Source organism: Quercus suber, unplaced genomic scaffold, assembly GCF_002906115.3.
Source record: "Quercus suber isolate HL8 unplaced genomic scaffold, Cork oak 2.0 scaffold_173, whole genome shotgun sequence".
Classification (NCBI taxonomy): Eukaryota; Viridiplantae; Streptophyta; class Magnoliopsida; order Fagales; family Fagaceae; genus Quercus; species Quercus suber.
The window spans coordinates 32,630-103,701 of NW_027069633.1; the positions used below are offsets into that span (position 1 = coordinate 32,630).

General features: G+C 33.6%; 6 protein-coding genes and 1 long non-coding RNA gene across 11 annotated transcripts; 5 read left to right on the forward strand and 2 right to left on the reverse strand.

Moving 5' to 3' along the window:
* The first annotated feature begins 6,221 nt into the window (after positions 1-6,221).
* On the forward strand, positions 6,222-14,936 carry LOC111993783 (digalactosyldiacylglycerol synthase 2, chloroplastic). 4 transcript variants are annotated; one of them, XM_065778082.1, is made up of 6 exons: positions 6,222-6,448; positions 7,455-7,508; positions 7,597-7,863; positions 8,343-8,606; positions 12,508-12,857; positions 14,199-14,936. In XM_065778082.1, the coding sequence occupies exons 3-6, from the start codon at positions 7,633-7,635 to the stop codon at positions 14,707-14,709; spliced, it is 1,356 nt and encodes a 451-aa protein (XP_065634154.1). In that variant the 5' UTR covers positions 6,222-6,448; positions 7,455-7,508; positions 7,597-7,632; the 3' UTR covers positions 14,710-14,936. The 4 variants fall into 4 exon arrangements, with proteins under 4 accessions (XP_065634154.1, XP_065634153.1, XP_023881382.1 ...); XM_065778081.1 differs by having other exon boundaries at positions 7,460-7,508; XM_024025614.2 differs by having other exon boundaries at positions 7,455-7,863.
* A 1,824-nt stretch (positions 14,937-16,760) lies between these two features.
* On the forward strand, positions 16,761-26,737 carry LOC111993785 (uncharacterized). Its single transcript, XM_024025616.2, has 4 exons — positions 16,761-17,331; positions 25,930-26,076; positions 26,193-26,297; positions 26,427-26,737. Exons 1-4 carry the CDS (start codon positions 17,254-17,256, stop codon positions 26,577-26,579), a joined length of 483 nt encoding a protein of 160 aa, XP_023881384.1. The 5' UTR covers positions 16,761-17,253; the 3' UTR covers positions 26,580-26,737.
* A 1,941-nt stretch (positions 26,738-28,678) lies between these two features.
* On the forward strand, positions 28,679-37,499 carry LOC111993782 (uncharacterized). The gene is made up of 4 exons (XR_002881006.2): positions 28,679-28,823; positions 28,959-29,085; positions 36,590-36,770; positions 37,155-37,499. It is a non-coding gene; the product is annotated as an uncharacterized LOC111993782 (long non-coding RNA).
* A 3,737-nt stretch (positions 37,500-41,236) lies between these two features.
* On the reverse strand, positions 41,237-43,017 carry LOC136069484 (elicitor-responsive protein 3-like). The gene is made up of 4 exons (XM_065778077.1): positions 42,957-43,017; positions 42,523-42,649; positions 42,038-42,152; positions 41,237-41,574 (listed from the first exon to the last, which is right to left on the reverse strand). Exons 1-4 carry the CDS (start codon positions 43,015-43,017, stop codon positions 41,341-41,343), a joined length of 537 nt encoding a protein of 178 aa, XP_065634149.1. The 3' UTR covers positions 41,237-41,340.
* A 5,439-nt stretch (positions 43,018-48,456) lies between these two features.
* LOC111993784 (elicitor-responsive protein 3) lies at positions 48,457-53,807 on the reverse strand. Of its 2 annotated transcripts, XM_065778078.1 has the most exons (6): positions 53,654-53,807; positions 53,455-53,540; positions 50,178-50,243; positions 49,744-49,870; positions 49,258-49,372; positions 48,457-48,794 (listed from the first exon to the last, which is right to left on the reverse strand). In XM_065778078.1, exons 2-6 carry the CDS (start codon positions 53,519-53,521, stop codon positions 48,561-48,563), a joined length of 609 nt encoding a protein of 202 aa, XP_065634150.1. In that variant the 5' UTR covers positions 53,522-53,540; positions 53,654-53,807; the 3' UTR covers positions 48,457-48,560. The 2 variants fall into 2 exon arrangements, with proteins under 2 accessions (XP_065634150.1, XP_023881383.2); XM_024025615.2 differs by lacking the exon at positions 53,654-53,807 and having other exon boundaries at positions 53,455-53,596.
* A 5,178-nt stretch (positions 53,808-58,985) lies between these two features.
* On the forward strand, positions 58,986-62,662 carry LOC136061239 (uncharacterized). Its single transcript, XM_065778080.1, has 2 exons — positions 58,986-59,086; positions 61,573-62,662. Exons 1-2 carry the CDS (start codon positions 58,986-58,988, stop codon positions 62,660-62,662), a joined length of 1,191 nt encoding a protein of 396 aa, XP_065634152.1.
* A 2,616-nt stretch (positions 62,663-65,278) lies between these two features.
* LOC111991621 (uncharacterized) lies at positions 65,279-66,931 on the forward strand. Its single transcript, XM_024023412.2, has 3 exons — positions 65,279-65,616; positions 66,170-66,316; positions 66,455-66,931. Exons 1-3 carry the CDS (start codon positions 65,398-65,400, stop codon positions 66,596-66,598), a joined length of 510 nt encoding a protein of 169 aa, XP_023879180.2. The 5' UTR covers positions 65,279-65,397; the 3' UTR covers positions 66,599-66,931.
* The last annotated feature ends 4,141 nt before the right edge of the window (positions 66,932-71,072 follow it).

Genomic DNA, 71,072 nt, shown 5'->3' on the forward strand with positions numbered 1-71,072 from the left:
AGATAAATTGAGCCCAAGACCATTTTGCTCTAGTCAACATCATTTGGCCCACAAAGGCCCAGATTCTTTTGTATAAAAAAGATAGGCGTGAAAACTAAGAAGAAAAACACACGGCAGGCCCAAAAGGGTTCGGCAGGATTGAGATAAGCAGCAGGAATAACAATCTGGTATGGTAGGAGATGCCAAGCCACGAAGCAAACACCCAAACTAAAGGGAGACCCAATGATCCAACAAGGCCCAACCCTTCAAAGAAAGGGACAAGTCATAAACGTTGGAGATGCAACCCAGAAAGAGCCAAAACGCGCAGGGCAAGATATGCACACCTATTCTCAGACCTCGGCAAACGTATGAAACATTAAGAAGGTAAAGCATGCGTACGACCCAGACATCACCAGCCTATACCCAGCCACTATGAGAAAAGGTGAGGTCATGGGAGAGGGCACGGTCTGGCGGTGGGGAGAGGAGTGGAAACCTATTCTTGTGTTTCTTGCCCAAGCTCTTTTGGTGGGCACAGTCCTGCTGGGATGACATGCCACCCAAAAGAGGCAAAGCTGGGTAAGAACCACTGGGTGCATGCCATGGGAGACCGAGAGGGAGAGGGTACACACTGGACAAGTAGAAAAGGAATCGTTGTTGTCTGAAAGCCACAGGTCAATGGTGGTAGTTAGAACTATTGACTCGGTAAGTGGTCGGCAAAAGGTTCCCATATCAGACAAGGGCCATGAAAGGGCTAGAATAGTAAAATCGGTCATGGCAGGCTCTATATAAGAGACCCGTAGCTGTGTATAGGAAGAGAGGGAGGAAGGAATTGAAAGAAAAAACAGAAAGGAAAAAAAAAGGAATTCGAAGAAAAAACAAAGAGAGGGGGAAAAAGGAGAAAACAAAAGAAAAGAAAGAAAGAAAGCAAAAAAAGAAAAGAAAGGCAAGAATTCTAAGAAAGAAAACAGAGAGAAAAGATAGAACAAAAGAACAGAGCAAGAAGAAGGAAAAACAGAGTGTTTTATGGCAGGCATGCACCCAAATGGGTTAACCCCCTCTCTCCCTCAATAACCTTGTCCTCCATTGGAGGGAAATATGACTTATACTCGGGCACATATTATTTGGAGCTGATCTCTCAAAGCAATTAATTTCTCCTTTGAAGTTACTTGCGTTGAGGGAGCAGTTTTCCCTTCCCTGGTTAGAGTCCCGCGGTGATACTTGGTGTGGCAGACTCATTCTTTTTACTCTACTAATCCCGCTCTAATCCTTTGTTTAAGTGTTATTCTTTAAAAGCGAGGCCTTTTAAGTTATTTATCTTGTTTATTGCGGCAAAAATAATGACTACATTTTCTTTACGTTTTCTATATATTGTTTGTCTGCCATAACCTCTTAACAGTGACTCTGCTTGCTGTGAGCTTATAAACAGACTTTAGCAAACGTGGTGTGGCTTACGCACAAGCCAGGCCAAGGAAGTGGAGAAATATTTCTGCAGTAAAAATGAAGAGTAGTCATTCACATGGCAGAAATCTTTAAAGCACAGTAAAAAACTTTAATGTACAGCAGACAGCTCTATTGCACAGCAGGAGGCTTTACGGCAGGAAGCTTTACTGCAAAACAGAAAGCTTTATCGAACAGCAGATAGCTTCATTGCATAGCAGAAAGTATTGCTGCACAGCAAAAAAGTCAAATTTGTGGCAGAAATCGGAGAAAAGTTCCTTCTGCGGTAGAAACGTCAATCCTGCGGTAGAAACTGGAGAAAAGTCTTCTGCGGCAGAAACAGAGGATAACTTGGACTCAACGTTTGCGCACAAGCTAGGCCAAGGTGTGCTCCAATTGGGCCGGTCCCGACTCCTCACCCAGAAACAACTCGGGCCTAGTGCGGCAAGAATTTGCCCAATACCCCAATCCAGGCCCACCCCCTTACACTACCGAAGTTTGTCTAAGGAAGTATCTCTCTATCCTTTGAATATTGAATAGAATGTTGTCAGAGGATGGTTAGTCAAGTCATTCCTAGCGTCTTTGGAAGTGAAATTTGTTGTTTGAGAGACTTGGAATAGATGAATATTGCATAAGAGATTAAGTTTGAAATCAAAATTGAGAGAGAGAGAGAGAGAGAGAAAGAGAGAGAGAGAGAGAGAGAGAGAGAGAGAGAGAGGAGTACCAGTGGAGTTACTATGGAAGCCATTGAGGCCTAGTGAGATCTCTGTTATCCTCCTTTCACAAATCACATGGTTAAGCCTATAACACCAGAAAATCGACTATTAGTAATAAAATATTGTTGGGCCTTTTTTTGCTATGTTGAGCCGGGCTGGCCCTTTGTGAATGTAGGCCCAAGTGTTCTGGGTTGTAGGAGTCGAGACCGGGCTAACTGGAACTCAACTTGGCCGATTTGTGTGCAAACTATGCCTCGTCTGCCAGGAGGGTACTTACCGCAGACTGGGTTGCTCCAGCGAAGATCTTGCGGCAAGCAGATATAATTGATAAAGCAAACTCATGTGTTCTGGAATGACCAGATAGTTCTTCTAATAAGAAATGACCAAACTACAATAACATTTAGCAATTTTTGACAAATAAATAGTAAGGGCAAATGGTAACGAAGATTTAATCCACAGTTTATGTAAATAAATTCAGTTTGGCCCGCAGGAGTAAGGCCAAAGAGAAAGAACGCCCTTTCTCAACGCAATTAACCTCCGAGGAAAGGAAAACGGGATTCCTGCCGATGAAGTTAATAGGTTTGAGGGAGGCGGACCTGAATGGACGCTTCTCAAAACAACTGTAGAAGAGAGCAGGGATTCGAGAGGGAGAGAAGGGAAGGGGCCTATCGGTGCATGCCACTCTCACTTGCTCCGTTTTTTCTCTCTTTCTTTCTTTCTTTTCTAGTCCTTTCTTAGTAATTTCCACTTTGGTCATTTTTTAGTGTTATCCTCCTCTGTTTTTCTAAGCAAGTTACAGAGTATTTTTTTTTTTTTTTAAAAGTTGCGTTGTATTGCTCTCGTGCCTCCTATCGTTTTTGCACATGGCAGAGGCGCCCTTTTATAGAGCCTACCGAGATCTATTCTTTACTATTCTACCCTCTAACCGTTTTTCGTCTAGTCTGGGCGCACTCGCAGACCCTTACTGCTGTCTGCGAGCCCCTCTGTCACAGACATAGACAACGTTTTGTCTGTTAGTCCACCGCGGCACCTTGTCCTGCTGCGGTGATGTTTCTCTCTCCTATCCCTCATGGCATGCACCTATTGGTTCCCACTCAGCCTTGCCTCTTTTGGGTGATATGTCATCCCAGCAGGACGTATTCCCCAAAAGAGTCTGAGCAAGGACCTCAAAACAGGTCTTCCCCTCTCCCCACCTCCAAACCATGCCCTCTTACCTCTGACCCATGACCCTACCATGTCCTGTATTGGCTGGGTACAGGCTGGTGGTGTCTGGGCCTTGCGCGTGGTTTATGTCTGAAGGCTGCCTGCCGTTCATGCATCTGTCGTGGGCTGGAGACGTTGCTTGCATCTCTTGCTGTCCGTTTCTGGCTTCCCGCTAGTTGCTGCTCTGATTTCCTGTCCCCATAGGGCCTGGGCTTTGCCGAGTACTAGGCCTTGTGTTCTTTTCAACCCAATTCTTTTCCCATCGTGTTATTTGGCCTTTCTTGTCGTGGCAATTTGTTCCTGCTAGACCTCTTTTCAGGCCTGCCGTTCCTTTCTTTCCCCTAGTGGCTTAATATGGCCACTGGTGTTCTTGCTCGTGGGCTCCAATGTCCCTCTCTTTTCACTTGGGCTTATCCGGCCCAATTACTTCTTTTGGACTTCCTTGGTCCATTTACTAACTTTGTATCCCATGGGCATTTACTAACTCAATTGGGCTTCCTCGGCCCAATTTCCTCATTTTCATCCTTGGGGTTCATGGGCTTGCCATTATCCCCTACTTTCTTTGTTTACATTGCCTTGGGCCTGCTGCGGCCCATTCTTGCTTTTTCATAACATACATTGCCCATGAGTGTCATTTCTTTCTTTCCGGACCCTTTGGGCCCATTTACTTCCTCAAGACCCATTTATTCATGTTATGGGCCTGTGTCCTACCTTTTCTGCCGCTTGGGCCTAACAGTCTTATTCCATACCTGCCACTCTTATTGCCTGCTTCGCTGGGTTGGGCTGACTTTACAGAAATGACCCTCAACAAATACAAATTCAACAAAGCCCACAAAACAAAGAGACACAGATTGAGATTGTGTGAGAGAGCCGATAAAGGGGAGGAAACGTTTAAGAGAGTGAAGAGCATGAGACTCTATTTTGAGTCCACCAATAAAGGTGTGCTTAGAACTTAGAAGTGTGCAAGTGAGATGTTTTTGCCTAAGTTAATGAACTTGATTATTGATGTCTTTTTGGCTTTCGTGTTAGGTTTTAATGCATCATTATCCCCATTTAAATTTAGACAAATAGAGCAAAATTGGACTCTAATTTCATATTTGAATTAAACAATTGGAAGGATAATTATATTGTGGTCCTCATATAAATCTAGACACATGACACAAAATTGGAACTCTAATTTGGAATTTTAATTTGAGTTTCTTTCTGCTTTACCTATTATTATATATATAGATATATAAATTAGGTTACATAATGCTTGGATAACATTCTTGTATTCACGACTAGAATGTTACACATCATACCACATAATTTCTCCATGCGACTAGGGAATTATATATATATATATATATATATATAAAATTTTATTTTGTTTTTCAACTTTTATATTAATTTTTTATTTAGTTTTCAATATTATATTATAATGTTAAACAGTAAATATAATATTGTGCAATACATTTTTTTCGTGTTATTTTTTTTTGTGAGATATTATTGTATTTTTTAAAGGGAACTATTTTTAGAAACATTTTATTGGAAGAATAATAAAATAATAAATGTTGTTAACAATTTTTTATATTTCTCATGAAAGTGGTGTTAAAATTTTTCTATTTATTAACAACTGCTTTAAGGGCATCCATTAACATGACTTAAAAAAAAAAAAAAAAAAAAACTCTTGGATAAATAAACACTATCATCCACAATCGACGTGAATCTTGCATAATAATGCATTTTTAGATAACTAGGTAACTAGGTAAGCGTGCACACAATTCCACTCAATTCTCCCAAATTGTTCGACTCACCTTGACATTGCATGGATACGATATTGATTTTCAAACAAATTGAGCAGGTTTAACTATTAAAGCGGTGGGTTGAGTTCTTTTAAAACCGCCAAAGACCTAATCCAACCTGTTATATATATATATATATATAGAGTGACATAAAATGATGTACTCATAATTTAAAAAAAATATATGATAGAAAGTAACTTAAAACACGCATCCTTTAATCTATGAAAGAGTGGGTCACTTCCTATAATTTTATTTCAACGAATTATACGATATAGAGTAAATACAACTTCTTAAATTTACTTGTAAATTGTAAAATAAATTTAAATGTTTAGTATAAAACACATAACTAAAACTAACCCACTCAATCCGTCAAGTTGAAACTACCAAAATTTTCAATTATTTAAACATTTTTGGGTTTGGTAGAGGCGAAGGTTTGTTTTCATATATGTCGAAAAAAAAAAGTTATACTGAGTAGACTTGACTTGTCAAAAATTCAATAAAAAGTCCATTGTTTTGCAATCCATTTTAGTTCAATCCCCTTTGAATCCAGATTTGGTTTGATCCACTCCGAGTGGATCAAATATGAATACGCTCAATATAACTCGTTTGTCAAGTTAATATTGTGTGAATAAAGTATAAAATAAAATTGAAAAAAAGAAAAGAAAAACCCCACCAAATTTATGGTCATCCTAGTAAAGTATTAAACAAAAAAAATCAAGCTTAATTCTGACGAATTTTCCTTCATTTATTTTATCATTATTATATTTAGAAAACCTTCATATTCTAGTAAGCAAGTCATACTTTTTCTTTAGGGTTGGAACAATTCCTTCCAACAGCGCATATTGACCATATTGTTTGGCTTTTCGACCAAGAAAAAGGATAAAATAGAGAGAGAGAATAAAAAAGTCTGGCAATTGTTTGGGGATCCTTCATCTTTCACAACACAAAAACAACCCGTTATCCAATAATCATACCACGGCCCACCTCCAACTGTTTCGTCGCCAATTAACGGAATACACGTAATACTATGACGACGCCGTCTTAGACATTTCCTCAAACACTGTCTTCAACGGCACGGTTCAGTTACACACAAAAGTACCTTAAAGCCCACGACCCCAAAGGATTTTCCTCTCTCTCTCTCTCTCTCTCTCTCTCTGAGTTTTTCTCTCACGTTTCCTCTTTCCGTAACACTCCTTAATTTTTCTCTCGTACACTCCTTCTTCTCTCTCTCTATAACATATTTTTCCACAAAATTTCTCTTAAGTCTCTTCTCTTTGCTCCACATTTCTCTCTCGCTTAAGTTTGCTTTTTCCAACAATTAATTTTAAGGTACAATAATTTTTTTTTCTCTTTTTTTAATTCCAGTTTTTGCCTAATAACGCGAATCTCTAGTTCATCTGTTATAGCCATTAATTTAAGGTACAAATTTTGTTTTAGTTTGTTTGATCCTAAATTGCTTTACTTTGTGTTTCTTGTACGGCCAACAATATTTGAGCTTGTCTTTTCTTTGTTTTTTTTTTTTTTTTTTTTTTCCTGTTATAAGTTCTGTTACATGATTTTGCTATTATGTTATTTTATTATTTTTGAATATTTGGTAATTTTTGGGTGCTAGAGTTTGAGATACGATGAAATTTGAGAAGAATTTGGCTATGAGCTATGGCTCAAATGAAACTATAAGAATACACTGAGAGAGTGAGATTTTGGGTTCAAAATATGCTGAGTGCACGTGTAACTTACCAGTCAAAAGAGGGAAAGTTTAAGTTTTTAGAGAATCAGAATAGTGGGTCAATCTATTAGGGAATATACTTAGTTTAAGCTAAATTGTTTACTTTTAGATTGAAAATTATTGTTCACTGTAAATTGAGATATTGTATTGCAAGTTGAGGGTGAAGCTTTATAGAAGAATATATAGTAATTGTAGTTAAAGAGAGCAAAACCAGGGCCTTTTTCTGGTTCTCTGGAGTTCCAAGTTGGTTGGAATCTGATTCTTTGGATATTGATTTTAATATTGTAAAGATGTAATTGAAGATTTATATTTATATAAATCTTTCCCCTTAACCCGGGAAAACGCTAAGTGTGTACCTAGAAGGCTAGAACTCCCCCCTTCTTAAGAATTCCTAATCTTAAAATATTATTTCTCAATACTTATTTGATTGGAATACGTATGTGTGTATGTTTTTACTTAGCACAAGTTATGTTCAATTCTATTCTCACAAAAAGAAGAAGAAGAAGAAGTTATGTTCAATTCTTTATCATGACTGTTTCTTTCATAATATGTTTTTGAATTTGTATGGCCATTAGATAGTTCGAATGATTGTTTGCTTTTATCTCTTAGTGCAGTTGAGGTCTTCAATTTTTGATCCTTGAAAGTTGTGCTTCCTTAATTTGTGTAAGTAGTTTGGTTCAAGTTGTAAGAGAGCGTATGGAGTTGATAAGTATTTGCAATTGAACCTGATAACTGAATGGATAAAAAGCAGCATATTGCCATTTTTACTACCGCCAGCCTTCCATGGATGACTGGAACTGCTGTCAACCCTCTGTTTCGTGCGGCATATCTTTCAAAAGACGGGGAGAGAAATGTCACCTTGGTGATTCCGTGGTTATCTTTGAAAGAGCAGGTACTAGTATATCCCAGCAACATCACATTCAGATCACCTTCAGAGCAGGAAAAATATGTTCGTCAGTGGCTTGAGGAGAGAGTTGGATTTGCATCTTGTTTCAGCATACGGTTTTATCCTGGAAGGGTAATCATCTCTGTAATTTTATACAATCCTTAATGCACTCACCTGCACCTAGATTAATCATTTTTTGAAGTAGGTTTGAAATGTTCCATAAGAGAGTTGAATGTCTAGTTGTTTGCCTGAGTAAGGATACTTTTGTCTTTTATGTGTAACCTAGCAATCGAAAGATTTTCCTTATCCCTTTGAGACTTCATGAACTTTGAAGTGCTTATGCCATTATATCCCCCTTAACCCACTTGTCTAATTCAAGCATAATACTAAGCTCAACTGTAACTATAACCTTTACTATTACCCAAATGATCGTGGACATGGTCCCATGGAGGTCAAATCATCTGCCGTTCATTGGCTCTGTCCCAAATTCTCTGGTCTTGGGTTAGGACCAACATTAGGCACAATATAAAAAACCTGGTCTTTTGGCCATTTTCATTCTTTTTTTCAGTTGTGGAGAATGATACTAATCAATTACATCACTTGTGGTGCAGTTTTCTAGAGATAAAGGGAGCATTCTTGCTGTTGGAGATATTTCAGAAATCATCCCCGATGAAGAGGCAGATATTGCTGTTCTTGAGGAGCCCGAGCATCTTACATGGTTTCATCATGGGAAGAGATGGAAGGTCAAATTCCGCCTGGTTGTAGGAATTATTCATACCAATTATTTGGAATATGTGAAGAGAGAGAAGAGTGGGATGCAAGCATTTCTTCTTAAATACGCAAATAGCTGGGTTGTTAATATCTATTGCCACATGGTATGTTTCTTGATAACTGTTAGTTTTCATGATATATATATTTATATATATATATATTGAGTTTCTTTTGAGTCTGGATTTTTTTTTTTGGGGTGTTGAATACCATTATGTTAGTTATGTCTTAGTGATAGACAATCCTTTTGAAGGTGTTTTTGTCTAAATGACTTTAAAGATTTTAAAGCAGGGTGATGGCTGTGACTAACTTTGGGGTTACTGATATTCCCTCTAAGCTACTTTAGGCAATGAATTGAGGCTCTCTTAATTATTTAAGTAAAGTATAACATTTGTTTATTGCTGTTTAGTTAGTTTTCCATATATTGAGGTTTTTTTTTTTTTTTTTTAAGTCAGGAATATTTTATTTTGGGGTGTTGAGTACCATCATGTTAGTTATGTCTTAGTGATAGACATCCCTTTTGAAGGTTTTTTTATTTTTTTGATAAGTAAGAAAGATATATATTCAAAAAACTGCTTTATGCAGAAAAAAGCATAAAGCAAACCAAAGAGTACAGAAAAAGAGAGAAGTGAAAATAAAAAAGAAAACTAATTACAAAGGAGATAACTAAGGAATACAGGGATAGAATCACTAGATGTGAGTCCCCAAGCCTTTTGAAGGTGTTTTTGTCTAAATGACTTTAAAGATTTTAAAGCAGGGTGATGGCTGTGACTAACTTTGGGGTGACTGATGTTCCCTCTGAGCTAGTTTAGGCAATGAATCAAGCCTCTCTTAATTATTTAAGTAAATTCTAACTTTTGGTTATTGCTATGTTTAGTTAGTTTTCCATAACTTCACATGCAGTGATATTTCTTTAGTATATGGAAACACAGAATTTTGTTTTATTAGTGGCTTAAGTAAGTGTCAAATTAGTAGGTGAAGGTGTTGGATGGATATTCAAATTGAAGTTTTATATCAATAACAAAAAGTCCCTATCTTGGTGCTTGGTTTTTGTATATGCCCCCTCAAGTTGAATCATTTATCTTTCAAGAGTGTGGCTGCGGTATACACCTTTGTAAAATTCTGATTTAGATCCCAAATGACTAAGCATCAGATTAATTGATCAATAGATCAAGTTATTTATTGATCCAAATAGATAGTAGTTCCACAATTATAAATCACCAAATCTCAAAAACAATAATAATTAAAGCAAGAAAATCAACACAAAGATTTTGGTGATGATGTGGAAAATCAATGAAGAGTTCACTATAGAATAAGCATTTACGTTTGTTAGAACATAAATAACCTTTGAATCCTATACTCTCTATGGAACCTCAGTGAATGACCCATCTGCCTTGCCACCATTGTGGCCCCATGCCTATGGAATCCTTTTATAGAACTTCCTCCACGAACAAACTTGTTTGCAATGACTCAGAACTCTGGTGCGCCAAAGAACTCTCTAAATGTTTCTACCAATGAACTTACTGGAATGGGTTTAGGTTTTCTATGGTTTGAAGGAAAAACACCCACAGATGTTTAAATCTCACATTTAAGGCTCAAGCGAGGAGTTCTTAAAGGGAGACTCTGAAAATGTCTCACAAGGAGAAGCACTCTACGAGGAGGATTTAGAACTCTTTTAGGTTCAAAGAGCTTTGACTCTTAGATCCTCCATCTCTCTGTAGTAAGGGTTGGTTTGTATAGAGGGAAATAGGTTAAACAGCTGGCATTGCTAAGTTGGTTTGGTGTTCATGCAATCTAGATCAAGCAAAGGTCTCATGAACTTCCAATTCAAGTTTTGATTGAGCGATGGTCTTGTGAACTTTCTATCTGAAGTTCCCTCTAGCGAGGCTTCAGAAGCTTGATTCTGGAACTTCCGATTCTTGATTTGACTAAATACAAACCAAAATTAAAATGCAATCCTTACAACACTTTGTTTTAATACAGGAATTTAGCTAACAATTTAAAACCTAATAACTTTGTTTTGCGGTCCAAGTTTGTCTCATTCTTACATAATGAAGGGTTTGTTATTGATAATATTGGATTTTTCTACCTTCAATAGAGCCTTCTCTACCAGACTTTGATTCAGTTTAGATATTTATTTATTTTTAATAAGTTCATTTCATGAGCGAAAAGAACTGATAAGTAAGAATGAATTTTATTAAAAAGCTATAGATATGAGCAAGACCAAAGTACAAGGGAAGTATGCAAGGAATACACCAATAAAAAAAGAGAGTTATTTATTTATTTTTACTAATAAAAAGGGGTAAATTGCATTAATCTTCTTTGTGGTTTAAGTAAACGATATTAATGATTAACCCTTGAACTTTTGCAAAAAATACACTCTCCCCCCCCTCCTCTCCCGGGGTGGTTAGTGTGTGATAAACATAACGGATAAATCCTTACCCTCTAACATTAGTGACTCTAATAGAATATTTTTGTTTTTATAAGAAAATTCCTACATTTATTAACTCTTGTCTTAACTATGGTTAAGTCTTTTTGGATATGAACTTATTGAATCCAATCATGGCCATCCATTTTTTATCAACACCATCCAATTTTACACCTCAATTCCTCCTCCATTTCCCTAAATGTCTCTCTTGCGGCCTTGCTAAAATGCACCTTGTTCCTCTGTGGGTCTCTCTCTCTCTCTTTCTATTTGTGCTATGATCTTAACGATAAACATTCAGTTAATTATTGATGGGATTTTAGCTTCATGACTTGTGGTGGAGGCTTTGGTGTTTGTGGAAGATCTTGTCTCAGTACTAGACATGGTTGTTTTCTCAGTATTTCAATGAAAATTCAACAAAATTAGTCCTTAAAATTTCCCAATAGAAGGGTCGGCTTAGATGGGAAAGAAGGGAAAAAGAGAGAAGGGGAGAAAGAGAGAGAACAACGATGAGAGGATAGAGAGAAAAAAAAAAAAAAAAAGGAAATGAAAAAATGATATGGAAAGGACAATATGAGGATTTTGCTAGCCCCCCATTGGCAATATTGGGGGGGCTTTGGTTTTTTTGTTTTTTTTGGGGGGGTAACTTAGGGGCAAAATGGTGCTTTCATCATTAAGTCAAGGGTAAGATAGGAACATTTCATTTACCCAAGGGCCGGGTAGTCCATTGAAAATTCAAATGTGCTATTAAAGGCATTAAGTCAAAAACTTTTTTTTTTTTGGGGGTTGACTGTCATACTCATTTCTATAGAAGTTTCGGGTGAGTGTAGTTTCCATAAATCTCAAGGGAAGTTGGTTTTAATTTCCCAAAAAGGAAAAAGAAAAAGAAACTTATATGCATGATACTTATTAATGAATATGAATACAGAAATACATGACCCCATAGGCATATTTGAAATCCATATCCTTGGTTGATCACAAATATCTTAAACCACCCTAATGAGAGCTGGGTGGGGTTAATTACCCAAATAACCAATCCTATTGGCACCGATTATAGTTTTGCATTGCACGAGAAGTTATGCATTTTTGGTGTGTTGATATGGTACACTTGAAAAATTATCTATTCTAGGGGCATCATTTTTGATTGTGCTAGAATGTTAGGGGAAGATTAGGCATTCAGAATCTGTTTTTTGTATAGCTGAAGGCCATTTGTTTTATTTATTTCAGGTTGAATATAGTTGCTTTTGTAAAGTTTTGAGTTCATATTTTGGGGGATTATGGCTTGTGAGACATTTAGGAACTTTATTTTGTGTGCTGCAGAGTGTATCTAGGTGTAGCATGACACTGTGATTGGGCTCCAAGTGTCAATGTGACATAAGATTTACAGATAGTATTGAATCTATTGATAATAATGGATAAGAGACTTTTAGGATTACTATTTTCTTTGCTTTTTACTACATGCTAAATGTATTATTAGTAAGTGGACAATTTTGAGGAAAGTTGACTTTGCTTATTCTCAAATCTGTTATCATTATCTTGGAAAATATCTTTCTCACCAGGTTTTTCTTGTACTGGGATTGCAGGTAATCAGATTATCTGCTGCCACGCAGGAGTATCCCAAATCAATAATTTGCAATGTTCACGGAGTCAATCCCAAGTTCCTTGAGATAGGCAAGAAAAAGATAGCACAACAACAAAATGGGAAGCAAGCCTTCACCAAAGGTGCCTACTACATTGGGAAGATGGTATGGAGCAAAGGCTACAAGGAGCTACTAAAACTTCTTCGTGATCACCAGAAGGAACTAGCTGGGCTTGAGGTTGATTTATATGGAAGTGGTGAGGACTCAGATCAAGTCCAGGAAGCTGCTAAGAAGTTGGAACTAGCTGTCAGAGTTCACCCTGGGCGTGATCATTCTGATCCTCTATTCCATGAGTAAGCCTTCTTCCTATATGTCCAACTGTCTTATGTTACAAATGTTATGGTTGGTTTTATCTATAATTAAAAAGAGATATTATAAGGTTAGTCAACCAATAATGCTTAGCACCACAGTAGTTTGGGTGTTACTGGTGGCCTTAATGAACACTTCTGATTGACTTCACAATTTGGGGAACAAATAATGAAGCTGAAAGAAAATACCTGTGGCACCTTGCGGTCTTTCATGACTATCACATTTTTTGTGGTGGATGCTGTGTGTTCTAGCATACCAATGATTCAACTTAAATGGTCCTGAGAAGAAATGCTCTTGCCAATAAGTCAATGACTCAAGTCACTCAAACCGCACCCCCTTCCCCAGGTGGCCCCTCCAAAAAGAGAGAAGGGGCAATAATTGCACAAATTTCATTCTGTTGTTTGCAACTTCGGAGAAGATTGAATTCTGTCCAAATACTTTAATGATTTGTGATGACCAACTTGTTATATATCTCCTCTAGAAGCACTCTCATGTTCCCCTATAACCACGTCTTAATCTGCGCTTCTTATGCCAAATATGTGCTATTCATCCCTCTTATGTCATAGATAATGATCCTCCAATTTTTTTTTTTTTTTGGGGGGGGGGGTGTGTGGGGTATATATATATATGGGTTGGTTTACACCTGGTATAACTCTAAGGTATGTTAAGTCACTCAATGTTTTTTTATTGAATGCAAATTTTATCTAATCCACCATTGGAGTAAATTTTCTTCTTATACTTTACATGCTTGCAAAATTTCAAGATGATTTGAGATCAAGAACCATGCCATCAATCAAATGTTTAATTTTCAAGTTTTTGTATTTAAAATTGTGCACAAAAGATGGGTTTTTTGATTGAGCGAATAGTAAACGACATTCGATTAGAACGAAACTTGGTATGTGCGCTAAGAAATAGTAAACATGTAATCCAACAGTGAGATTTTTGAATATTAGTCCAATAAAAAGTTATTAGGTGGTGTAACATTACATAGAGGTATACCAGATATAATTTGAACTCATCTCTCTCTCTCTCTCTCTCTCTCTCTCTATATATATATATATATATATTTATTTAAGTATATTTTCTTGAAAGGATGAAACTGGTTTTGTGGTTATAAGCAAATAACAAATGGAACTCTAGTTGCATACAGCTCTTCAAAAGCACTCAAGTCTAATGAGATTTCTTCCTCTTTTTTTTTTTTTTTTCTTCTTTATCTTTCAGCAGTAAAGTCTTTCTGATTCCAACCACCACATATGAGGTTTGCTTCTAGATTGTCAACATGGTTGGTGGTGTTATTAAATTCCTTTTTCTTGTTTCTCTTTCAGTTATAAAGTCTTTCTGAATCCAAGCACCACAGATGTAGTCTGTACCACTACAGCTGAAGCACTGGCAATGGGAAAAATTGTTGTATGTGCCAATCATCCCTCAAATGAATTCTTCAAGCAGTTCCCAAATTGCTGGACCTATGATAGCAGCAATGGCTTTGTTGAAGCCACACGAAGGGCATTAGCTGAAGAGCCTGCACAGCTGACAGATGCTCATCGGCATGAATTATCATGGGAGTCGGCTACAGAACGGTTTCTGAAGGTTACCAAGCTGGACCAGGTACCTACAGGGAAACTGTCAAGAAGTCCTTCAAAGAACTTTATGTCCACATCTTTCAATATGAAGAGGAACATGGAGGATGCATCAGCATATATGCATCATGTGATTTCTGGGTTTGAAGCATCTCGAAGAATGTTTGGTGCATTTCCAGGGAGCTTGCAACCAAATGAAGAACAATGCAAAGAGCTAGGGTTGACTGTTTGTGCAGGAAAGCGAGGCTCAAGAAAATGATATGGTTAGGCTTTTTCTATGAAAAATGCTAGGGATTGTTTATCATCATTCTCAATCTGTGCATAAATTGGATACGGGTTTGAAGCATCTTGTTCTTCTATGTTTTCTTTGTGCCTAAATTGAGGATCACATACGAAGCATCTTCCCATTGTGTTGGGCATGAATCGAATAAGGTTGCTGCTAAAGTTCGTCTTTCTGTGCTGAACAAAGGAAAGGAGAGAGGAGGAGGGAGAGAGAAAGGGGGGGGGGGGGGGGGGGGGGGGGGGAGGGTGTTACTTTTTTATTATTATAAATTTCTGTATAATATGCATCGTCATCTAGGACTACTTTGTTATTTGTGATAAGTTATCTTTTTCTCAAATGTTTGTTCTGACTGTAACATAAAACTAGAAAGACAAAAGACATTGCTAATGGTATAAACTAATAATGATCTAAGAATGGAAGAAACTAATACATGTGGTCTACCTTAACTATTCTGTTGAGGATCCATAATTGACCCAAAATTCGGGATTAAGCATTTGTTGTCATTTCTGAGAAACCACTATTGGCAAGTTTGAACTCTTTTTAACCCATTCAAGTATGATCGTGATTGGTTATATTCCAATTAGGTCAAATCATTATAAGAAAATGATTGATTTTATTTTGATTGAACATTGAAGAAAATGTTTCAGAATGTTATAAAAGGAGAGCGTGGTTATGATGGTTGATATACGCCACATCTAATCAAGTGGAGCATTGGATGGAGGAGGTGAACATGGGGTTTGAACTATAGACATTAGACATCATAAATGATGCCATTATCAATGATCTATCACTTGAAGTTGAAGACGTCTCATTATATTTTGACATTAACATATATATATATATATATATTTTTATACAAGATAGAATTTTTAATCTAGCCTAATCTAAGTGTATATGTGTATGAAACTCCTTCTTGGAGACTTGAACCTTGGTCCTTGCCCCCCCTCCTCCTCCCCCCTACACCCCCACAAGTATTTATACTTGTAGAGTGACCATCGTACCAAGGGATAGTGGTGGTGACATTGACGTATTAGAATTAGATGCTATGTATATAGAAAATACATGAAGCTGATGTAGGATTAAATGCTATGGATATAGAAAGTACACGTGAACTAATGCATGAGCGGGCTTTTCTATAGATACAAATCGAAGGCTCATAAAAACCATGAAAGTATGGTTGTATCTAGAAAAAAAAAATAAGGCTTTAAAAATTTCTACATAAGCAAATAAACAAATCAGTAAAAATCTAACCAAAACACATGGTAAACAAATTGACTACCCCACTCAGACACTTACCCAACTATTGACTTTCAAACTACTAATATTGGATAGTTGCTAAACGCATCTTGTTATTTGATGAGTTTTAAAATGTTAGAATTATGTGTTACATAAATTATGATATTAAAAGGAATTTGCCAAAATAGATGGATTTAATTATGGTTTATTATAGTTATTTATTTTTAGCTATGGGGGAAATTGCAATGTGTAATTTAAACTACAAAATAGTAATTAACAATCTAATTAAAAAATTTAACTTGTAATGTTCAATATTATCCAAATTAATCTCATGTTACGATGTTGATTGCTTTTTTTTTTTTTTTCAATTTTTATTTTATTACTTATGGAGCACATTTCAAATGCCCTAATATTTTATGTGGGTAACCATTCACTAATTTGCTAATTTAAAAATTAATCAAGATAGTGGAATATAAATGGATATTGTAAGTTGAACTCGAATTGCCAAGAGTCTTGTGACTCGTCAGTTATCCTAATAGTGTTTTTCATGGGGAGAACCTAGGGTTCAAGATTATCAAAAAAATAAAAAAAATCTAAGGTTCAAAACTGTGAATTTCCTAGTTTTCGTTAATAGTTTAGTTTATTTATTTATGTACAGTTATTTAAAGTCTCTTTTTATGGGTAAGATGATATTGCCATAGTTTTTCATTTTCAAATATGGTTACACATCTCCCAAACAAGAAATACAAACCCACCCAGCCTTGAATTGACAATACAAGTTGTGAAATAAAAAGTTACCAAATCCTCAAAAGGGCTTTTTAGTTTTTACCTTCTTTAACAAGCCAAAACGTGTCGTATTTCTTTCTACCTGCCATATTTGAAATCCAGTAACGGCTGGTTTTCTCAGTTCTCTCACTGTCTTCTTTTCGCCACCTTGCACGTACCCCAAGAACCCAAAAACCGCCACACCCAGCAAACCTCACACACCCTTTACTCCCTTTTGTCCATTTCTTCATGCTGATTCAAGGTGCTAACTCTTAAAAAGAATCAAAACTTTTTTTTTCTCTTCAAACTTTGCAGTTACGATTTCTGGGTTCCACTCCAAATGGCGACACGTGGGCTCAGACCCATAATTTCCTTTTCAGCTCGAACCCCATTTAATTTCTTGTTCATATCTGAGTTACAAACACATAAACTCTGTTGCCCAGAAAAAGCCTGCCTTTTGAGTTCAAAGCAAACACATTTCAGAGCTACTTTGTGTGTTTGGTCTGTTTTTTGAGGAAAATGGCTGCTGGGAATCCGAAGAATTTGATGCCCACTGAGGTTAAGGAGGAAGTGATGGAGTCTGATACTGAATCCGTGGTAACCTTACTACTTTACCTTAATTTTTTTTTATAATAATTTTGTGTAGCTGAATTCAGTTTTGGATGCTGCTGGTTATTCAATATACTTTGGGCTTGTTCTTTCACAAAATTGTGACTGAGTGTACTGGTTGAGTTGTAGACTCTGCTGATTTTTACATGTCTGTTTTGGTTATTGAATTTTATGTTTATTAAGTAGAATAGTTTAAAAATTGAAATGGGTACTCTCTCTCTTCTTGCTATCTTACAAATTTGTGATCATTGTGAATTTGACTGCATAAGTTCAGTTATTGACTCTTTTGATTATTTTCGTGCATGTTTTTGGTATTTGATTATTTTGGTTGCTTATTGACTGAAATAGTCAAAATGTCTGTGGGCTTCTTATCTGTTTTGGTTCGTTTAGATATGCATTAAGTATTGAGATATTGACCATTTTGGTTCCCCTCCCATGAGTAATGAATTCACAGATTTAAGATTAGGAAAAAAAGAACTTCATGGAAATTCTGTTGGCGGCAATTTTACGACTCATGAAATGGAGGTCACTAGTTCTAATCTCCTCTTTCCCTCCTTGGGATGAAATCTTGCGCATATATGTATAAGAACATTGAAAGTGAAAAATAACAAATGCCACCTTGCTTTCCTAGATGCGAAGTGTATTGCTAAAACTGGAAGAAATTTGGATATAACTTGCAACTAATTGAAAATCAGAAATCTTTTTTAGAAAGAGACTTGGTTGATCCAAATGTCTATTTATTGAATATTAACTCATGTTCATTAAACTTGATCATTATGTGTTGGTTGTTCAAGATGTGAAGTGGGCTTCATCTATGTATTGGTTTCTTGAGATATGCATTAGGTATTGAGGTCATTAAAAATTATTACCTCATTCATATTTGACCCTTTATGTTCATCAGTAAGGTATGAATCAGTGATCTTTGCAGCTTTGAATCCCATTAAATTCATACTTTTGTGATGGTCGTCATTTTGTTGATATTATGTGCAATGACCTTCTTTAATGGCCATAAAAATAAATGAAACATGAATGAATTCAATTTATTTGTGCAAAGTAGGTATCCTTGGTGCTTTTTGTTATCTTGTACATTATTGAGTGCATTTGGAATGAAATTTTACAATAGAGAATCTTAAATTGATATAATATTTCTAGAAGCATTGTGGCAATCACTCGAGGTTCAGTTTTCCCTTCCTGTAATATTACATTTCCATATGCCAAGTTTTGTTTTGTTTTCTTTACTGCTTTTGGATCTCCATTTTCTTGCACTTAGATATTAAATTAGGAAAACTGTTTTAATTATTGTTGATAGAGTAGTTAACATCCTTACATTCTGTTTTCTAAGGATTTTTTTTTTAAATTAATTTTTATGATTAATAATAACTCCACATATGTCTATGCTTGGTGTCATATATTTTGTTCACAGTTGGTCCCAAACTCGGAAAAAGGAGGAGGTTTGCAGTAGGTTGACTGCCAGCGCGTAAAATTTGGTCACTCTATTATGAATGATTCCACTATAGATACATGTTAGGAGTTTCCACTAGATTACATGTGGCCAACCTTGATTAATCTGTTAAGGATCCATTGCTAACCCCAAAATGTGGGACTCAGGCTTGGTTGTTGTTGTTGTATGATCATAATCTTTGAATTAGTAAAGGCATGCTGCACTCGCTTTGCATTACAGATATTTCATAATTTAAGCTTGCTTTATTTTATGAAGCTTTGTTCTAGGGTGGTAGAGAAAATTTGACTTCGTGTTCCATGGTGTTCGGAAAGTGGAAAGGCTATTATGACATCCAATGTTAGGGCCAAGAATGGTCCGACATTAATGGACATAGTAGAATGTAAATATCCAATTGATTCGACACGTGAAAAGTGTTCACTTCATAAGAAAATCTAATCAAGATTCTGGGAATTAGGAATGGAAAACTGGATACTTTCCATTTTATCTAAATTGCAATGCTAATTACCACCTGACAAGCTTTCTCACATAAGCTAATGAAATCTTCTGTGTTCCAAGTTCCAACAGACTAGGACTGCAAGCTTTATTAGTTAAAAACATGCTCATATTAAATTTTCCTAGCATTCATCGCCTCAAGAGAGAGCAATGTGCTATTTTTAATATGAAAATCATGATTAAATAATAAATGTGTTAAGCAACAAATTAAAGAAACCCTAATAATAAGACTTTTTATTTTTTATATAAGTAAATAATTTATTAATAAAATAAGTCGTGGTAGGCTCATGACTTTGAGCACTATGTAATCTAAAAGAATTTCTTAAATTATTCCAAAAAATAAGTGATTCTTTGAAATCCAGTACAGTGATACTACCTGTGAGACCCCATGTATGGGTCCAATTAAACAGAGTTCAAATTAGCAAGACTTCAAGCTAGTTTTTTGAACTGATTGTATCCTTAAAAATACGATCATTGTGCTCCTTCCACAATTGCCACATAAAAAATAATGGTGCAATTTTTAAATCGCCTTATAGTGCTTCCCAAACCAAAATCTCCATCCAATTGATCACACTTCTTTGTAACACCCAATGGCTCCCAAACAACCTAAAAACTAGGCTCCATAAATCAAAGGCAACTTCAGAATGGAGCAACGAATGGTCTACTGCCTCCTCACTACACCAGCACATATCACTAAAGGGTCATTCCCCAGGTGGTTGTCCAAACAAAGAAAAAGACCCTCTTAGGTGCCTTAGCACACCAAATTCTCTTCTAAAGGAAAAAGTTTGTCGGTGCACCTCAAATAACCTCATTATAAGAGCACACAAAAAAGACACCACTCCCTTTTCAATTTCCATTCCCGTCACCCCTTCCCTCCTAGGAATATTGTAGTACCGAAGATCTAAGAAAGAACTGGCTGCTTCCAACTCCCAATCATGAAAACCTTTGTGAAATCTCATGTTCCAGGTCTGCCCCACTGCTCCTACATGACAATCCAAAATTGAATGGAATGAGGCATTTTGATTAAGCGAGCAAGCATAAAGGTTTGGAAACAACTCTTTAAGAGAATGACTCCCACACCACACATCTTGCCAAAGCCTTAAACATCCCCTATCTCAAAAGATACAAATTGCTGCAAAGTGTCCCAGCCTGCCCTAATACTCCGCCATAAGCTACAGCCATGAGGTACCCTAACTAATCCCAAAGTCCAACCACCCCATCCCTCCCCATATTTCTTAGTAATAATCTGTCGCCATAAATGAGTTACCTTAGTTCCAAACCACCATAACCACTTAACGTAAAGGGTTGGATTAAAACTCCCTAAACTTCATATCTCTAACCCACCAGTGGCAATAGGAGAACATACGGTGTCCCATGCCACCAAAGAGAACTTAAACTCTTCATCCGAGGTTCCCCACAAAAAGTTTCTCTGTAATCTCTCCAGCTGTTTAGTCATACTAGAAGGAATAGTAAACAAGGTGAGGTACACTATAACATCATACTTAAATATTGTTGGTAGCATATTACTCATATGCAAGTAAATGTATATCCATAGGCAATCAGAAAATGCCACTACACTCTAGAAATGGACGAAGGGCTGAAATTGAAATCCAAATGATTAAAGAAATGCTTTTAATAATAATATCATCAACTTAAGATAGTTTACTATATGATTTCCTTTCCATAAAATACATTCAACAATTAAATGAATGTTGATAAGAACAAATGATACCACTTTACGCAAACAAATAGGAAACATTTGACCTTTCACCTTTTTATCTAGTGAACAAGAAGAATATCATAGTTTGAAACATTTGTAAAAGGACAATTAGAACATAAAGATGGATCTAAAAGGATTCCAATTTACAAATGTCACTAAGTTCTAGTAGTGTAATGCGAGGTATTAAAATTTTTCACAACTTGCTACGGTGGCAAGTTATGATTAAAGTAACCATCATTTTCACATGGATCCACCATCGACACCACTTTAGTATACTGAAGTATATGATATGAATATGTGTTGACATTACTAAAATGCTTTTTATTTTCCTTTTAAGCTATTTCCTAATTTGTTTTAATTCTAGCAACACGTGTTGCCATGCTGGAAAGCATGGTGGCATGCGTTATTTTTTTTACTTAAAGAACTGCTATGGAAAGTAACGATTCTTATTTCAACTTCTTAATGAACCTCTATGGAAGGTAATGACTCTATTTAAGAAGTATAAGTCTACTTGTCTCTTACACTATACATTGAAAACAAAAGAGAGGAGAGAGAGAGAATGTAAAAATTTTAAGAAAAGGAAAAAATAATGAATCAAAAGAAAGCATATCATACTACCAAGTACAACAACAACAAAGCCTTAGTCCCAAAATTTTTGGAGTCAGTTGTGGATCTTTAATAGATTAGTCAGGATCGGCCACATATTTACCACCAAGTAGGAGAGCAAGAAATTTGAATGAGTGTATTTTGTTATAATATCTATTGTGTGTATAAGAATCAAGGCTCTATCTCAAACATATTATGCCTTTTAGTTTCAAACTATGTTCTTATTCATTTCAACTTTAGCAATGCGTGTTGCCATGTTGAAAAGCATGGAGACATGCGTTATTATTTTTTTTTAATTCATTTTCCTAAAGAACCACCATCATTAATAGTGGGTCTCAATTTAGTAAAAACACTAAGACCACTACCAATAGGAGCATGGGCATGGTTGTTGTTTTCTTTTCTTTTTACCTTCTTATAAATATTTTAAATTCATTTAGATCAAGTTTCAAAATTCATGTGTATAATTTTTTAGAAACTTTAGAATTGTAGAACTTCTATTAATGGTCATAATTTTGGCTACCGGCCATGGTATAATAGTTACGAACTATGAAAGATGGAACTCTTGAGGATTTAAGTTAATGAAAAAAAAAAAAAAAATCAATCCTGAATCCCAAGCATATTGTTTTGAACTGTATGCAGTCGAGGTATTCATCATAATAACAAGTTCAATGAAATTGTGCCTATATGCCTAAATGGACCTTTTCACACCAAAATTAGATCCAATCTAAAACAAATTTTCTTTTATACCTTTTTTTTTTCAAATGATGTCCCAGTTCTTTCAACATTTTGCAACACTTTTCACCACGCTGCAAAGCATGGTGGCACATGCTATTTTATTATTTTGGTTTCATTAATATTATCATCAAAAGTAAGTGGTGTAATATAGTTAAAACATATTACTACTACAAGTGGAAGCATGTTGTAATGCACATTTTTTAGCTTTAATTAATTGAGAACTGCTATTAAAGGTGAATGAGTCTAAGTTACTAGTAAAACTAGAAGAGTAAAATTTGCTATTACAGTTTTTGCCTTTTGGTTCTACATATGGCCCTGCTACTAGGTGAGAAAGATGAGTCAACTATTCAAACATTTTTTGGTAAGTAACTATTTTATATAGAGTCAAGATATTCAACATAATTATCACGTTAAATGTAAATGTGCTGATTTATGTACAATAGTTTGTTTATAGAAGGTATGTTTTTTTAATTTTATTTTTATTGAATGGTAAGTTACACAAGCACCTGATGGGCCTCGAACCCATGACCTTACCCTCCACCTATAATTTATAAGGGAAGGAGGTGCCAGTTGAGCTAGAGCTCATTGGTATTTAAATAAGGCCAGTTTCCTTTTTATATGAATTTTTTCTCTGCTTCCATTCAAGCTTCACCCCAGTTTCTTTCAGTTGTTGCAATATGTGTCACCATGCTGTAAAGCTTGGTGGTCAGAGTGCTAGGTCTTCTATAATTGGAAGTATGTAGGTGGATGTATAGTTCATCAACATTGTCATCAAAAGTCATGAGTCTGATTTACTAGAAACACTGGACCATTGAACCACTAGTAGAGGTTGCAATGCAGTGCTACGATGGTTAAACCTATCATCTGCATCTAGCAGATGAGTAAGATGGAACTCTACTGTTTGAAAACAAACTGAAGTCAATTGAAATATAATGAATGTGTTGGTTGAAAATTCTTTTATTGTGCGGTTTTTTGTTACTCCCTCAATTCCATTTTTATTGTCCACTGTTTCTTTTTGGGATGTCTCAAATTAATGTCCACTTTGAAAAGTTAACGAGCATAATTTGAATAAATTTACTAATGTTTCCTTTTATTTTATTGAAAATATTAGTGCCTCTTCTTCTTTCTCTTTCTTTGAATTAAAATTAAAGTGGGTCATGTTGGACGCTTATACCTTTTTATTTGATAGAAATGCATTAAATGATTTCCTTTTAAAAAGTTGGATTTTTTAAGGTGGAAAAACAAAAGAGATGGAGGAAGTATTTAAAATGCTGAAAGGTTTTCACCTACAATCCTTAATTTAAATTAGCTGAGAAAAGGGTCCTCCTTATTTTAAAGTTAAATCAAAGATTGTGATGGTCATCCCTCATAAGGCTTAAAAGTGATTAGCAGCTGAATATTTGTGGCAGCTAAACTTAGGGATTACAATACAAGGAGTTTACTATTTTAGTAGGAGCCTTAGGACTTACTGACTCAAATTAATGTAGAGTAACTTTATGGATTGAATAAAGTAACTTGGAAAAGAAATGACAGAATTAAGGGTTGTTGTGGAGCCCATAATTTCAGATAAATCAAATAAAGAAGGTATTTTCCTGGGTTATATGCCTTACACAGTGAAAGATCTCCTAGCCTGTTGGAGAGGCAGCTTCAAAGGAAATCAAAGATATCACGTGTGGAATGCTATCCCGCTATGCCTAATCTGGTCTTTTTGGAAGGAAAGCAATGCGAGATCATTTGATGGGATTCAAGCATCTTTGCTTCATTTGAAACTCTGCTTTCTTAGATCTTTATTTAATCGGTTGAGGAGTATGGGAGATTGTTGTTGTTCTTCTTTTTTAGGGTTCATGAATCTTTGTGATTTTAGGTCTTAATTTGTCACGTTGCCCTTGTATACTCCTTATGTACTCGGGTTTCTCCCTTCTTCAATTCAATAAAATTTCATTATGTAAAAATTGAACAAGGCTATTTCAATTTTACACCATTATTACATAGGTCTTGTTTCAAAGTACCCAATCAGATTGTCTTCGTAAAGTACCTAACCACTATTAAAAGCATTAATACATTATGGTCGTTTTTCAAAATAGTTGCTATGTAGTGTTAGAGGGACTCATGGCTGTGGCATGTGGAAGAATATTAGAGCAGGTGCAGAGATTTTTTTTTTTTTTTTCTTTTAATTTTTTTTATATTCCTCTAAAGGACCTTTATCCCGATCTGTTTGCATGTTCTGTGTCTAAAGAAGCTTGAATTTCTGACTTGGTTTTTTATGCTTTAGAGGGGGAAGTAGGAGCTGGAATTTACAATTCCACTGTGCTTTTCATGACTGGGAGTTAGAGGGTGTGTATACTTTCTTTGAACTTCTTTATTCCAAATTGCCAAGGGGTGAGGGTGATGATCATTTGACTTGGAAATTGACTCGGTCAGGAGTTTATGATGTGTGCTCCTATTATAATTTTTTGTCTGATCCTCCTAATGCTTCTTTCCCTTGGAAGAGTATTTGGTGTGTAAAGGCACCTAAAAGAGTGTCTTTCTCTTTATGGACAACAGCCTGGGATAGAATTCTTACTATTGATAATCTTGTTAAGAGGGGATTGCCCCTAGTTAATTGGCGTTGCTTGTGTTGATGTGATGGGGAAACTGTGGACATCATTGTTTGCTCATGCTTTTTGGAGTAAAGTTTTTATTTATTTATTTATTTTATTTTTATGTTTGGGATTTAATGAGTGATGATGCCAAAGGAGGTTGTTTCTTTACTTTTTGCATGGAGGAATTGGTTGGGAAAACAGTTTTCAAGTATTTGGAATATGGTACCAACTTGTTTAATGTGGTTGATTTGGTAGGAGTGCAATACCCGTACTTGAAGATATGGAGAGACCTTTAGATTATTTGATGTCTTTGTTAGTTGGGACTTTGTTTGAGTGGTCTTGTGTTTGGGGCTATACATGTTGTACTTCCATTTCTGATTTCCTAGAATCTGCTAATTTTTCTATTTGATTTGTTGCAGTTTTTTCAAGTATAGAGTGTTCATCATCGTGAACACGATGTACTTAGTTGATATGTAGTGACTGAAAAATTCATTTAGGTAGATGAAAGCCATGAGGCATATGAAAGAAACGTAGAGAGTAGTCTTCTTTTTCCTCAAAGCTTGTTTGTATAAAATTACTATGAGGGCCATTCTTATGAAAATGTAAAATTATCATAGGGGGTTTTAAATTTAAGCTATACATTTGGATAATACCTGCACATAAATTTAATTTATTTAGCTAGTGCTGTGCATAACTAACATGAAGTCTATATTGTGTTTGTACTTGGTTTTCAATTAGTATGATTACTGCAACAGATTGCTTTTTTGAAAAACTAGCGTGGGGAGCCAATTTTTACCTGCCGTAGGCAGTTTGATGAATTATGTGTATTGTCACATAAAATTGAGATACATACATGCTAGATGTGGAAGCTTATAAGAATGATTTTTCCTTGCCATTTATCCACTAATTTCATACAAATTTGTAACCTTTTTATTCTTTTCCTATTCTCTCCCATTTCGCACTCTACTTATCCTTTTTAAAATTATCAGGGATCTACTGATTCTCAACCACCTCCATTGCGTCTGTATAGTATAAATGTGGGCCAATGGGATGATCCAGAAGTGGCTAATCGACAATGTGGCCAATGTGGTAAAGTTGGAAATTTGACTTGTTTCTCAGCTAGTTTCCGCAAATGGGTATGTTTGACTATCAATTTCTCTGCTTACTTTCCTCAATATTTCCTTCAATTCATTCAGTATCTTTTGTATTAACTTTATTTCTTACCTTATGTTCTAATTCTTGGAATATTCAGGCACTTAGGAGAGCTACAGAAGAAGAGCTCAAGCAACATTGCAGCCGCTGTGGTGAATTTGGACATAACTGTTTGAGTTGTTCCATTCCCATGACTGATGAATGGGTACTTTTACTTAACATTTATCCACCCAGTATCTTGATATTCGTTACAAATTTTTGACAATGTTTTTTCTCTTTTAAATCTTTCACCTTTTTTTTTTTTTTTTTTCCCTTCTTTACATGGAATTTTCAGGAACGGTTTCCTAAACCTCGACCAACTAAAGCTGCTCCAACTGGCCCCATCAAATCTCCAAGGAAAACAAGGAAACCACCACACTGCAGTGAATGTGGTGCAGCAGGACATAATCGACGGAGTTGTATAGTCCGTCGCATAATCATGAAATAAGTTTATGTTTTTCCTTATGCTGAACTTGTAAACATCTGTACCTTGCTTATGTTTGTTCTGGTTTTCAGTTCAACTTGGTTTTGACCATTTGAGATATTTCAATGGCTTTTGGTGCTTGGAACTAAAAGTTAAATCTATTCAGATAAGAGTCTTGAATATATAGACATCTAATGCCCCTCCCCCCACTCCTTTTTATTGTTCTAGTCATCTTTGATAATGTTAGAAGTAAAATTGCTATTATTTCAGGATCTGAAAACTGTGAGGTTATAATGTAAAATGGAAATTTTAATAGGGTTAGAACATTTTGAGGTGTGTTATAACTATGCGTATTGTCACCTATGACCAATTCGTTGAGTCTTCTTATCAGTGCCAGGTTCTCAAGCATGTTTATTGTTTAGGACTAAACCTCAATGGATGGCCATAAAGTTAAATCCTCAACCTGTTTCCTTAATGTGCAGATTGGCAAAAATGATGGTCTGAAAAAGGAAATCCACTCTGCACTCATGATTAATAAATGGCAGATGCCTGGCATTCATGAGCTGATATTGCTGTAGTGAACTAGTGGTTTTCTCTTTGGGGCTGTCTAATTTGAAGGTTAAAAGGATTTTTTAACTGAAGGAAATGAAGTCATGGGCAGGTTGCAGTATTGCTGCCATGTCATGGGCCATGGGCCAGTTAGCGTATGGCTCAAAGCTCACATTACCAATTTATGAATTAAAATTTTCATTTTTTTTTTAATCTTGAATTACGTACATGTATAACTTTGAAGGAAATGTTGGTCATCTAAATTGGAGTCATATAACTCACTGGATATGAGGTCAAAACACTTCAAAATAAAATCATAGTATTCTGAAACACCACTATTGTTGTCAAGATTTTAGAATGGACTTGGGTAGTGTTGTTTCACTAAGGTTTGCAGTCGTCGAGTTAGAAAGGGATAGTCGTTTCAAAGTTAGAAAAGGTATGCAGTATGCTTAAAGGTATGCTATTGTTTCGAAGTGATAGTTTAGTTGTGGAGATTAGACCTTGACAAGCGGGTTGGGTCGATTGGATTTACTTTGGTCTGGTTTGATTTGAGCCAAATCAAGTTCGAGTTAGAAACAAGTTCTCCTAAATGAGTTGTAAAATCCATAATACCTACCTAGTCTTTTTAGGATTTGATCAACCCGATATCTCTCTCTCTCTCTCTCTCTCTCTCACACACATATAAAATTTCACAAAAAAAGAACCTAATGATACTGTTTTTGTCCTCTATTAAAAACCAATAAAAGAACAAATAAACAAAAACATTATGCATATAACGTTGAGCATGTGTGTATTTGCCCTCAAAATGTCATTTGACTAATACACATAAGATTGTAGAGGAAACGATTTGTCATCAAAAGGCCATGAACAAATTATCAACTGAGTTGGGAATGAGTTTAATAGTTCTGTAGAATTCAGGGATGGTAACGATGGAATGGGACAGTGACGGCCAAATCTCTACATCTAATATCGAAAACAAAAATTCCCTTTGATAATTGATATAAGGTCAATTTATGTAATTTGGGAGTCAACTCGACTTTACATTTCAATAGATCAGGTTTGAGTTGAACCTTTTTTTATGGGTCAAAAAATCCTTACCAATACTCATATATTCTCTTTGGATTCAAGTAGGTTATTTGGTTCGAGTCCAATTTTGCTAGATTTAAGAAAATCTAAAGTACATACCCATGTTTTGCCCTAATCAAATATATTTGAAATAGAATTCCTAAAATTTAACAAGATATAAGAGGGGCTTTAATGTATAATATTTAACAAGTTGAGAAAGTTTAGTTGCACAACAAAATTTCACAACATCCATGTTTTAAATTGTGGTGGCTCTATGTATAATATATTTTATTTCATTTCTTTTTGACCTACGAAAGACCGACATCTTAGCTTCTTGTGAAAAAAAAATGTTATGACTTATGAGATTTTGTTATGGTTGTAGAAGAAATCTAAGGAATATGGATTGGAGTCCTTGTACAAGGTTTTTATAATGGGCAGTTGTTGTTTTCAATAAATAAAAACGACTGTCGTTTGATGATATAGTTAAAACATTTATTTTCTTGGTCCGCAAGGTAAAGACCCAAGAATCTGAATAATAAGCAAAAAACTCTGCCGCCGTTTCAAAGAACTTTAGACGGAGAAAAATATGTGAGCGATCCTCCAAACGACGGCGTTTTAGCTTTTTGAAGAATTGGAATCGACGTCGTTTCGAAGGTTTCTATTTCTCCACAATATTGATTATTGACGCTGTTCACATTTTCCCGTTAAACAAACAAAATTTTGTTTTGTTGAAAATTGAAATCCTATAGCTATATTCCAATCTCTTTGCAATTTTCTCTGCTATGCTAGGGCCTTTCATTTTTGCAACAACGGAATGGCACGTGCCATTTGGATATCCTTCTGGAAAGTTCCAATGTGCTGCTTCCAGCTTCGGAGGAAGATTCTGAATCCAGATTTTTAACGCTTCAATGGCAGAGTTAGTAATAAGCATCAATATTCAGTTTAATTCATTGTCGAAAAAACAGTTGGGATAGAAAATAAAATTGCATTGCTGTTTGCCTTTGACTTCTTAATTTGCAATATATATATATATATATATATATTTAATGAACCATTAATTGAAGTTACTTTTTTTGGGCTATGCATAGTGAAAATTGTAGAATCTTTGTTATTTTAAGGTGAATGTATTTGTATAAAGAGGAATTCAATGTATCAATCAATGGCTTACTTTGTAGCTACTTGTTTGGTATTTGCACTTTTAGGAACAAATGTGGAAAGAGGAGAGCAATTAATGTAGCGTAGCGTTAAGAAAGAGTGAGTTGATTCAAGTTGAGAGAACGAACAAAGGTAGAAATATATATATATATATATATATTTAATGAACCATTAATTGAAGTTACTTTTTTTGGGCTATGCATAGTGAAAATTGTAGAATCTTTGTTATTTTAAGGTGAATGTATTTGTATAAAGAGGAATTCAATGTATCAATCAATGGCTTACTTTGTAGCTACTTGTTTGGTATTTGCACTTTTAGGAACAAATGTGGAAAGAGGAGAGCAATTAATGTAGCGTAGCGTTAAGAAAGAGTGAGTTGATTCAAGTTGAGAGAACGAACAAAGGTAGAGGAAGACCAAAAATAACATTAGTAGTAGTTAAAAAGGATGTCAATTAAGGAAGTAACAGAGAGTATAACTTTAGATAGAATTGAATGGATGAATTGACTAATCTGTTAAAGATCCGTAGTAAATTTTTTTTTTTGGACTAATTTGTTGTTGTGGATCTTGGAAAGAATGCAGAAAAGGAAAGGAAAGTGCTTAACAATGGATGAATTTCTTGCATTCTTCTAGAGATCCTAATTGAGGCTTAAGAAGTTGTGATTTCATTGACGCGAGCTTGAAATCGAAAGGCATGTATGTGTTTCTATATGATATCCAAAAGGATGAGTTGTGATAACCCACCTAGCCTCTTTGTTAAGATTAAATCTCCAAGCCTCCATTGCTTCGACAGTGTTAATGATAACAAATAATATCCTCCACTATTAATGTTTCTCTGCCCCAGGTCATAGGTTTTAATGTACTTATCTTCAGCTCCTTTTTCTGCTTAGTCACTGCATATGGTTGAAGACGTGAGATTGGGATCAAATCAATACACCCAAGTTAGTCCTTGAGAATGGATGTACGCTGGTTCAATGCCATCTCCTGAAGAACAGTTTGTTATGGTTTAATTTTTCATTTGATCAGACTTCAATCCAGAGTGCCATGGCTCTCTTATAGTGTGGATTGGCAAAACCTTCGAAAAAATCAGAGAGAGGATGGATCAGTTTAAATAAGGCTTCTGAGTGTTTTAAATGTTTGAACCAACAGTTGAGAGTAGAGCTGTGAAGGCAATTGTCACTACCTTAATTGATGATCTTCTGAAAATGTAGAATTATATTGATCTTGGAGATCAAGTATCTTATAATTTCAATGTGGCCATCAAAAAAGTCATTTCTTTCATGCTACTACTGTTTGATGGCTTACAGTGTCTTGGATGATGATAAGAAAGGCATGAGTTTTTTTTTTTTTTGGTTTGTAGGGATATGTTTATGAGGTGCATGTTTCTGTTCTCGCTCGAATCTTTGAACATGTGATTCAGGCTTTAACTTTTTTCTCTCATGAATAAAGAAGGCATTCTTTTGGGCTGGAAAAGTTAGGAGGGCTGCTACTCAGTTGGGGGTTTTCAAGGCCGTTGCCCTGACAGTTCTGCATTCCATCTTTTTTATACCAAAATCACTATAATGTTCTGCAACGGTAGAGGAAATTAATCACCCCTGTTTCCCTCCTTTGAGATCATGTTCTTAAAGAGATTAACCAAATATTTCTCTAGGCTGGTCTATTGTATGGGGGCAAAACTAGGTTTCTAGATTAATTCAAGGTTAAGATATTACAACATTCTTTATCAAGTTCATAGGTAGGTATCATTTGAATAGTTGTGTCAGGCTGTTTGAGATGTAGCATGATGTGCTTCAGTTTACCATATCAATGTGCAAGAAGTTCAAGATAATTATGTTTAGCATATGACAAGTCCAGAAAGGAGAGGAGGAGGGTCAGATTAGTAGGTTGCTTGTAGCCCAAGTTCGGGGCATGGGGTTTAAGGTTCCTATCGAACTTCATGATTATTAATTCTTATCTTTTAGTGATTTATTTGATCATTTAACCACCATGGTAATGTCTTTTTGTTCTGGGTTTTGATTAAATAGGATCAATAATCCTATTTTAAAGGTTCCTTCACTTCCCATTGGGATATCTGCCTGGCTGCTATGAATGCTTCCTATCTTATCTATGATTATAAAGAGGATTGCCTCCTTTTCAAGCCATTCTTGTGGAGAAGCTAATCAAGCTGATTATTGGTTTGCTGAGTTGACTTATTTTATTTTATTTTTATTTCAGTGATTTGCTTTGAGTTAGATTATGTTCTTCCTTTTGAGACCTTGATTTTGTATAATTTTATTTTTCCGTCTGTATTTGCTATTTAAAAATGAAAAAAAAAAAAAAAGAAAAAAAGAAGAGGAAGAAGATAAAACCTTGTAATGGAAAGAAATAAGGAAATTGCAAGAGTCAATTCTCTTCATTTCCATGCACATTTTGTGACTACATTAATGAACACGTGGAGAGAATGTCAACACGTGGTGTTAAAGGCATCTTTCTTTCTCAAGCATTGCCTTTTAATGCCTCATTTTCATCATAGACTTAGGGTTGATGTGCTTCTCAAACAGAGAGGAAGTGAGAGAAATAACATTTTCAGTGCCATTGAAATTATCCTATATGGCAGATCAGAAATCATCAGTTGTAATTCCTACCGGCTGCATTTTGAAGAATGAAGTCCAAAAAGACAGATGTAAACTCTCGGTAATTGAACACCCATGCATCATCATCTGTCTATTTTGATCTTTTAATTTCTGGTGGGGATTTCATCCCTATGAGTCCAATATAATCATTATTTTTACCTGCATTTTATGATAAAATTTTAATTTTTAGTGGTAGATTGATTAAGCCGATATAATTTTGTGGAGATTTTGTTGCCTAATAAGTTATGCTCGCATCGATTTGTTGAATTTAGGGGTAGTGAAGTTGGTTGTTTTTCAATGAATTTGAACCGAATCTTTTTGGATTGATGGAAGCAGACTAGGATTTGATAATTGGACCAGAGAATTTATAATCCTCCTTAGGTATATCTCTGTCAATGGAAATTGGAAATAAATATTGTGAGGATATCCTTATTGACCAGTCTTCCCTTATAGATCTTGGCAGGAAAGGTGACTATTTTACCAGCCTAGATGGTCTCCATTCTGATACTGACAACAATGTTCTAGAGTGGCCCCTTGTCTAAAGTGGAATACCATTTGTCAACAAGTCCTTGGAAATACTGTAATTTGAGTCTCTGAGCTGTGAAGCAAGTGGCTGGTAGCATCAGATGAGGATGTACAGTGCTTTGTCTTAGCATTTTGCTTTTAGTAATAATGGGATGAAGATATACTGAATTGTAGGCCTTATGATGGAAATGCTAGCCCCTTCAGCCTACCTAAATGGTAGAAGATTTTCCTCTGTCTCCATGGTATTTATTACCTGATCTGACCAGTTCAAATTGCAGACACTAACAGTCTCCTTTTTTCTTTTTCTTTAAAAAAAAAAAAAAAAGGAAAAGGTGGAAGGAAGTAAGAAATGGGGAGGATGGAAAAAAAGGCAAGAAGTTGATTTTCTATTGTAAGTGTTTGGTAAGAGGGAAGGAAAAGTGGATGGATCGAAAGTAAATCTTAACTTCCCTTGTTTGGTAGATGAGTAGATGAAAGGAAAGAATTTTCTATATTATTACTAATATTCCTTTTTTAAATAAAGTGGCAAACTTATCAGTTAGGAGGATATGAACATATAAAATATCTGAAACACCACTTGCTGCTTATTGCTACACTTTGCCTCAGTGTATTTATGAACATTAATATACTTCATTTGGATTCTTCCAGGTGGTCACATTTTCCTGTTGTTGAATGATGCATTTAAGAAAATGCATTGTATTTTATGTAGTTTTGTGTTTGTAATCTCGTAAATGAGATGGCGTATTGTTTCCTTGAAGACATGATTGAAATTTCTTACTTGCATCGGATTTTCTGGAAGTAACTGAATTGGACACTTCCAGAGCAGTGTATGTCATAATTCTATTAAGCCTGGTGAAATGTCCATGTGTGACCTAACATTGGCTCATTGGAAGATATACTGAAGAAAAAAAAAGTGATGGAACCTTTTTGTTACGAGTTTGTCATAACAACGGAGAAATTCTTTTTATAAAAATTGAATGGAATATCTATTGGGAGGGTCATTTCTATGTTTTCATACTATTTAGATCTTTTTATGTGTGTTTATTGGTGATGTGCTTCCTTGTGCATGGGTGTTTATGACATCTATGGTGGCATTTTTATGATTATGTGTCATTATGGGAGCATGCTTATTAATCATATGATGAATGCATAACTATTTTTTTTTGGGTGAGACGTTTAAGCCCACAAAATTATTAGCTATGATGTGTCCTGCTTCTGTTTGTTTTTTCCACTGTCAGTTGTTAGCTTGATGTAGAAGCCTTGCTACAAAAGAAATGAAGAAATAATGTAAGAAGGATCTTGACATTGTGGTTAGCAATATTTCTACAAATTGTATCACATGCTTTTCTATGGAAATCTACATTTTTCAAATGCATTGCTTTAACTTCTAGAGCCCAAATTGTATACATATGGAAAAAAATTAGGCTAAGGTTTGTTCAATAAACAGCCTCCAATCGAACATTTTAGGCTAAGTTTTTCTAGTTAGCTGGTTCTAGCTTATTCTCTAACCGAAGTGGAGCAAGATGTAATACAAAACTTGACCTAGTTAGACTTGTGGGAACTGAGGTAGGCTATGCATCTATTATATTTTTAAATGAATAGCTGCTAGTGCTTGTCATAAAACATTCTTCTGTCTTTGCTTCCTCTAGCCTTCTACTAGGATAGGAAATCTTCTTTGTACTTTTCGTAAGGCGACTATGAAGGTATAACCCCAAGTATTATAATTGTGCCACTAAGGATAAATGCACCTATAACCCTTAAAGTAAGTACTCAAGTTAGAAGTTGTTTGAGCTGCAAAAAAAAAAAGTTAGAAGTTGTTTAACACCCTGTATGACACAATCTTGTTACAAAGTGCATAAGAGAAAGCCCAGTTTTGACCATTTGATGATAAAGGCAATAAAGTCATTATCAATTTAATTCTTTTTGTTGGAGAAGGTACTCGCTAGATGTTGAGAACTACTGATTGACGTTCTCATTACAACATCTTGCTTAGCCTAATCCGCCTTTTGAGAATTTCCACATGTTGGTCATGAATATATATGCTATTGGATATTTACCTTTTTCTTGGCTTAAAGGCATAAAGCATAATGTATATGTGAGAAATGTTGTTTTTTCCCAAACAAAGTGGCTCTCAAAGAATACTGGTCTTAACTAGTAGTAAAGATATTTGTAGTAGCTGTACTAAGTGTACATGAGATTTAGCAGCAAGCAACCATCAACGACATCAAGACCTGTAAATAAAAGCTTCAGGGTCTGTGGTTTTGTCAAGTTTTCAGAATTATTTTGAAGGATGTGTGCCATCTCGCATTGCAGGCGACAAAGTCTTTCATGAGGATAGGATGGAACTAGTAGTGGTCTCTTTTGTTTTGTTCTTGTCTGTGGGATTGTTCTGTTGCTTGTTCTTCTTGTTCTGATTTTGTAACTTTTAAAAAAGGGAAACTAGCCCTAGTTCATCGCATCATTATAGTTCAAGTGTTGGAATAGATTCCCACTTTGGTCTTTGCATTAAGAACAGGATGTTTCTTGCGTGGAACAAATTTTGGTCAACTAAATTATCTTTGCAGAATACTGAATCATTCTTAGACACTCAGTGTAACTTTAAGTATTTTTTTTCTTTTAGTGCAAATGAGGAATATATGTAGTCAACCCTGACTAATACGTTGAGGATCTGTAGCTAACCCCAAAAAATTTGGGACCCTGGCCATGTTGTTGTTGTCATAGTTCAAATGAGGGATACTAAGATAGAGAGGTGGTATATGATGAAAGAAATCCACAAGTAGCTTTCCTTTTTCTCAGGTTGATGTTCATAACACCTGCTATGCCTTAGAGTGTGTTTGGATGGAGGCGGAGGAGGGGTGTAGAGAGAGAACAATGAGAATGGTTTAATGAACCATGTTAGGATTTTTTTAGAGGGGAAGGGGGAAAGGTTTGAGGGGATTTGGAGGGGTATCTTACCCCTTCAAACTCTTTATTTTTAATTCCCTCAATTTGGGGGAAGTTGGAGGGAGAGGGGAGGGGTTCCACTTATATCAAAAATGTTTAAATTGTCAATTTTGCCCTTATGATGTCAATTTATATCTATTTCTTTAAAACTAGAAAATAAGGATAATAATGGTCAAATTATATGATCATTCCCCTCCCCTCTACTCCCCCAACTAAAATTTTTAAAATGTCCAAACAAAGGGGAAGGATATCTATTCCCCTTCCACTAATTTTTAAAACATTCAAATAAGGAGTAAGTTTAATCATAATTCTCCCCTCTCCTCCACTCTACTCAATTTCTCCTCCTTACCCTCCACTCTCCTCTCCCTCCAAACTTCCAATAGACTTTTTATACAACATGAATATTGAATGTAGTGATCAATATACTCTTTTGAATATTTGAACTTAGCAGGCCTGATTATTAACATTTATCTCTTCATTTTTCATTCATTGCTTAGTTTCTTGAGAAATTTTGCTTTTTCATGTATTTTTGTTCCCAGGATGCTAAGACCACCCCAACCACCACAAAAAAAAAAAAAAAAAAAATTGGGCCTAGGATAGGTATACTGCTCCCCCAATTACTAGGTAACCGAGACTGAGATCCACTTTCCCTTTTTCCAGCATTTTCTTTCGTAATGGGTATCAAGTTTTCCAGAATGATAAGGCCATCTGCCATCTTGGGGTGTTCTCATGCCCCTAACATATTTCATATTGGAGGCAATTTGAAGGAAGGCAAAGCAATTAACTTAGTCATTCTTTTAGGGTTTTTTAGGTTCAGTTGATCTCTTGAATTTCCAGGTAAGTGTTATGGCTCTTCTTTTAGAAAGAGCAGATGTTTCTCACTAGCCAATTATTTGTTTTTACCAATGTCTGAACTTGATTGTTCTGGAGGCTCTAACTTCCAGAACTTTCACCATGTTTTCCCATTCATAATATTTCTGAAAATAATTTTACTTGATTGGCATGTTCCTCCAATTGGTTTCCTCAAATAGATGGTGTGCTGCTTAAAGTAAAACTAGTTCCTCCTGTCATTTTGCCATTTGTATATTAAGGTCCTCCTCTATGCATTTTTCTATGCGTTTTATGCTAGATGTTGAGACTTTAATAATATCCCTTTTTTTCTTTTTTCATGTCTGTGACCCTGTAGAAATTGAAAGCCAAGAAAATTGTCAAAAATGCTAGGACACATTTGCTTATCGAAAAAGCTAGGAGGAAACGTTTGTCAGGCCAAAGCTCAAGGTCGTTGGCTGTCAAAATGAGTAAAGTCCTCTCAGCTTGGAGGAAGCATTTGCCAGGTCAGAGCTCAAAGTTGTCAGTTGTTCATCAGGGTAAAGTTCTGAACTTCATAATAACTGAAAACTATCAGGGTAAAGTTCTGAACTTCATAATAACTGAAAACTGTACTTTTTGTTCTCTCTTTCTCTCTCAAAGGGATAATCTATAGGGAAGAATATTTAGATTTATATTTCAATTCATTCAACTGCTATGAATTTTTAAAGATCATCACAAAAGTTTCATTCTTGTCTACAAAATTACCTTTCAAACAACATCGAAGATGCTAATGAGATGAGGATCATGTGATACATAATAACGAGTTAATGATTTGTATAAAACATGACTTTGTAAAGTTGGTATTCATTGCTTCGGAAGAGACATGCTCTCATTTATAACTATATGTTCTCTTCTCGTATGAACTTCTATATCTCCTCTAGGTAAGGAAATCATTGACTTGGAGGAGAGCACTGGTCCTGAGGGCAGCATTGATTTGGGAGAGAGCACCAAAGCTGATTCCCTGCCTTATCAAGCTGGGCTGGAAGTGGAGCAGGTAGCCAAGTTTAGAGAGCAGTGACCTGGTTTCTGCTAACTAATTAAAGCCAGCCCCTGACTCCTAAAACAGTTTTAAGCTGTACTAATAAGTCAAAAAGTGAAACCTATTAACTTTCTTTGTCTGCATAAAGATGGAACTCATTTCTAAACTCCACCTTTTTTGAATTCACCTTTGTTGTAGATGTTTAAACCATTATATCCTTTGCTTTGGGGTTTTTAATCAACTTAAATTGATAATTTTGGTTTATGTAGTTAGTACTAGCTAGTTTGCACCCTAATTTCCATTTGTGATATACGCACAAAATGAATTTTAGTTACCAGGTTTTCATTATTTCTTTTGGAGAAGTTGTTAGTTATTTGGTGGAAGAAAAAATTTCTACCTAAAGCCCATCACTAGTGATGATTGTCCAGTGGGTGCCACTTTTGCTGGGAAAGTTAATGAGTAATGCTAGGACTACAACTCTTACTACAACTTGTTCACATGGCAAGTTGTGGGTGATGGACCTACCACTTTTACTTCACCACTCACAACTTGCCACATAAGCAAGTTGTGACAAAAGTTATGATCCTAGCATTTTCTTAAATTGATACTGTAAAAGTGCTTTTGAAGTTTGAAATCCAAAAGTTTGGATCCTCCATTTTCTTATTTTATGGGATTATGGTTAGGGTATAGTATAAATAGTTGAACATTTTAGTATAGTTTCATGAATAAAGAAAGAAAGAAAAAAAGAAAAAGAAAAAAAGAGAGAGAATAACGTTAGAGTCAATAACAACCCATAAATGCATGTAATTGCTTAACACTGAAGCGTGGACGATATATTTTCTTATCCAAAAAATGTAGGTTCTACTTGATTGAAGGCTCTAAATTTTATCACTAACTAGTTGTATACTTACGTGATGCTCAGAAAAATTTGAAGATTTGTTTTTTTGTTAAATGAAAAATGAAAATAGTAAATGAGACTTATAAGTATTAGTTTTAAACCTTTCTTAAAATGATGTGATTATTTTCTAACAATATAATAGATACAATATATTAAAATTTCTGAATTTAGTTATCTATATTTGTTATTTGAAAGTGTTTTAAATTTGTAAAGTTATTATTATTATTATTATTATTTTTAAGGAAACATAATGCATTTTAAAATCAATTACTATAAAAGGCAATATATTTTGTAAATAATGTAATGTATGGTTGAAATTTATTTCTAGTGCTCCTTATAAAACAGTTCATCCTTTATATGTTTTTAATTTTATTATTTTTTAATTTTTATTTAGTTATCCGAGGTAGAATTATTCTCTAAGCCTAATCGAAGTTTATGTGTGCAAAATTCTCTCTTGGAGACTTGAACCCTAACCCCCATCCTTTCACATCCCATAAACACTTATACATGTGCAGTAACTATCATGTTAATGGTGCATGATGGTATCCTTTATATGTCTTGAATGACCTAAAAAAGAAGCTAATATAAGTGAATTTATAACTTATATTAGAAAAAAAAAATACAAGATTTTAATAACATAAGAAAAATATAATTTTGTCAAGAACTTACCAATAATTGTCAATGAAGCAGCTCATTTTTCTACACAAACATCTCCTCCTAATGCATCACTGAAGTGGATTGAATGAACCAAGATGGACCAAATTGGACCAAATGGATTGAATGTACTGAAGTTGACCTAACTAGACCAAAGTAGACTGAATTGGATTGAAATGGATTAAATGAACCAAAGTGGGCTAAAATGGATGGAAATGCTACGCTAATTTCAATAAGTAGGAACGTTGCTACAATTTAGCTTTTAGATATCATATAGATGGAGGAATTTTATTTTTTTGGTGCTAACAAAAGTGTTCAAAACTCTTTAAGCATCTAATTATTTGCCTGGGTGTGCAGTCTTGTCTCACATGCCAAGTAATTACTAAGAAATATTCTATGGGATGGTCTAAGAAGCTAGTTGAGAATTCTTAACCTAAGATCTCATGGATTTTAGGAGGCTTTATGAATTGATAAATTAGACTTTTGAAGTTTTTAGAGAAAAACTTCGTCCTAAAAATATGATAGTAAATTTGTAATACCTTTATAGTGCTCCTTCCATATCTACATATTTCTTGGCATAATTTGCAGTCCATCATTTTTAGCTATTTGAATGATATGGATTCAATCTTGAAAGCTTCTTTAAGTGGCATCTATGATCTTGTATATTCGTCTGGAGCAAAGGAATTTTGAACGGATTAGAGATGCTACATATTTCATCAATAATAATAATAAATAAATAAGTCATATTCTATCCCTAATTTTCTATGAATCAAAAAATTGAAATCTAAATCATTCTCTTTAAAAGCATCCATTTAAATGAATTACTCAACCAAAAATTTGAAATACAAATTGGACTTGGGGCTATTGGAAGCACATTCATAAAAATAATAAAATAAAATAATCATACAAAACAACAATATTTAACGTGATTTAGCCAACTTCAAGCCTATTATATCCATGAACAACACCAACCAAAATTTACTATTAGCAATATGAATTACGATCACCCCTAATCAAACTTTACAAACAAAACACAGATTCTTACAAACATTATTCACAAATCTCACAACCATAAACATAAAATAAAACCTCTCCCAAACGCAAACTCACATGCAAACTCACAATCCCAACCTTAATACAATCATTAACTTTCTCAAACAATAGGCAAATACTCAAATTATTTTTCAAAGATTACGTTCTTCTATAAAGTCTTCTCCCCATCCCATGTAGGAGAAACTTAGGTCAAAGCCACCAAATCCCATATTACTAAAGGCTATATATAGCACTCTAACTCCTATTCATTGTTAGACATGGATTCTTCATTTGCCTTTTAATTTTATGAAGAAAAAACTTCCTTCCCTGCCAAGAAAATTCAAGTAAAATTAGAATTGGAATTTGAGTCAAACTGAAACAAATCCCCTTATGGATTCAAATTCCATCAAGCAATTTCCTTTTTTTTGTTTGTTTGTTTGTAGGAACTCCACTTTAACCCAAGCAAACTTTTCTTGAACAAGTTATCATCGTTTTCACATCTAAAGCCAAACTTAACTTGTGCACACATCACCGCATCTATCTTGAACCAATTTCAAACTAGTGCAAAAAAATACATTCTCAAACCACAATAAGATCAACATTGAGCTCTAATACCAATTTATTAGAATTTGGAATTAGTGGAAGTGCATTCACATGAATAATAAAATAGAACATTTATAGAGGGCAATAATATTTAATATGATTCGACTAACTCAAAGCTTACATTCGAGGACAACACCAACCAAAATCCACTATCAATGATAAGGATTACAACTATTCTCAATCAAAACTCACAAATAGAGCACAAATTCTCACAAAGAACATTCACAAACCTCACAGCCATAATATACGGTTAGAACTCTCTTTACACTCAAACAATAGACAAACACTCAAATTACACCCATATTTTCCTATGAGTCCTCTCCTCTTCCTGTGAGGACTCGGGGACCAAAATAAAGTCCTAATAGTAAAGCCTGTAGACAGGAGAAGGTCCTTGAACTAAAAACCACCAAACTCTTTAATAGTAAACCCTATATATAGGGCTCCAACTTCTATTTGCATTAGACAATGACTCTTCACTTCTTTTTTGACAAAGAATAAACTTCCTCCCATTCCCAGAAAATCAAAACTAAATTAAGATAGGAATTTTAATAGTACTAGCTACCACACAACATAATCGAATTTATGAGGGCTTATTTTTGTTCATTTAAACACAAGGTAACTAGTGAGAAATAGATTCAGAAAGCAAATTAATCATGGACCAACAAAGCTCAAAGTGACTCCTAGTAAGATGATTCTTTCCATACAAACACTTGGTTTGAATGAACTACTCGAAGCAAAACCAGATATGGCACGACACAGTACAACATAAAGGAATTATTGATAATTTAAAACTGGGCATTCTTTGTTCATTCCATCATCAGCTGGTTCAATTTAAACAAACCTCCCACAGTCACACAGCAAAACATAAGGTATTATAAAAACTAGCAAAGTGGTAGGAAGGTCAATCCTGGAAAGTGGATTCTTTCCATCCCCCATAACTCTCCTCTTCCCTTGATGATTCTTTCCATCCACCATAGCTTTTCTCTTCTCTTGATGATTCTTTCCATCCACCGTAGTTCACCTCCATTGAGGATTCTTTCCATTCACCATAGGTCTCCTCTTTCCTTGATGATTCCTTCCATCCACCATAGTTCACCTCCTCTTCACAGCACCCCTGTCCTCGACAACTCTCGCTCTGCAACAAATAATGGAGGTATGAGTCTTGGGCATTAACAATGCACACGAGATTTCAGTAGTTATTGTGTTGTTCAAAGTGACAACAATGAATAAATGTAGATCACATTGCTCGCTCTCTCCCTCTCTCTCTCTCTCAATACATAAGTTTAAATAAGCTCCTATTGCCTTATCTTAAATTTTCGTTATCTAGTGCAATTATACCTTGGGTAGTCTAATAGTAACATCAATAAGTCTAGGACATAATATTGTCATAAGTTTAGGACACTAGGTGATATTGCTCCAAAGCTTACCATTAATTCTATCAACGATTCAACTAGTAAAAAAAAATTACGAAAAAAATTGTGGTCATATTAATATTGTAGAATGGTCCCTTCTAAAATATCTAAATTCAGTTAAGCAAGAGCTAGAGTTAAACAGGTGACTGATAATAAAATTATAAAGAAATACAAAATAAGAGAAACCTCGGGGGTGAAAGTCAGGCCAACTCTGATTTCTCCACAATATTCTCCGTCCTTGACAACACTGTATGCAGTTGGAGGGAGACTTCCTTCCATGAACAGTGGCTCTAAAGGAATGCTGCAGGGTGATGAAGCAAAATTATTTATTATTTTTTTATGAGTAATAAAGCAATATTATATATAAGTAACTAATGTATGTTTGACATAAGTACTCTACGAGGGTCAAGCTTATTTTCCTATTAATGTAAACGACATGAAATCTAACTGTTATTGAAACTGCAGTTGGAAGTTGGAGTGGAAAAGATTATTGATTCTAAAAGGCATTTGTAATTATCTCAATCTTACTTATCCAAAAAAAGAAGAAGAAGAATTATATCAAGAATTTTACTGTACAAAACATAAAAACAATATATACACATAAACATGCACGGTATTCTATATAAAAAAAGAAAAAGAAAAAGGTACACGGTGAAAGAATGATAACTCACGTAGCGTCTCCTACAAAATCATCCTTAGTGAAAGTATCTTTGTCCATCATCTTCAGATTGAGTTCTGAAGCACCATCACTGATTGTGAAAACGAAGTTCTCGTTCCATTGTGGTTCAGATCCTTGACCTGCATGTACCATTTATTATGTTCATAAATTATAAAAGACAACATAATATTTGCTTGACGACACAAAGTTATATTATTATATATCCTACTTGAACATAATCAAGTTAAAAAGTGCACCTTTCTTCTCCCCACACCCCCCAAAAAAAAAGAAAAAAGTTAAGAAGTGTACCAGTGAATTTATTGACAAATTGCTCTACTTTGGATAAGATTGCTTAGTTTACAGTATATCTATATTCTAAAAGCGAGTTTCATGCCCAAAAATAAAGGTAAACAATTAATCCAGTATAAAAGATGGTTAGAAATGTACCTGATGATACAGTGCTTCTCTGTTCCTGTGTCCGGCAAGTTAGAATGACAAAGGGATCCATATTGGCTGCTCATCAACACTCAATCCATCACATAATTTACATCAATTTTTTGATTTCCATTCAAATTCACAAGGAATAAAATCATGTTTAATTATCACAAACATTGTCTTTGTCATTGCATCAAGGTCCAACCTTAAAAAAAATACTAATGGAGATCCAAACATTTAAAATCAATTGATTAAAACGGCTAGTATGAAATTCTACCCTACTTATTACAGTTGCATAGCTGTTGTCAAGTGAAATATAATGTGGCTTCTCTCTCTCCATGTGTTTGTGTCAAGTAGGACTATAAATGATCAAAGTTAGTTGTTTATGAATAATTTAGACTCCATGTGTTTATGAAAAAAAGTTTGTTTATGTTTATTTATCTAACAAACAAGTCTCAGCTTAATTTTAGACTTAACCATTTTTTTTAACAAGCGGTAGAAGTTTTATTGATTAGAAAAGTACAATGTATTTATGATAGTAAACCCACTGCACTTGAAGCAAATACAAACAAAATAATAAAGAGATGAGCTAACAAAAATTAGGAAATCAGACATGAAAATATTATGCATAAAACTCCAAGTACGAGACCACCTAAACAAAGTCAAAGACTTCAACAGATCTACAGGTCTCTCAATACTTTCAAATGTATGGGAATATGAGAATTGCGTTCCTGCTAGATTAACCACATAAGACAAGTTGATACCATATTCCAAACATTAGAAGAAAATTTTCCCAACTAATTCCTTCATGCAAAAAGAAGAGAAGCAATATATTGTATTCGGCATTACTCGTTGAACCCCAAACATATTAGACTCAACTATTAAATGAGACAAGTTCAAATGTAATAATATATTCATAAATAAACTTGTGAGTATGATGTTAATTTGAGAATGAATATAATGTGTTTATATATATATATATATATATATATATTATTTTTTAAAAAGTAAATGAAACTTTATTAAAAAATACAAAATAAAGGTACATCAAAAACAGTTACCAGGGTACACAAGGAGTGTACAAAGGAAAACAAAATGCCATATAAAACTGCAAAAATCTAGAAAATTCATCAAAGAAGAAAAAATAAGACCACTAAAAGCAGTAATCCACTCAAATAAAGATACAATGAAACAGTACTTCAGCTCAAAGATATAACATATATTTGAAAAGGAATTATATAAATTTGTAAATAATTAAATAGCATATTTAATTATATTTTATAATTTATTGATAACATAAATAGTCTATATATTAGTAAAAATTATATATAATTTTTAAAAATACAAGGTTTGTAAATTTAATTTTTATAATTTCTTTAAAAAAAATCATCATATATAATCAAGTTATATAATATAATCTCAACTATAATTTATTAGTGATTTCTTATTAGCATAGATTATTTAAGGCGTAAATTTTTTTATTATGTACATTTTAGGAAAAAATAAATTAATCAAGTAACTCATAAGTAAGCTCGAACTTATTTAACAAGAAAAGGACTCAAATAAAATGTGACTCGTGTTCAAATAAAATTAAAAAGTCACTCCTAAACCTTTAATATACACCTCATCTTATCTCGTCTAACCTTGTAAATGAGCTAGCGTATATATAAAATTGATGGATGGTATATATGTATAAATTATTTGAGAAATAACACATTGGGAAATCCCAATTAAGAGTTAATATAACATATAAAAACACCACTTGACTCAATAGCTTAAACTTATGGTTTGAACCCAATTATGTTATATTAACAATTAATTTGTCATTTGTCTCTAATGTGTGGCACTTCCATACTTAATTAATCACATGCTTCACACATGAACGTTACAATGTAGCTTTCCTGCATATGTTATGCAATGCACTCACATTCTGAACAAAATCCTTGAGGGATAGACTGCGTGAATAGAAACTTCTTTAGGGGTCGTCGGAATCGTCCAAAAAAATCCATTGGGTTGGGTGGCAAAAGGTAGCGAAATTGAAGGAGGAAGGTGGCTTGGTTTGCAAACCGCCAAGGGTAGAAACACTGCTTTACTAGCTAAGCTCAATTGGAGACTACATGTTGAGAAAGAAGCCTTATGGCTAAAGTTCTAAGGCAGAAATATTGTAATCATAGAAGGTTAAACTCTACCAATGCAGATAGACTTCCGTGTTCACAGATTTGGAAAGGAATGAAGAAGGGAAGGGCTACTTTCAATGAGGGCAGTATGTGGACAGTTGGAAGAGAGAGTAAGGTAAGCATTTGGTGGGAAAATTGGACGTGTAAAAGCGCACTCCGCTACATGATCCAAGGACCTTTTACCCAAGGAGCTGATAAGTGGAAGGTGGGTGATATTCTTTCAGATATGGGTTGGGATTGGGATTGAATACCGTTTGAGCTTCCCTCTCAAGTCAAGTCATTAATTCAAGCAACTCCTATTCCCTTCATGAGTCGAGGTCAAGACGAGCTTGCATGGTCAGCAATCCGAAGGGAATTTTGATCTAAGGAGTGCCTACTCTATTGCTACAAAGGAGGAGCTGAGCCCCTCCTTTCAACTATGACTGGATTTGGAAGCTTCAAACAGTTGCCTAGAATTAAAACCTTCTTGTGGTTATGTACACACAATAGCATAGGTGTAAAGGTGTGCCTTGCTAAAAGAGGGATAGTGGTTGGTGATCTATGCCCTATATGTCAAAGAGAGTCTTGAGTCGATCATTCATGCCATTAGAGATTGTGCTTGGGTCAAAGCCATATGGTTACAGCTGGGAGTGAGCATATCCAATCAAGCTTTTTGGACGAGCAATCTCCAAGAGTGGATCACTCTCAATGGGAAAACAAATAATAGCTTTGATCGAGGTAACCTCCCTTGGAAATCTATCTTTTCTTTTGCTATATGGTGTATTTGGAAAAGTCAAAACATGTTTGTCTTCAATGGGAAAGGGTAGAACCAAAATCTGTCTAAGGAGATTATGAACCAAGCTATGGAATTCTTTTACTGTGTTCAATCTCCTAAAACCCAAATCATAAAGTCTTAAGGGCTATTCGATGGGAGAGACCTCCTACAGGTTGGAAGAAGCTCAATACTGATGGGTCTTGTGTGGTGGATCGGACAGAGCTGGTTGTGGAGGTTTGGTGAGGGATGAGCATGGCAACTGGGTAGGGGCTTTACTAGACATATTGGCTCTACTAATAGTTTCATTGTAGAACTTTGGGGGCTTAGAGAGGGGCTGCTGCTCTGCCATAACTTAAACATTGATTCTCTTGTTGTTGAATTGGATGCTTAAGCTGTGGTGGAGGTTTTTAAGAATGCTGCTTATGTTACAATGTCATTTCTCCTCTGCTGGATGATTGTAGGCGCATGACAGCTTGCTTTCACTATATTCGCTTTAACCATTGTTACCGCCAAGCCAATAGGTGTGCAAATTTGCTGGCTAGGATGGGTGCTATCCAGGATATAGATTTTATTTCTTTTAGTAGTCCACCTATGGACATTTGTAATGCCTTTGAGGATGGCTGTAATGGTGTGTTGTTCAACAGGATGTGTCTTGTTCTGGGTGTAGTTGTTTAGCTGTTTTTAATGTATCGTCTTTTACCAAAAGAGAAAAGAAAAAAAAAAAGAATGTATCTTATACATTAGATATATATATATATATATATATATATACCTTTTTTACTTTATAGTGTGGATCCATACAATTGTGGGGCTTCAAGACCCGCTTCTCATCACTTATGAAACCCATAAATATGTGGATCTATGTGCTGTGAGGGAGGGATTTAATGTAATCCATGATTATTTTCCCTCACTTTTGAACAGTATCAGAAAGGAGTTTACAAGAAAATCCGACTTACAACTACCCATAACAAAGGGAAGTTTGTGATGCGGATAAATAAGGTCATAGTCTGTTTTCCTTTCTTGGTTTGGTTGTTTATGTTTTTCCAATGTTTATCTTGTGAATAACTATAACTTGCGGTGTATTAAACTTTGAATTACGATGATGCACTTGACTTAGAAGCTAATTATGAAATTTTATTTTTAGCAGTATGGATGAGTCAAACTAACATTTTGGTGAGTCAGTGATTGTTGAGTGGCTACTTTAATGTTTACAGTTTACTATTGATGCATTGATAGATGAATAATCTAAATGTTATGAATGTAGTTGAGCAGTGCCTCAAATATGTACTTATTCACATCCATTGATCTCAAAAGCAAAGGAAGGAATGTCCCATGATTAAATACCCATATTTCACATCAAAATGTTAACGTATGCCTTTTAAATTATTTATTTATAAAATAAAATAAAAGTATAAAACATATATGTCGTTCATCCAACATATATGCAATTTTAAATATTTGTATTGTGGCACATACTTTTAAAATATATTCGGCTGTTATGACATCANAAAAACTTCCTTCCCTGCCAAGAAAATTCAAGTAAAATTAGAATTGGAATTTGAGTCAAACTGAAACAAATCCCCTTATGGATTCAAGCAATTTCCTTTTTTTTGTTTGTTTGTAGGAACTCCACTTTAACCCAAGCAAACTTTTCTTGAACAAGTTATCATCGTTTTCACATCTAAAGCCAAACTTAACTTGTGCACACATCACCGCATCTATCTTGAACCAATTTCAAACTAGTGCAAAAAAATACATTCTCAAACCACAATAAGATCAACATTGAGCTCTAATACCAATTTATTAGAATTTGGAATTAGTGGAAGTGCATTCACATGAATAATAAAATAGAACATTTATAGAGGGCAATAATATTTAATATGATTCGACTAACTCAAAGCTTACATTCGAGGACAACACCAACCAAAATCCACTATCAATGATAAGGATTACAACTATTCTCAATCAAAACTCACAAATAGAGCACAAATTCTCACAAAGAACATTCACAAACCTCACAGCCATAATATACGGTTAGAACTCTCTTTACACTCAAACAATAGACAAACACTCAAATTACACCCATATTTTCCTATGAGTCCTCTCCTCTTCCTGTGAGGACTCGGGGACCAAAATAAAGTCCTAATAGTAAAGCCTGTAGACAGGAGAAGGTCCTTGAACTAAAAACCACCAAACTCTTTAATAGTAAACCCTATATATAGGGCTCCAACTTCTATTTGCATTAGACAATGACTCTTCACTTCTTTTTTGACAAAGAATAAACTTCCTCCCATTCCCAGAAAATCAAAACTAAATTAAGATAGGAATTTTAATAGTACTAGCTACCACACAACATAATCGAATTTATGAGGGCTTATTTTTGTTCATTTAAACACAAGGTAACTAGTGAGAAATAGATTCAGAAAGCAAATTAATCATGGACCAACAAAGCTCAAAGTGACTCCTAGTAAGATGATTCTTTCCATACAAACACTTGGTTTGAATGAACTACTCGAAGCAAAACCAGATATGGCACGACACAGTACAACATAAAGGAATTATTGATAATTTAAAACTGGGCATTCTTTGTTCATTCCATCATCAGCTGGTTCAATTTAAACAAACCTCCCACAGTCACACAGCAAAACATAAGGTATTATAAAAACTAGCAAAGTGGTAGGAAGGTCAATCCTGGAAAGTGGATTCTTTCCATCCCCCATAACTCTCCTCTTCCCTTGATGATTCTTTCCATCCACCATAGCTTTTCTCTTCTCTTGATGATTCTTTCCATCCACCGTAGTTCACCTCCATTGAGGATTCTTTCCATTCACCATAGGTCTCCTCTTTCCTTGATGATTCCTTCCATCCACCATAGTTCACCTCCTCTTCACAGCACCCCTGTCCTCGACAACTCTCGCTCTGCAACAAATAATGGAGGTATGAGTCTTGGGCATTAACAATGCACACGAGATTTCAGTAGTTATTGTGTTGTTCAAAGTGACAACAATGAATAAATGTAGATCACATTGCTCGCTCTCTCCCTCTCTCTCTCTCTCAATACATAAGTTTAAATAAGCTCCTATTGCCTTATCTTAAATTTTCGTTATCTAGTGCAATTATACCTTGGGTAGTCTAATAGTAACATCAATAAGTCTAGGACATAATATTGTCATAAGTTTAGGACACTAGGTGATATTGCTCCAAAGCTTACCATTAATTCTATCAACGATTCAACTAGTAAAAAAAAATTACGAAAAAAATTGTGGTCATATTAATATTGTAGAATGGTCCCTTCTAAAATATCTAAATTCAGTTAAGCAAGAGCTAGAGTTAAACAGGTGACTGATAATAAAATTATAAAGAAATACAAAATAAGAGAAACCTCGGGGGTGAAAGTCAGGCCAACTCTGATTTCTCCACAATATTCTCCGTCCTTGACAACACTGTATGCAGTTGGAGGGAGACTTCCTTCCATGAACAGTGGCTCTAAAGGAATGCTGCAGGGTGATGAAGCAAAATTATTTATTATTTTTTTATGAGTAATAAAGCAATATTATATATAAGTAACTAATGTATGTTTGACATAAGTACTCTACGAGGGTCAAGCTTATTTTCCTATTAATGTAAACGACATGAAATCTAACTGTTATTGAAACTGCAGTTTGGAAGTTGGAGTGGAAAAGATTATTGATTCTAAAAGGCATTTGTAATTATCTCAATCTTACTTATCCAAAAAAAGAAGAAGAAGAATTATATCAAGAATTTTACTGTACAAAACATAAAAACAATATATACACATAAATATGCACGGTATTCTATATAAAAAAAGAAAAAGAAAAAGGTACACGGTGAAAGAATGATAACTCACGTAGCGTCTCCTACAAAATCATCCTTAGTGAAAGTATCTTTGTCCATTATCTTCAGATTGAGTTCTGAAGCACCATCACTGATTGTGAAAACGAAGTTCTCGTTCCATTGTGGTTCAGATCCTTGACCTGCATGTACCATTTATTATGTTCATAAATTATAAAAGACAACATAATATTTGCTTGACGACACAAAGTTATATTATTATATATCCTACTTGAACATAATCAAGTTAAAAAGTGCACCTTTCTTCTCCCCACACCCCCCAAAAAAAAAGAAAAAAGTTAAGAAGTGTACCAGTGAATTTATTGACAAATTGCTCTACTTTGGATAAGATTGCTTAGTTTACAGTATATCTATATTCTAAAAGCGAGTTTCATGCCCAAAAATAAAGGTAAACAATTAATCCAGTATAAAAGATGGTTAGAAATGTACCTGATGATACAGTGCTTCTCTGTTCCTGTGTCCGGCAAGTTAGAATGACAAAGGGATCCATATTGGCTGCTCATCAACACTCAATCCATCACATAATTTACATCAATTTTTTGATTTCCATTCAAATTCACAAGGAATAAAATCATGTTTAATTATCACAAACATTGTCTTTGTCATTGCATCAAGGTCCAACCTTAAAAAAAATACTAATGGAGATCCAAACATTTAAAATCAATTGATTAAAACGGCTAGTATGAAATTCTACCCTACTTATTACAGTTGCATAGCTGTTGTCAAGTGAAATATAATGTGGCTTCTCTCTCTCCATGTGTTTGTGTCAAGTAGGACTATAAATGATCAAAGTTAGTTGTTTATGAATAATTTAGACTCCATGTGTTTATGAAAAAAAGTTTGTTTATGTTTATTTATCTAACAAACAAGTCTCAGCTTAATTTTAGACTCAACCATTTTTTTTAACAAGCGGTAGAAGTTTTATTGATTAGAAAAGTACAATGTATTTATGATAGTAAACCCACTGCACTTGAAGCAAATACAAACAAAATAATAAAGAGATGAGCTAACAAAAATTAGGAAATCAGACATGAAAATATTATGCATAAAACTCCAAGTACGAGACCACCCAAACAAAGTCAAAGACTTCAACAGATCTACAGGTCTCTCAATACTTTCAAACGTATGGGAATATAAGAATTGCATTCCTGCTAGATTAACCACATAAGACAAGTTGATACCATATTCCAAACATTAGAAGAAAATTTTCCCAACTAATTCCTTCATGCAAAAAGAAGAGAAGCAATATATTGTATTCGGCATTACTCGTTGAACCCCAAACATATTAGACTCAACTATTAAATGAGACAAGTTCAAATGTAATAATATATTCATAAATAAACTTGTGAGTATGATGTTAATTTGAGAATGTATATAATGTGTTTATATATATGTATATATATATATATATTTTTTTTTTAAAAGTAAATGAAACTTTATTAAAAAATACAAAATAAAGGTACATCAAAAACAGTTACCAGGGTACACAAGGAGTGTACAAAGGAAAACAAAATGCCATATAAAACTGCAAAAATCTAGAAAATTCATCAAAGAAGAAAAAATAAGACCACTAAAAGCAGTAATCCACTCAAATAAAGATACAATGAAACAGTACTTCAGCTCAAAGATATAACATATATTTGAAAAGGAATTATATAAATTTGTAAATAATTAAATAGCATATTTAATTATATTTTATAATTTATTGATAACATAAATAGTCTATATATTAGTAAAAATTATATATAATTTTTAAAAATACAAGGTTTGTAAATTTAATTTTTATAATTTCTTTAAAAAAAATCATCATATATAATCAAGTTATATAATATAATCTCAACTATAATTTATTAGTGATTTCTTATTAGCATAGATTATTTAAGGCGTAAATTTTTTTATTATGTACATTTTAGGAAAAAATAAATTAATCAAGTAACTCATAAGTAAGCTCGAACTTATTTAACAAGAAAAGGACTCAAATAAAATGTGACTCGTGTTCAAATAAAATTAAAAAGTCACTCCTAAACCTTTAATATACACCTCATCTTATCTCGTCTAACCTTGTAAATGAGCTAGCGTATATATAAAATTGATGGATGGTATATATGTATAAATTATTTGAGAAATAACACATTGGGAAATCCCAATTAAGAGTTAATATAACATATAAAAACACCACTTGACTCAATAGCTTAAACTTATGGTTTGAACCCAATTATGTTATATTAACAATTAATTTGTCATTTGTCTCTAATGTGTGGCACTTCCATACTTAATTAATCACATGCTTCACACATGAACGTTACAACAAATATCTCCCTTCATGTGTGAGCATTCTAACAAGTGACTTGTGGCATTTCATTTAATCTCTATTGTAAATGAAATCCTTTTTTTTTTCTTAACAATCCAAGTACCTCACATTACTTAACTAATCACACTAACTTCACTTGTGAACACTAAAACACAAATATTAATCCCATCAAGTGGCAATTGACTATCACCTCATATTAAAATAATAATGTTATGTGTCTATTTATATAATTTTATTAAAGTGTAAGCTGGACAAAAGGACTAAGCAAATTCATTAAGAATTTAATAGTACTAATTTTAGGGTGGCTTAGGGGTTTACAACTATAAGACATCCACCTACGATCCTTTCATTCTCATTAATTACATAGTAAAAAACAAAAATAAAAGCTAATCCATTCTAATTTTTGGTCAAGTGTCTTAAATTATATTTCAAATTCATTCAAAGTTTGTAAACAATCGGTACAACATAAAACTAATTCACACTTATTTAAAGCTATTTCAATCCATAGGATTACTCTAACCCATTTGAAACTAACCCAAATTCTTTTTAAAAAGTTATCACTAAATAATTAACTCAAATATAAATTCATTCTAAATTTAATTTTGTTAGCATCCCTACACACTAATGACATAATATGAATTATAATGAAATGAAATATATAATCCTAAAATGGTGCACATTATTATTTTTGAAAGAGAACTTAAGAGATAAAATTAATTTTAAAATTAGAGTTTTGATATGCACATAAGTATATTTGAATTATAAAGAGTTTTATTTATTTATTTATTTTTTTTTTATAGAAACAAACACACACATGGAAGAGAGAATAAGGTTCTAATACCAATATAAAAGAGATTAAAAAGAAAAGGAAAAAGAAAAAGAAACAAAAGAGGGTTAATTATAATGAAAGATTTTACATTTATCAATCAAAAGATAATATTAGCGAGGGATTCCAAATACTCATCCCCCTCCCTCTAAACATAGAGCTAAAGGGAAAATCAGATTTAGCCATAATAATAATACTCTTTTTTTTTTTTTTTTTTTATATATATAATAAAAAAATCCTCAGTGTAGAAGTTTCTCCAAATAAGTTAAGAATATAGTAAAAGATCTAGGTTAACATCAACAACCGCTATATTATGATTGTCTAGACTCTGATTCACTATCAGAAACAATCGGATAAATTAAAAAAAATAAAGATAGCAAGAAAGAATATATGCAATATATATATGTTATATATATCAGAAGCAGAATTCAAATCGATCCATAGCTATATATAATGAAACAACAGAAAGCATATCTCTCTATCATTTCTCATGTATATATCCACTAAAGATATAGCAACCAGCAATGATATATGTTATATGTAGAGAGAGAGAGAGAGAGAGAGATTACAGAAAAAATCGGTGTCGTTGAGGTCTTTGGCACTAACGAGAAGAACTTCAAGCGTTCCTTGCGGCATCTTTGGAGAGATCACTCACCTGGGAAATTGAAAAGCAATAGTCAGAAGATTACTCTCTCTCTCTCTCTCTCTCTCTCTCTGTGTCTGTAGGAGTGTTTGTGTTCGTAACTGATAGTAGTACTTGTCTTCTACACGTTGACAGTACTGACTATCCCAGGAATCTAAACGCCCGGGCATGCTGGCTAGTAAATTTTCAAGGGTATAAAAGTAATTTAAATATTTAAATTATTTAAAAGGAAATTATGTATTAATTAAGTTATAGGATAGGATACTAGAATCTAAAGAAATCATTTCTCTTTGCATTTTCTTTCTTTTTCTCTCTTTCATTCTAACCCAAAGAAAAAAAAAAAAAAAAGATCGAATAGCTAGATCATTTCTCTATCCTTCTCTCCCCTTTTGTCCAACCAAATATGGTATTAGTGATTTAGATTTTAGTGTTCCATTTTATATGATCTACAATTTGCTATGTTTATGATTTTTTCCATTTTATAAGGGAAAAAAATTAACAAAATGTAATTGATGGAATATAAAATTAACAACATATTAATAACAATACAAATGTCATCTCTAAAAAGAAGGAAAAAGATAGAAATAAGTATTATTACCTTATTGATCACTAATCAACTTACACATTCTTTCCATTTAATGCAACTTCATGCATATGTGCCATATCTTTCCTTTTTAGCCCCAAATCGTGATATCATATATATTTATTAAATTAAATTTGAAAACCAATTAGAATTCAAATTAATTTCAAACTATTATTTAATTTTGCGTCATGTGTGCAATTTACTTTTCCTAATTTTGGCACCAAATAACTTATTTATACTCAGCAAGAAAATCAAAATGACCATCTCACTCATCTAAGTAAGACCATTTTATCATCACTACTATTGAATTAATGTTTCCGTGCGTAAACATGAATTATAGCCTATTGAATCCACTACTATTGTTGTTTGAGGGATGCTGTAAGTGGGTTTAGATAGACTTATAGGATTTATTTAAGATTAATGGGAATTATAACACATTTATTCACATAAATAATATATCTATTATGTCATGGTGAGAGTTTCTAAAATAAATATTGGGAGTTACAATGCAAAACAACTCTCTTCCCCACCCCCCCCCCACCCCCCGCGCGCGCGCAAACTCTCACTTAAAAATTGAAACTTCTACATCTTCTCATTTACCAATTAACTTTAATACAAACATAATAAGAAATTTTGCATTTTATTGATCAATTAATATATATACATATACATATATATATATATATTAAATTCGATAATTACAATGAGAGAGAGTACGTAGATTTAAATACTGAATGTTCTCATTAGAAATACCAGGAAGTGCCAACAGTTGAGCCTTAATGCATCAACATCAACAGTATTGTTGAAATATCATTATGGCATAAATGTAATGCTATTACTATAATACTTGCGAAGTTAGCATGGACTTCTTTAGTGTGGGCACAAAAAATTAATTACCTCTAAGTATAGTAACACAAAAAATCTCATTACTTTTTTTTTTTTTTTTTTGGTGTTATTATACTTTTGATTGGTGTTACTTGTTTTTTGAGATTACATATTATGATTGGTGTATAATAAAAATAGTGTTAGCAGTAGACTCATGTAAAATTGATATTCATCAATCAAGACTTATTACGCCAACAAATTGTTAAAAAAAGTTGTGAAATTGTATCTCTACCATTACTTTTTTACACCATCTACAAAGGAATGGAGAGAGAATAATCTCAATTCTAGGGCCATCCACCACTTAAATCTAGTCGTCTCCTTTATTAACGCACTTTCCTTACACTTAATTTAGGGTGCGTTCTAGCAGCTGCGTTTGCATTTGTTTCTAGCGCGTTTTTTGGGTTGGTCCATGGCACTGTTCATGGACCAGCCAAGTGCTAAAAACAGGTGAACAGTAATTTGTAACAATAAAAAAAAAAATATATAATATATATATATATATATATTTGCTACAGTGTTTTCAGCAATAAGTTTTTTGTTTTCAGCAAAATAAGCGGTATCCAAACACACATTTATTATTATTTTTTAATAAATGTGATAGAATTTAAACTTATATCGCTCACAAATGATAATTGCTCTTTATCATTAGGCCTAAAACATTAATTGGCTTTTGGTATATGCAAATTTTGAATCTCATATTCCTTATTCAATGACAAGAGACTTAACTTATTTTGTTTTGGGATAACTAATCGAAATCCACCTTAATTTGTTTTGGATAGCTTCACTGTTCAACTAATCGAAATCGAAATCCACCTTAATTTTTTATTTTGGGATCACTAATTTAGATCTATTGTAAGAAGTTGTTGCTCGGTCTTGTCAAGTATATTAATATTGTGTCACTAAAAATGTTGCCGCACTTTGCTGTGAGAGAGAGGACTAGCTCCTTGAAAAAAAAAAGAATGTATCTTATACATTAGATATATATATATATATATATATATATACCTTTTTTACTTTATAGTGTGGATCCATACAATTGTGGGGCTTCAAGACCCGCTTCTCATCACTTATGAAACCCATAAATATGTGGATCTATGTGCTGTGAGGGAGGGATTTAATGTAATCCATGATTATTTTCCCTCACTTTTGAACAGTATCAGAAAGGAGTTTACAAGAAAATCCGACTTACAACTACCCATAACAAAGGGAAGTTTGTGATGCGGATAAGTAAGGTCATAGTCTGTTTTCCTTTCTTGGTTTGGTTGTTTATGTTTTTCCAATGTTTATCTTGTGAATAACTATAACTTGCGGTGTATTAAACTTTGAATTACGATGATGCACTTGACTTAGAAGCTAATTATGAAATTTTATTTTTAGCAGAATAATTTTATGGATGAGTCAAACTAACATTTTGGTGAGTCAGTGATTGTTGAGTGGCTACTTTAATGTTTACAGTTTACTATTGATGCATTGATAGATGAATAATCTAAATGTTATGAATGTAGTTGAGCAGTGCCTCAAATATGTACTTATTCACATCCATTGATCTCAAAAGCAAAGGAAGGAATGTCCCATGATTAAATACCCATATTTCACATCAAAATGTTAACGTATGCCTTTTAAATTATTTATTTATAAAAGAAAATAAAAGTATAAAACATATATGTCGTTCATCCAACATATATGCAATTTTAAATATTTGTATTGTGGCACATACTTTTAAAATATATTCGGCTGTTATGACATCACTGTAATTTTTTTTAAGACTTTCTCCTCTCTTCCTCTGTGTGTGTTAAAAATACTTAGTATTTAAAAAAAAATTAATTTTTTGATGAACAAAATTTTAATTTTTTAAGAGAATACTGCTGTTACAACTCTGTCCTTGGGGAAAAAAAAAAAAAACTGATAATGTTAAAGAAAAGGTTAAGAAAAGCATTGAAATTTTAGTTAGTGAAAATCTTGCAACTTTAATGACTAAGTTAGTTAATGAAAATCTTGAACTATTGAAATTAAGTTAGGAAAATCATTAATGACTAATGGCATGTTTGGATGTTTAAAAAAGGAGGGGGAGTAGAGTAGAGGGAGAGAGAGTAATGCAATTACCTTATTTGGAAGTTTTTAAAGAATGAGGGGGAGGGGTTTGGGGGAGTTTGGAGGGGTTTGGACTCCCTCTAGCCCCCCAATTTTAATTCCCCCAAATTGGAGAGATTTGGAGGGGGAGTAGAGTACATAAACTATTGACCAAGTAAATTACCTAATTTACCCTTATTATATTAACAAAATTACACAAGGGGAAGGACTAATTACTCCCTTCCCCCTTACTAATTTTAAAAACATCCAAATAAGGTAGAGGTGAATCATTCTCCTCTACTCTCCTCCCCACTACTCCCCTTCCCTCTACTCCCCTCTACTCTCCTCTCTCTCTAAACTTCCAAACAAGCCATAAGTTCATGCAATTTTATAGCCACCTAGCAATTTTATATTACTACGCCAAGTAACTCATCTTAGCGTCAAGAGTTTTGTAACTTAACTGACACTTATTAGTATTTCTAATGAAGATATAGTAAGTTCAAATAAATCATCTTAGTGCTATGAGCCTTATAACTCAATTAGCACTTACTAGTATTTCAAATGAAAACGTCTAGGATTCAAATCCTCTCTCCCGTTATAACTATCAAACTATTCCCTAACAAAAAAATAAAAATAATCTCAACTAACTATACAGTTCAAAATTAATTCAGTGAAGCACTTTAAATACTAGACCAGTTAGAGTGGCAAATTTTGGAGGAGGTATCTCATCGAACAGTTCTATGAGACCCTAATGTCATAGTACTACCATATGATACCCATAAATATTTGGATTCCACATGATAGAGTGAGTGGTTTTAATCATCTTAACCAATTAATTCAATGAAGCACTTGAGTAGACCAGCTATGGGGCTAATCTTGGAGGAGGTATCTCATCCAACAATTCTATGAGACCCTAATATCATAAAATGTGATACCCATTATTATGTGAATTCGACTGCTAAAGTGAATGATTTTATTATGTAGTTGGTTCATAAGATAATTTTCACTCATTTTGAATATCGTCTCATATATGACATACCCCATTAGTTTTTTTTATTAATAAAAATCCAATCATCTCCATTGTGCGAAAGAGAACATATTTCATATATTGGACGTACATTAAATGTATGTACTCTCTATAAAGTGTGGATTCTATACAACTATATGATCGTCGCAAAGCCCTGTTCTCATCGCATATGGGCCCATAAATATGCGAATCCCACATTTGGATGAAGTGATTTCATATAATTAACTATAGGAGTAAAATATATATATATATATTATATTATATATATGAAGTGTGAGTTTGGGAAATTGTGAGTCTTCTTGATACGCACGCAATTTAAGGAGAGAGGAAATTACAAAACCAACGGGAAGCTTGTGGTGCGTTGTCGTTTGGAGTTCGGAGTCCCTCTGCCGAGTCCTATATGTATATATATATAACACTTTCCCGCTAACTCTTAACTCTCTCGGTAAACCTTTATCTCTTTCGACAATCATGCTCCTATATATGCACTCCCCCACTCTCTCTATCTCTCTCTCTCTCTTTCTTTAAATCTCCTCTTAATTCTTAAACCCGTACGGCCGTACCCACTTTCTGTTTCTACTTTTCACTTAAGTTTTTAGCCGTTATTGCGTTTTCCCAAAAAAAAAAAAAAAAATTTTGAGAAAGCCAAGAAACTCTTTGTTTTCGTTCAAAACCATAACGTCTCCTTTGATCTTGCTTTCATCTCTGTTTCGTTTACTCTGTTATGTGTTTGACTGTTAAATAATTAATATTGAGGATCTCTTAATTGGTTGTGTTTAATAGTCAGGGTGTGGCTTAGAGATCGAGTTTGATTTTTTTTTTTTTTAAGGCTTTATTAAATTAAAAGTCTTTCTTTGTGGGGTCTTGGTTATATGTGTTAACCTTAAAGATAATGGAGGAAACTAGAGAATGTGATGAGAAGAGGGAGGAGGGCATAGTTTCTACAAGTAGCAGATGTGGTAATGCCATTCTCAAGACAGTCTGTTTTCAAGGGTTAGTGTTTCTCATTGGATGTGTTGTAATACTAATATATATATATATATATAATTTTGGATTGATTTAAAGATAAAAGCTTGGTTTAGCTTATTATTCTCTCTTAAAATTGGCAATGATGAAATTTCATAGTTTAATAATCTTTTTTACTTGCACAAGCCTCCAGTTTTGTGGGATCTGAAAGAAGTGATTGATAGGCAACTTTGCCTTGATTTATTTTTTTCAATTTATTTTTGGAAACTGATTGGCAAACTCGAACCGCCACTTGTTGTTTGGAAAGCACTTAACATCTCAAAAACCCTTTTAATTCCGTTCATATACTTAGAAGACCAAGGAAAAAGAAAGTTTTGCACTTTGGGTATTATGTGTTTTTATTATCCAAAAAACCAACATTACCTCGTGCAAAATAGTAACACAATACTCCACAAGAAGTCAAAAATGGAAAAGTATAATAATAATTAAATTTCTTGCTGGACTGATGTATAAATTACCTCACAAAGCAGAGGTAGCCTAAGAAAGTATCAGTAATAATCAAGAAAACCAGAAAATATCATTAACAAACTATAACTAATTCTAACTAATTACAAAATACAAAATGCTAAACAATTTCTAATAGACCTTAGGTTGCTTCCTCCACTTCATTGAGTCCAATACACTTGGTTAAGTATAATTATTCACTATTTGGATAATAAAAACACATAATACCCAAAGTGCAAAACTTTCTTTTTCCTTGGTCTTCTAAGTATATGAACGGAATTAAAAGGGTTTTTGAGATGTTAAGTGCTTTCCAAACAACAAGTGGCGGTTCGAGTTTGCCAATCAGTCTCCAAAAATAAATTGAAAAAAATAAATCAAGGCAAAGTTGCCTATCAATCACTTCTTTCAGATCCCACAAAACTGGAGGCTTGTGCAAGTAAAAAAGATTATTAAACTATGAAATTTCATCATTGCCAATTTTAAGAGAGAATAATAAGCTAAACCAAGCTTTTATCTTTAAATCAATCCAAAATTATATATATATATTAGTATTACAACACATCCAATGAGAAACACTAACCCTTGAAAACAGACTGTCTTGAGAATGGCATTACCACATCTGCTACTTGTAGAAACTATGCCCTCCTCCCTCTTCTCATCACATTCTCTAGTTTCCTCCATTATCTTTAAGGTTAACACATATAACCAAGACCCCACAAAGAAAGACTTTTAATTTAATAAAGCCTTAAAAAAAGAAAAAAATCAAACTCGATCTCTAAGCCACACCCTGACTATTAAACACAACCAATTAAGAGATCCTCAATATTAATTATTTAACAATCAAACACATAACAGAGTAAACGAAACAGAGATGAAAGCAAGATCAAAGGAGACGTTATGGTTTTGAACGAAAACAAAGAGTTTCTTGGCTTTCTCAATTTTTTTTTTTTTTTGGAAAACGCAATAACGGCTANATGGAAGGAAAGGAGTGGACAAAAAATCAGATAAGAATTACTACATTTCAAATCAATGGATACAAATTCTAGGAAAAATTCACGTAGGTTTAGCCTAGGTGCCTAACCAAGCAATTAACTTCATAAAAATACTAATAATAATTTGAATTATCCAGAAACTATCTTCATGGCAAGAGAATAACCAACACCTGGTCATTTCAATTACGTACACACCAAAACTCATGTTTATAGAGAGAGACAGATGTTTGTAATTTCCATCTCCTTATATAATAATTCAAGTCTTTGGTTTTCATGTAAAACAGTAAAAGTTCTGCAGTGATACCTTCCAGGTAGCAACTTTGCAATTTCAGCCCACTTGTTTCCATACATTTGGTGGGCGTTAATGAGAATCGACTCCTCTTCTTTGGTCCATGCAGTCTTTTTTATATTCGGATTTAAATGGTTGTGCACCTGAACAAAGAAAAAAAAAGTACCACATAATTTTGAGTAATGTCAACTATAAGGTTTTTAAATAGGATTTTTTTTTTTTTTTTTTTTTTGGGAGGGAGGTGTTTGACAATCGGTAATTGTCATCTCTAATCAATATTTGAGTTAATCAGAAATTAATTATGTTAATAGTAAGTTGTTGTTTTGGGGTTTATGAGGTTATATCATTCTGTGTTTTTCACATGAGTGTTGGGAGATGCATCATGCACGTTCTTGTTTTATAGGTAAAACTAAATTTTACCATCAATATTTTCCTTACATCTATGAGGATTAGTTTATTATTGGCTTGATATGATTCTTACAGAGAGCATGCTGTATCAATATGAGCTTTGCTTGATCAAGGCAATTATATGCAGGGCTAGTATTTAATCAGTTTTTAGCCTTTTTACCTGAACTAATGTTTTAGTCTACCCTGTCAATTTAATGGACCATAAAATTGTAGTTACAATATACTTTGGGATATTATAGCATGCATATTGTTAGAGTCTTTTTTTAAAGTTGTATATGAGGAACTTCTTGTGATTTAATATGTTATTTTTAAATGAACAGGACTGAAAATTCAATAAAAAATCACTGGAACTGTTCAGTTGCGAAGAAAGTAACAGTTTTATCTTCTGATTTGTACACTCGTGAAACAAAGGCAGAAAGTAGAGAGCCTAAGGAGGTTAACCAAATTGATGATCAGAAAGTTAACTGGAAGGGAAGTGCAGATAATTGTTCACTAGATTTGGTTCTTGGAATTGCTCAGGGAAAGGATAGCGATTCAAAACTACCTAGAAAAAATGATAAAACAAAACTACCTAGAACAATTTTTGATGATGGCAGTGCAGCTTCCCTCATTCATCAAGGAAATTTTCAAAAAATAATTCATGAGACTTCCGAAGCACTTTCTGGAACCTTGCAACTCTCTTTAAGAACACCATCAGATGTTCCTATTTGTAATAAAACAACAAGTAATTTCCATCAAAGGCCAGCTTTTCCTGATTCTGGTAAGAGATTGTCTGAATCTTTTTCTGAACCACAATACAATGTATTTTCTGGAGATTACTTTGAAAATGGGAATTCCAAATTGAGTGGCCAATTTAAAAATTCCCTTTCATATGGGATGACGCCTGAAGTTCATAAGGAAAATAAAGTTGTTGGAGCTGCTGAGGATACAATTCCTGGTCGCTTGTGCTATAGGCCACTCCAATGGAAGGATTTAAATATTCTTTTGAAAACTGACAGTTTTCCGGATACAGATAGTTATATCCAAACAATATCAAGTCCAATTTTGTTCCATACACCACCAACCCAGAATAAAGGAGTAAATGTTGATTGTAGCAGTCTAGATTCTATATTGAGGAGTGCTGCAAGGACTTTTAATACTCCATCTATCATAAGAAAACGAAGACTTCAAATTTCTGAGAAAATTGAGTATGTCAATCACGATGACTATAACTCTGAAAATGGTGGAAGTCTCTCAAATGAGAAGCAACTTGTACTGCCTCCTCTGAAGTCTCAGAAGCTTGAAACATCTGCGGTAAAATCTATAGAAAAACGCCTTGAACCTGCATTTGATGCTGAGTGGGATTCTGCCAATATTGTTTCTAGAACTACAGTTGCAGACGATTCATTTGGCGCCAATTGTGGTAAATAGGATTCATTGGATTGTTGCTGTAAAGAATTTAAGCTGCAATTTTGGTGGGTGACTTTTCCCAGGTTTGTATATTATTCAAAAAAAGTAATTAGATACATATCAATCTTCTGTTAAATGCAAACAATTTCAGTAAAAAAAAGATTCTTGATTTCCTAATTTAAAGTTTTGTGATTGTTAGCATAGTTTAGATTTTAAAATCTGTAGCAGATTGAACGAGGAGATTATAACATTTAGATATGAAGCAGGCCTGCTGATCGGACAAAAGAAATTAAATGTTACTTGAGTTGCTATTTTCAGGTGTGAGTTGTCAAAACAAAAATGGTTGGTTAGGTGGTTTCTTTCTTAACACCTGTTATAATAATTTATTTCATGCTGTCTTCTCTGCACTCTAATCCTAAATGATGTGCTTTGAGAACAAGAAGAGATATATTTGGGCAGAAGATGAAATCATGGCTCATTTGAATGCATATGAATACTTGAAATCATACGAATACTAATAAGATGTTGATATTATTCAAGTATTTGCATATTTTGAAGAATGTGGTATTCAGAGGGGATAAACAAAATCACACTCACTAGTAGTAATTTTAGACATTCCTGATGTTTTTAGCATGAGATGGATTTTTCCTTAATCCCCTCTCTCCCTTTTTTGTTTTTCTTTTTTGGGAGGAGGGGTGGCAAACTGACATGCATCAAATTTTTTCTGTATTGAAAATAATAAATTCGCCAATATAATTTTCCTTAAAGTATATGAATTATAACACAATCATACACTGAACTAGAGGGATCCATATCTATATTATCACCAAGAAAAAAGGAAAACCATGAATTTGCGACCAAACAAAGGCAAGAAGACAAAGTAACTTCATATCCATAGATATTGAGTATTTATAAACTTATTAAAAAAAAAAAAAAACACCAAAAGTTGCACAGAAGAGTAATTGCCTTGCTCCCAACACAGAAAAGCATATAAAACTTCTAAATCTTTGTGATAACTCCAATCCCCCTTAAATATGATGAAACCCTCAGTATAAATTAATATTATAATGTGTGTATTAAGTTGTAACCACAAGTTATTATGGTTTAAATATAAAATATGAGTCCTAATTTTATGAAATTTAAATTCGATGTTAAGTTTCACAATTACCTTTAGATCATTAATTTGTCTATTGTTAATGTCTAAATCTGGCCCAAACAAAAGTTTCTGAAATCTATTGATGCATTCATAAGCTAATGATCATTTTTTTTTTTTTTTTTTGAAAAGAGCTAATTATCAAATTCAAATAGAAAGCCTAAAACTAAGGCTGTTTCCAATTTTTGTGTTTACCATAAGTTATAAAAAGGAACTTTGATCAAATGTTAGGGTTTTTAATCTGCTCTGTTTGTTATGCATTTTGAGATAGGATTAGAAGGATTTTTTAGAAAGATTTTATTTAACCTAGTACATTTTTATATTAAAGATTCAAACTCATTATAAATAAGTTATTAATAATTTTAAACAGGTTTGAAGTAGTTTCAAATAGAGATTAAAAAATAGCAAGTCTGGCTTGGCCCAAGGGTCCTTCCTATGAGGAGAAGGAAAATATAGCGTGACATCAAGAGAGAAAATAAGAGATTTTTGCTTGGGAGGTAATGCAAGGAGAGAGAAAAAAATATTTAGATTTTGTCAACAACGTTGTTTTTTTTTTTTTTTTTTTTTTGTAAAGTGCACAAATCAAGGAAATTTTGTGAAGTTTTGTTTGATGTTATAAAATGTCAAAGAAAAGGTACCACATAGAGAGAGGTAGCTAAGGAGAGTTATGTGGAAAAGAGAAAGAAGATGAGAAAAAATAGCGAGTCAAGGGAAAAAAAAATTTTCACAAAGACTATTGTGGAATTTTGTATGAGTTTTGAAAGGAGCTTTCGATTATTCAAATTCCCCACCTTCATTTAAAATGTATATAAAATATGGGCTCAAAAGTAGTAATTATCTTTAATTTCTTATTGACTTCTCATGATAAGACAATAATATGGAGTTATATGTATATATTGGTATTATGCTGGTCCAAAATTGTATTAATAATTAGTGAACCATGCAACAAAAACACATTAATTATATTTATATATATATATATATATATATTAAGCCACTTTTGGTAAAATTATGATAAAGATTAAAATTACTTCAAACTTTTGTTAGTAGAATATTTATATTTTTTAAAATTTCTTAATAGAGTTTTATTTATAGTAAATTATTGGTAATAGGAATTTATTTACGTTAAAAAAAAAAAAATCTAGAATTTAAGTAATAGTGTTTTACTTTTCCATAGAGTAAAAAATTGATGGACTCACTGGCCACTGGACATGTGTCGCATATCTAATGTGTCCAATGACACTAGTCACTGGACAGAAACCAGACCCAAAATTGATAATAACGTTTAATCTACTGTGACAATCTCAAGAATAAATGAAGGTAGAGAAGTTTATCTAAAATCGAAGGATGTATGGTCAAAGAATAGCGGTTTGAGTGATAATCCTAATAATGTTGTGGTTTACGTGGTATTATCCATTATTATCACATATCGTAGGGTCAATAAGCTTCCATTCGTCAAAAAAAAAAAAAAAATCGAAGGATGTAATAGACTTAGCTTCACTGAATCATTTCACAATAACTTTGGCTGTTGGAGCCTTGGAGAGAGAGAGAAGCAAAGGCGATTCCTTCAATAACCAGTTATATAAATCATATCCAAGAATCGATGTCTGGTTCAATAACAGTCTCCAACACCAAGGAAAAACATCCTCAATATGTGTCTGCGGTCAAGCTTATGTTTGAGGACGAAGAAATTTCCGGTTCTGTCCCAGAAATTTGCAATACAAAGGACTTCTACTCTGATCTGATTCGCGCCCATCTCAAGCCCCAAACAATCCTACGTGGCCGAGTCTCCTGCCTGCTCTCCATCACACCCTCTATCAATGTAACAATTTCTACTTTTCTTTCTCTCTTTTGTTTTTTCGTCATTAATTTTAATTTTTGGTTCGTGGTTTTCTGAGTACTGTTTGGTTACTAAGAAAATGTATAGGAAAAGAAATTGAAGGAAAACTCTTTACCTGTAAAAGATAAAACTGAAGTTTATTTATTAATTTATTAAGATTTTGGCTTTGCACTTTCTGGGTATGAGTAAGAGGGAAATCGTTTAGGCTTTGTTTGACTGATGAGAAAATGAAACCACAAAAGTAGATTGGGTTTTTTCTTTCTTTTTCCATTAATTAGAGGTAGTCAGTCTATAGAAGTGTAATTCTAGGATTAGGATGTCTGAAAACAAAAAAGTCAAATCACTGATTCTTTTTTTTAGGAAAATTTTTAGTTTTATGCAATGTAAATTAGATGTGTACAATTTGCAAAATTTTTGCAAATGTGTACAATGTACATTTGTTTAGTCTAAAAATTTACATAGACAGAACAATGTAAACCTATGATTACTTTTTTTATTTGTATATTATCATTGATTCATTATCATGGCTATGTAGAATGTGTATCGTTCAGTACATGGAGGGGCAGTGGCATCTATTGCAGAGATAGTGTCAATTGCTTGTGCTAGAACTGTGGTGGCTGAGAGTAAGGAACTCTTTCTTGGGGAACTGAGCATATCCTATCTCTCCGGTGCTCAAACTAATGTAAGTTTTTGTTCCTCAACATAATGTCAATTCTTACTCCGAATAAAGTGTACTCTCTTGTTATGTTGTGTAATGTACTATGATCAATATGCCAAGAAGCCCCACAAGTGAAATTGCATTTTTTTTCTCTATACACAGGCAGAGGTGTTAGTGGATGGGTCTGTAGTGAGGAGTGGAAGAAATTTGACTGTAGTGGTAGTGGAGTTCAAACTCAACAAGACTGAGCAGTTGATCTATACTGCTCGTGCTACTTTCTATCACATGCCCGTCGCCAAGTTGTGAAGTCTTTGCGGTTTGACATATTTGAATGTTGGAATTTTACTTTGAATCCCTCCCCAATTAACATGTCAAAACTTGCTAAAATTTGCAGCGATTCAGCAGAGTATATGACATACATGATATTTAGCTGATAATGGTCTTTCACATCTGATATGCAAAAAAAAATTGGTGTAAAATTTGCAGCGATTCAGCATAGTATATTACATACATGATATTTAGCTGATAATGGTCTTTCACATCAGATATGTGAAAAATTTGGTGGGATGTTGTTGTAAAATAAAATAGTTAGTGTTTTGCCAAATGTTTGAAGTTAATTGCGGAATAGTGTTGAAGTCATGCTGAATTCTGTACTTTTAAGTGCCAAATTTAACTGCTGAGTGGTTCGAATTTAAGTGATTTTGGTACTTTTAGTGCCAAACTTGGTGCTGCAAAATTTAAGGTCCCTTGGCTGATTTTTTAGCTAAGAGCCTTCAAGTATGGTCCCTTTTCATTTACCCCTCTCTCTCTCTGTGCATGTAATTGACATTGTTACAGGCAGGACCATCCAATCACCCGCAAAACTCGACTGGCCCGATACGACATGTTACAGTCAGTTCCAATGCCTGTGATGGCTAGTGAAACTCTTTGAAACCCAATTCTTTCAGGTTTAGTTTTGAGTTTCCACACTTTTGGAGTCATTCTTAAAGCGGTATATATTATATACGTTTGGATTAGGTTTTTTAATAACTAATTTGCTTATGTACAGATTTTTAACTAAGCGCCTCAACAATTTTTTTTTTTTTAATATAACTATAATCTTGCCAACTTTTAGCAGAAAAGTTAATTTAAAAAAATTAAATTTATAGGTGATTTAACTTTATTTCGTGTTTTATGTATAACATGCATGTATTTTCTTTTCTTCTTTTGTGGAATTATTAAATTAGTAGAGCATTAGAATTAATTGTAGGAAAATAAACTTAAAGATTTATGTATTATTCAACTGTTATCTTTGAGTTTTTTTTTTTTTTTTTTTTTAAAATAATAAAAAATAAAAAAATTCGGAAGTATGGGTTTTTTTTTTTTTTTGGTGTGAAAAAAATAGAGGTCATTCTATTTCTAAGTTGAGTTGACAAATGGGATTAGGGTCATAGGAATAACAACCAATTTTAATTCAAAAGTTTTGTGTTAGAATTTGATCGACTATTTGCCAAGTCTAAAAGTGCGTTTGGAATGTCCGTTTGGAACGGTTTATTTAACTAAAATTAAAAGGTTTTTACTGAAAGTACTGTAGATAAAACTAAAAGTTGGCTAAAATAGTACAGTGAAACTTATGAATAACTTTAAAAAGTGAAATGAGATTCATAAATAGTAGTAAAAATAAGTTAAATAATAATAATAATAATAATAATAATAATAATAATAATAATAAAAGAGGCTACATTTTTCGGTCAATGTCAAACACAACTTAAGCTTTAGCTTAAATAAACTTTTAGTCTTTTTTGTACTATTAATGGATCCCATTGCATTGTATGCGGGCCTATATTGTTGGAAAAAATCAACTTATTTTTTGTATGTGCATTGGCTATTGTGTTCTTAATTCAAATCCAATTTTTTGTTTGTTATGGTATTTTTTTTTTTTTTGTCAAACTCTAGTTGACTATTGTTATAATTACCATTAATATTATGGTATTTTTTGTTAACTCTAGTTGATGGCTTTGATGAAATATGTATCTTAATTGGGGCATAACAAACTTGATAGTAAATTATAGCTAAGCCAAAAAACAATTTTATATTATTGTTGTTGTTAGTAAATATTTGTTTTTCATGTTTGAAAGTCATGTTGCATGTTCAACTATTAAAATAGAGCTATTCATTAAAAAAGCATTAAAATAGAGCTAAAATTTCACAATTTTTTTTCCTACTTTCAACACTTTTAGCTTTTTCATATGGTTAGTAAAAAAAAAAAGGTAATTAGCTAACTTTTAGTTTTATTTTTTATTTTTTATTATATATATATATATATATATACAATACTAGTTAAATAAGTTGTTCCAGGTTAGTAAAAAAAAAAGGTAATTAGCTAACTTTTAGTTTTATTTTTTATTTTTTATTATATATATATATATATATATACAATACTAGTTAAATAAGTTGTTCCCAAACAAGCCATAAATATAACACCTCTAATTTGCACGGGAGAAAGGGATGAAAGTCATGGAAGTTAATTTGCCAAAATGCAAACTTAAGTTTATATACACAATGAATTTCAAAATTTCATTAGATTTTTTCTGGTTATGATTGGTATATAATAAAAATAATGTCAATGGAAATTGTGGGAGGTCCGAGGACCGAAGAGGATTAGAACACGAAAACATCTTGTACATTTACAATCCAATCGTAGAAAGGTATCCGCCTCGAAGACTTTGCCGACCTGAGGATGTGAGGGGATATAGAATAGTGTTTCATGAGAGCTTGTAAAGAAGAGAAAGGACCATGAGGGGGGCAAAGACGATGGGAGGAAGCTTCCTGGAAAGGCATACCTTCCCCCTCCGCATTGAATGCCCTGCAACAACCTTATCAACTGCATTAATGAGGAAATGACACATGAATAGTGACTTCACAGCTAGTAGCTCTTTCTACCACCTTCGGTAGAACTTTGATGGGACAAGTATCCTAAGAAAAGCCCTGATGCATACAGATGGAGGGTCAGGATGCAAGAAGGAAGAATATATAAGGGAGGGGAACCTCCTAGTTAAAGGGTTGAACATTTTTTCTTGAAGAAAGAGAGAAAAGGAAATAGTGTGAGACATTGTGTAAAACCAGGAATATTCATGTATAAGAAACCAATCCTCGGACAAACCCGACGAGAGAATTATTCGTGACAATTACTTGAATTACACCCTTATAATACTTTGAGTTCTTCAGCCGTAAACTTAAGCTTAGTTTTGAATTGCACTTGAACTGTTTTTCTCACTCTCTACAAAAATTCTATTATTTGGGCTTGATCTGAAGGACAAAGCATCACTATTCTAATTGGGCTTGGGTCATCAATTTCTGAGTACTTACATAAATGTATATGAAAATAGTTTTGCATTAATTATAATTTTCCATTTCACATATTGTAGAAAAATAAAAAGAATAAATTTGGCTTTTTAGTAAAGAATAAAATCTGGTATGTATCTGATAAAAACAAAAATCTGTTATTTATGCAACATTTAGAAAAGTAAAATGCATTTTAGTTTTAAAGAAAAGGAAATGTAGGGTGCGTTTGCAAGCAGATGAAACTGCGTTTTGCGTTTTTTAGTGGGTCCCATGGGTACTATTCACGAACCACCAAGAACTGAAAAACGCATCCATGGGTTTTGCTACAGTGTTTTGCTTTTAAAAAATTATTTTGTTACAGTGTTTTCAACAATAAGTTTTTAGTTTTCAGCAAAATAAGCAGTATCTAAACCTGTATTTGTCCAAATTAGGAATTTTGTTATGTCATACTCATACCTAAGTAGTTATTTAGCATTTTGAGAGCATGAGGATGTTGTATTATATGAAAAGAGGTTGTATCATGATTCATGTCTCTGTAGCTAATAGGGGTGTGCATGGGTCGGATTGGGTCGGGTTGAGGGAAATTTTTTGACCCAACCCACCATGGTGAGTAAAAAAAAAATTCAATCCAACCCAACCCAACCCACATGAGTCGGGTTGGGTTGGGTTAAACCCATGGGTTTGACAAATTTTTATTATTATTATTAAACTTATTAAATATATTATTATTAGTATATATTATATATTTTTTAAAATATATAATAATAAATATTATTAGTTTTAAATATATTATATATTAGTAAATATGTATATAAATATATTATATATAAGCACTTATAGTATATATATTATTATCAGTATATATTAAATTTACAGCTGATTTTTTAAAAAATTTATCAAATATAATATATTTAAATATATAATAAATATGGGTGGGTCGGGTCGGGTTTGTAATTTTATGACCCACACTCAACCTGACCCGCTATAACAACAAAAAAAAAAATTTGTGACCCAACCCAACCCACCAAGCCTTAAAAATCGACCCAACCCGGCGGGTCGAGTTGGTTTGGCAGGTCGGTGGGTTTTCTACACCCCTAGCTGATAGACCAACAAGGAAAAAGAAAGAGGAAGAGAGAGCAGAAAAAAAAAAAAAATGGAAAAAACGACAGCGACTCCATACATCTGTGTGCCATAATTATTGAGTGCTTAGAGCATGGTATTGATGGTGTCGAAAATTTAGTAATTTGGTACCATAAAAAGTTATTTTATCTATTTTTACCATCTTATTTTACAAAACATACATCAATAGTTTTATTTAGCATTCAACATAATAAAATAATATAAATAATATAATAAAATAATATCTTACTACAATAAATAACTACCATCATCAATACAATAAAATAATACATTGTAGCTCAGCATCAAAATAATATGGGTTTGGCTCTATTGATGC

Bases quoted from the DNA above. Each gene is read 5' to 3' on its own strand.
- LOC111993783 (XM_024025614.2), top strand. From the start codon at position 7,582: ATGGATAAAAAGCAGCATATTGCCATTTTTACTACCGCCAGCCTTCCA. The intron at 8,607-12,507 runs GTATGTTTCTTG...CTGGGATTGCAG, and splicing joins TTAATATCTATTGCCACATG to GTAATCAGATTATCTGCTGC. The intron at 12,858-14,198 runs GTAAGCCTTCTT...TTTCTCTTTCAG, and splicing joins TCTGATCCTCTATTCCATGA to TTATAAAGTCTTTCTGAATC.
- LOC111993785 (XM_024025616.2), top strand. From the start codon at position 17,254: ATGGCTGCTGGGAATCCGAAGAATTTGATGCCCACTGAGGTTAAGGAG. The intron at 26,077-26,192 runs GTATGTTTGACT...TGGAATATTCAG, and splicing joins CAGCTAGTTTCCGCAAATGG to GCACTTAGGAGAGCTACAGA. The intron at 26,298-26,426 runs GTACTTTTACTT...TGGAATTTTCAG, and splicing joins TTCCCATGACTGATGAATGG to GAACGGTTTCCTAAACCTCG.
- LOC136069484 (XM_065778077.1), bottom strand. From the start codon at position 43,017: ATGGATCCCTTTGTCATTCTAACTTGCCGGACACAGGAACAGAGAAGC. The intron at 42,153-42,522 runs GTGAGTTATCAT...ATCACCCTGCAG, and splicing joins GATTTTGTAGGAGACGCTAC to CATTCCTTTAGAGCCACTGT. The intron at 41,575-42,037 runs GTTTCTCTTATT...TATTTGTTGCAG, and splicing joins GCCTGACTTTCACCCCCGAG to AGCGAGAGTTGTCGAGGACA.
- LOC111993784 (XM_065778078.1), bottom strand. From the start codon at position 53,521: ATGCCGCAAGGAACGCTTGAAGTTCTTCTCGTTAGTGCCAAAGACCTC. The intron at 50,244-53,454 runs GTAATCTCTCTC...GTTGATGAGCAG, and splicing joins CAACGACACCGATTTTTTCT to CCAATATGGATCCCTTTGTC. The intron at 48,795-49,257 runs GTTTCTCTTATT...TATTTGTTGCAG, and splicing joins GCCTGACTTTCACCCCCGAG to AGCGAGAGTTGTCGAGGACA.
- LOC136061239 (XM_065778080.1), top strand. From the start codon at position 58,986: ATGGAGGAAACTAGAGAATGTGATGAGAAGAGGGAGGAGGGCATAGTT. The intron at 59,087-61,572 runs GTTAGTGTTTCT...TTAAATGAACAG, and splicing joins AAGACAGTCTGTTTTCAAGG to GACTGAAAATTCAATAAAAA.
- LOC111991621 (XM_024023412.2), top strand. From the start codon at position 65,398: ATGTCTGGTTCAATAACAGTCTCCAACACCAAGGAAAAACATCCTCAA. The intron at 65,617-66,169 runs GTAACAATTTCT...ATGGCTATGTAG, and splicing joins CCATCACACCCTCTATCAAT to AATGTGTATCGTTCAGTACA. The intron at 66,317-66,454 runs GTAAGTTTTTGT...CTCTATACACAG, and splicing joins TCTCCGGTGCTCAAACTAAT to GCAGAGGTGTTAGTGGATGG.